Raw genomic sequence first — 72,089 nt, forward strand, 5'->3', positions numbered from 1 at the left:
TTCCTTAGTGTTCACATTTCACTCGCTAGCATTAGCTTCACTAAACATGGAGGAAGGGTTTGGGATTAATTGGAGTGAGAGATTGATTCTGCACATAAAGTATTTCTTTCTACTTTCGGGGAAGCGATCGTGTTGTTGCCACACATTCAAGCTTTTGCAAGTCTAAGTGAATTCATTTAATACTTGATTTGACACTGAGATCCTCTTATTGAAGACCCTGAGAATGAGGAAAAGAGGAGATAGATGAATGAGTGCTGTGATTTTTTTGATGGACACACTTGCAAATACAATCCAGAAGTTTACATGCTCCTTTAAAAGTAACAGGAGAAACGTTTTTTTTTTTTTTTTTTTTGCCTTGAATAAATAATGATATTCGTCTGCTAATGAAAAAGAGGGATGTGGCACTGAAAAAATCTATATCCACAAAGCTACAAACAGATATATTGATATTTAAAGGTTTAAGGAATAAAGTGGTTAGTGAACTGAGAAAAGCAAAGTCATCTTATTTCATGCAGTTGTTTGCTGACTCACAGGGCAATAGCTCACTTATTTGGAAACATATGAATAAATTAACCAATCAAAAATTCAGTCAAACCAAAGACATAATAAAATTGAATATAAATAGAAAGGTCAGCACTGATGCTTTGGAAATTGCAAATGAATTTAATACCTTTTTTTGTTAAATCAGTACAAGAACTCGCAGCAAATTTTAATTCTGTTTGTTTATCATATGACATAGTAAGAAATTCATGCATCTTTTTATATTTCACATGTTGATCAAGATAAAATCAATACAATTATTAATCAATTGACTAGATCAAAAGCTAAAGATATATTCGGTTTAGATGCTTATTTTATTAAAAAAAAACATAGTGAAATACTGGTAAGACCAATAGTATATTTGGTAAATGTATCTATTAAAACTGGTGAGTTTCCACAAACGGCTGTGGCGACCCCAGTCTTTAAGTCTGGAGAGATTGGTGAGGTATGTAATTATAGACTCAATTACTCCAGTAATTTCCAAAGTTTTAGAAAAGATAGTGGTTGAACAATTAATAAATTACTTGGGGGAAAAAATCATCTCTTAAACTTTAAGCAATTTGGATTCCGGCCAAAGTATTCAACAGAAATGGCTACATGTCATTTTATAGCTACAATATAAAGTAGTTTGGATCAAGGGAAAGAAGTGGGAGCAGTATTTTTAGACTTTAAATGATACTGTGAATCATGAAGTACTTATAAATAAATTGAAACAAATTAACGTTTCTCAACAAGCTTTAAACTGGTTTTAATCATACCTGGATTGTAGACAGCAATGTGTTAAAATTAGTGGTGTGAAGTCATCAGTTCAAAAATGCAAACTAGGTGTACCACAAGGGTGTCAGGTTACAGACCAGGAGACAGAGGTAAGTGAATCAAACACAGCTTTATTTACAGATGATCAGAGTGCGAGGTGAGTATTCACTCAATTTAAGTGCAGAAGTCGTGAAGGAAACTCGTTGTGGGGTGAAAAGCAGGTAAGCACTTTCACTTTGGATAAGTTGACGTCAAGCAATCTCAGTTCAGTAATCTTTGTCTCTTCTCTTTCAGATGCAGATCGGCAATCAAACAAACTCAGTTGAAACACTGGAAACTCAAAGGAACACAGGATCTCAGGCAGCATGGACTCAGACAGGATTTCTGAAGACAGCACAACAATGACATAAAGGTGAGTGTTTCAGGTAAGTATACATTACAGCTTGAAGTCTGGATGTGTCAGAGGAAACGGAGACAACGGATTATGGTCTGTTCCTGTTGGAGGCTTGACCCAGACTGAAATCACAGGGAATGTTTTATGCGTTGACTGATGAGGTTAATGATTGGGAACAGGTGCGGGTGATTAATGATCCTGAGAGTGAGTGCAGGTGTGCTAGAGGGAATCTTGGGTAATGTAGTGCAGAAACCAACGGTAACCGTGACAGTACCCCCCCCTCTCCGAAGGCGCGTCCTCGCGCCGTATAACATCCAAAGGGGTGGGAGGGTGGGCATCCTAGATTCCAGGACGTTCCAGGCGGAGCAGGCTGGTCAGGGGACCAGGGCGGAGCAGGCTGTGGGCGTGGCCAGGGCGGAGCTGTCGGACCCTCGGGTGTCCAGGGCGGAGCTGTCGGACCCTCGGGAGTACAGGGCAGAGGTGACCCTTCGGGTGGCCATGGCGGTGAGGACCCTTCGGGTGGCCATGGCGGTGAGGACCCTTCGGGTGGCCATGGCGGTGAGGACCCTTCGGGTGGCCATGGTGGTGAGGACCCTTCGGGTGGCCATGGTGGTGAGGACCCTTCGGGTGGCCATGGTGGTGAGGACCCTTCGGGTGGCCATGGTGGTGAGGACCCTTCGGGTGGCCATGGTGGAGATATTTCTTCAGGTGGCCATGGTGGAGATATTTCTTCAGGTGGCCATGGTGACACTGGGAACCTTGTCGTAAAGACCTCCGCGGTCCCCCTAGCAGGTATACTGCGCCCCCCCAAAATTTTAATGGAGAACTTGTCAGGTTTTGATACATGGCTAGATGAGGCAGGGGGAGAAAGCAGCTCTAGGCTGGATAGGACCAGCGACGAAGGCAGCTCGGGGCTGTGCAGGATCAGCGGCGAAGAGGGCTTTAAGCTGGGTGAGACCAGCGGCGAAGAAAGAGCTTTTGGGAAGACTGGCTCTTGCTCGTAGGCTGGCTCTGGCTCTGGCTCTTGCTTGAAGACTGGCTCTTGCTCCGGAACTGGACTCGGAACTGGACTCGGAACTGGACTCGGAACTGGACTCGGAACTGGACTCGGAACTGGACTCGGAACTGGACTCGGAACTGGACTCGGAACTGGACTCGGAACTGGACTCGGAACTGGACTCGGCTCATCTGGGCCGACAACTGGCTCTGGCTCTTGCTCGAGGACTGGCTCTGGCTCTTGCTCTAGGACTGGCTCTGGCTCTTGCTCGAGGACTGGCTCTGGCTCTGGCTCTTGCTCGAGGACTGGCTCTGGCTCTGGCTCTTGCTCGAGGACTGGCTCTGGCTCTGGCTCTTGCTCGAGGACTGGCTCTGGCTCTTGCTCGAGGACTGGCTCTGGCTCTTGCTCGAGGACTGGCTCTGGCTCTTGCTCGAGGACTGGCTCTGGCTCTTGCTCGAGGACTGGCTCTGGCTCTTGCTCGAGGACTGGCTCTGGCTCTTGCTCGAGGACTGGCTCTGGCTCTTGCTCGAGGACTGGCTCTGGCTCTTGCTCGAGGACTGGCTCTGGCTCTTGCTCGAGGACTGGCTCTGGCTCTTGCTCGAGGACTGGCTCTGGCTCTTGCTCGAGGACTGGCTCTGGCTCTTGCTCGAGGACTGGCTCTGGCTCTTGCTCGAGGACTGGCTCTGGCTCTTGCTCGAGGACTGGCTCTGGCTCTTGCTCGAGGACTGGCTCTGGCTCTTGCTCGAGGACTGGCTCTGGCTCTTGCTCGAGGACTGGCTCTGGCTCTTGCTCGAGGACTGGCTCTGGCTCTTGCTCGAGGACTGGCTCTGGCTCTTGCTCGAGGACTGGCTCTGGCTCTTGCTCGAGGACTGGCTCTGGCTCTTGCTCGAGAACTGGACTCGGAACTGGACTCGGAACTGGACTCGGAACTGGACTCGGAACTGGACTCGGAACTGGACTCGGAACTGGACTCGGAACTGGACTCGGAACTGGACTCGGAACTGGACTCGGAACTGGACTCGGAACTGGACTCGGAACTGGACTCGGAACTGGACTCGGAACTGGACTCGGAACTGGACTCGGCTCATCTGGGCCGACAACTGGCTCTGGCTCTTGCTCGAGGACTGGCTCTGGCTCTTGCTCGAGGACTGGCTCAGGCTCTTGCTCGAGGACTGGACTCGGAACTGGACTCGGAACATCTGGGCCGACGACTGGCTCTGGGGGCATGACGCTCTCAGTCTCGGCGGGCATGATGCTCTCAGTCGCAGGCTCGGCTGGACTGGCGTGAAGTGCAGGCTCGGCTGGACTGGCGTGAAGTGCAGGCTCGGCTGGACTGGCGTGAAGTGCAGGCTCGGCTGGACTGGCGTGAAGTGCAGGCTCGGCTGGACTGGCGTGAAGTGCAGGCTCGGCTGGACTGGCGTGAAGTGCAGGCTCGGCTGGACTGGCGTGAAGTGCAGGCTCGGCTGGACTGGCGGGAAGTGCAGGCTCCGCTAGGCAGACGATGTGCTCAGATTTAGCTGGGCAGATAACAGGCTCTGGTTCGGCTGGGCTGATGAGAGGAGGGAGATCAGAGAAGTCATCATCCCTGGAGATAAGTTTGATTGAACTGATGAGATGAGGATAGGACTGGATGTGAAGATCTGGTTGAACACGTAGATGTTGGCTCTGGAGAAAGTGTCCGGCCCCATATCGCCCACATCCTCCTCTGTGACCTCCACGGATCCCCCTGAACACAGCTTGGCGGGTTCCCACAAAAGCCTGCTTATCCTTCTGGTTGAACATAGTGTATTTCATGGGGTTCACGGAAGCACGGTCTGCGGGCTGTGTAGGATCCATAACGGTATGCGGTCAAGCCTTCTGTCAGGTTACAGACCAGGAGACAGAGGTAAGTGAATCAAACACAGCTTTATTTACAGATGATCAGAGTGCGAGGTGAGTATTCACTCAATTTAAGTGCAGAAGTCGTGAAGGAAACTCGTTGTGGGGTGAAAAGCAGGTAAGCACTTTCACTTTGGATAAGTTGACGTCAAGCAATCTCAGTTCAGTAATCTTTGTCTCTTCTCTTTCAGATGCAGATCGGCAATCAAACAAACTCAGTTGAAACACTGGAAACTCAAAGGAACACAGGATCTCAGGCAGCATGGACTCAGACAGGATTTCTGAAGACAGCACAACAATGACATAAAGGTGAGTGTTTCAGGTAAGTATACATTACAGCTTGAAGTCTGGATGTGTCAGAGGAAACGGAGACAACGGATTATGGTCTGTTCCTGTTGGAGGCTTGACCCAGACTGAAATCACAGGGAATGTTTTATGCGTTGACTGATGAGGTTAATGATTGGGAACAGGTGCGGGTGATTAATGATCCTGAGAGTGAGTGCAGGTGTGCTAGAGGGAATCTTGGGTAATGTAGTGCAGAAACCAACGGTAACCGTGACAAAGGGTCAATATTGGGCCCTTTGCTCTTTTGTTTATATATAAATGATCTACCTGAAAGTTGCAAGGAGGTCGGTTGTCAAATGTATGACACAATTATTTATGTAACAGCAGAAATCTCTCATTTGGCTGCAGAAATGTTAACCAGACAACTGGTCAGTGTCTCCCAGTGGCTGCAGGATAACTGTTTAACTTTAAATTATAACAAAACAGTTTCTATGTGTTTTTCACTGAAAAAAACAAAGTGCTGGATGGATTTAAAATCAAAATGGACCAAAATGAAATCAAGGAAGTGAGTGAATTTAAATATTTAGGTGTCATTGTAGACTCTAAACTTAAGTTTGATAGCCATATTAAGAAAATGTCTAAGACTATTAAGACAAATTTGAACTGTTTTCTTATGATAAGACCATGTATATCTCTTAAAGCAGCTCAAATGTATATGCATACTACGATTTGATCACATATGACCTATTGTGCAATAATCTGGGGTCAGGCTTCTTTAAACCCGTACCTGTCATTATATAAACAAACTTTAAAAGTGATGGATCAGAAACCAATGAAATGGCATCATTGTCAAATTGTTCAGAAGTTTGATTTGTTAAGGTTTGATCATTTTTTAAAGTTCTCATTTATAAAAACAGTATTTAAGTGTATATATGGCCTTGCCCCTGGTGTAATCTGTCAGTTGATAGAAAAGTACAGCAGTGATGGGGTAAAGACCAGAGGGGCAGTAAGTGGGAATTGTAGAGTTCGGAGATGCAGAACTGCTGAGGGTCAATCATCCTTTTCAGTGAAAGGTGCATATCTATGGAACACTAAGGGTCCTATCATGTACCCAGCGCAATTGAGTTTTTACACCGACGCATGTTTCATTCCTATTTTGCACCGGACGCACAGCGGACTTTTCCCTCCACAGACGCACGCCGCTAAATTAGGGAATGAACTTGCGCTCCCGACCAGCAAAAAGAGGAGGCGTGTTCCGGCGGTTCCCTGGTGCTATTTTGCAGTTTCAGAAAACAATTCCTCCACAGACCAGGAGAAACCTCGTCTAAAGTCAGAGGCGCGTTATTCAGAGGGTATTTTAAGGGCGCATGCTTGGCCATAATGTAGCGTGTGCACAACGCACATACACTTTGCTTCTCTCATCTACACAGACGCAGCAGTTCAAATTTTTTAGAAAATCATACATTATTACAAGGAAAAATATTAACACACAAGGGAAATCATTGTGGTGTCCATGAAGATGTGAAAAAATAGGCATAAATCTAGCTTACACATTTATCCAAATTATCATACGCCTGTTTAAGCGAAGCTAATCTGGGTGTGTTTCTCCATCCACAATGTCACTTCTCTGTGTTTTACGGCCCTGATGAGAACGTCGGTCTCCTCGGCTGTGAACCGCTCCTGGCAAATCCGCCGTTATAATAGCAATCCCCCATGGAACAAGCGCGCCTGCTCTTAAAGGGAATGTGAGATGATGCTCTGATTGGTTTATTTCACGTTACGCCCAAAACACACCTATGAGTGATGAAGCTCTTCAGACCAACCCATTTTAGATTTGCGTCGAGATCTGCCCACAAAGTTACTTGCGTTTCGCACTTGATACTTGCGTTTCAGAACGTTAAAATAGGGCCCCATGCCTGTAGATCTAAAGTTGCAACCAGAACTCACAGTTTTCTCTACAAAGCTGAAACAATGGCTGAAATCTTTACAGCGATGTGAACATTGAGTCTTTTTCAGATTAGTTAAGTTATTTTTATGAAGCTGTTTGTAAAGTTGATGTGTTTAGGTATGTCAATATGTCAGTGTTGATTTGTTTGGGTACAACATATACACACATGTATTACATGTGTGTATTTGTATTTGTTTTGTTTCTTGTGATGATTGTGGGGTTTTTTTGTGTGTTTTTTTGGATGCGGGCCGCAAACTAGCTTTATGCTCTATGTACACGGCATCGGTTGTCTATGTGTAACAATGCCTAGTGTATTGTCCCTGTCTGTACAGACAGACAGATATTAATTGCATGAAAGTAACTATACAATTCCTCTGGGGGAAAAATAACATGGAACAAGCTGAGGGAGAATAAATTATTTTCTTTTCTTTTTTGTGAACTGTTTCTTTCAGCATGAAAGTGTGTGTGTTACAGTGATGTCACTGCTTTTGGTGTGTTCTGGGAAGTGTGTATTTTACGAGTTGGAAAGTCATGTTTACGACGTCTTTAAGTAAGATGGCCGTGAACCTTCTCTTAATGAACACACAAAAAAAAAAAAAAAAACTGCAATGTTTAAAATCTCTAATTCTGGAAAATCAGTAATCAATAATTTAGGATGCCACTGTTATGTTAAGTATATTTCAGTTTACTATAGATGCTTGTCAGTTCATTCGTCAGCAGTGTTGGGGAAAGTTACTTTTAAAAGTAATGCATTACAACATTGCGTTACTCCCAAAAAAAGTAACTAATTGCATTACTTGGTTACTTTTTATGAAAAGTAATGCGTTACGTTACTTTTACGTTACTTTGTCTCACCTGGGCTGGGCTTGCTTGTTTGTTTTTTAATGACGAGAACAACTAAAAAGTTATATTTTTGGCAAATTTTAAGGCCCTTTCACACCAAAAGTGAACTGAATACCGGTAAACCTCAGGCTGAAGGAAATGCATATTTACGCTTGTACGGTAAAGGGTGCCGCTCAAATTAACCTTTCAGCTGCGCTGCTGTTCTGGATTAAAGAACAATACAGGAGAAGGAAGTTCAACACTCTTATTTCTGAATCTTATCTAAAGTAATTTTTGCTTATATGGTTGAATTAGATCATTGAAGGTGAGCAGCAAAGACATTGATTAATAAAGTGAGATTAAATACACAAAGTATATTTGTGTAATTTGATAGTTAATTATAAAAGTTGAGTAAAATTCTGAGATTGCATTTTACTGTTTTTATTCATTGAGGAATACGGAATGTTTTCATGGCAGTGAGATGAGTAAATGCAAGTTCACATGTAATCTAGAACTACAATAACCATCATGTTTACACAGCACACACACCACCACCTCACTTTATTTCTCTCAACATGGGGACAGGAGAGCTGCCAGTCAATAAATGTGAAAAAGTAACTAGCGTTACTTATTTGAAAAAAAGTAACTTAGATATTTTATTGCAAATTGAAAAAGTAATGCATTACTTTACTAGTTACTTGAAAAAGTAATCTGATTAAGTAACTCAAATTACTTGTAATGAGTTACCCCCAACACTGTTCGTCAGTACTTTAACCATATTTCAAACACTCTCCCCTGCTTCTGAAAATCAGCTCTTTATTCTGCAGTTAGCTTGAGGAAATGAATTAAACACTGAACTTGTGGTCAGTAATAAATCAGAAGGTCAGCAGCAGTTGTTCATCAAAAATGTACGGTTTCCTAAAAAAGTATGCAGCAAAAAGCCATAATAATATCATAATCATAATAATCATAAATGTTACTTGAGCAGCAACTCATCATATTAGAGTGATTTCTGAAGGATCATGTGACACTGAAGACTGGAGTAATGATGCTGACAATTCAGCTTTGATCACAGGAATAAATTACACTTTACTGTATATTCACATAGAGAACAGATATTTTAAATTCCAATAATATACTTTATTTTGGATAAAATAAATGGTGAGCATATGATAAGGTAACAACAACAACAAACACATTAAAATACGGTAATTATTCCAAACATTTGACAGATAGTGTACTTCAACAGTGTGTGCATGTGTGTGCGTGCGTGCATGTGTGTGTGTGTGTGTGTGTGTGTGTGTGTGTGTGTGTGTGTGTGTGTGTGTGTGTGTGTGTGTGAGTGATTTCAGCATGTTTAACACCGGAGCTCCGTCTGGCTGCAACTGCTTGATTAAGGATTTCACATCTTTGGTCTTAAAATATTGTTTGACTTGTCTGGAGTTCTGCGGTCCTCGAGCAGAAAGCGCTGTTAGAGGATCTCGGAACAACACTGTAAAAGATTGCGAGAGTTACTTAATTAGACAGACCTCCATATTTCATCAAAAGCCTTTAATCACTGAACCAGTATTTTATATCGGTTTTCTTTCCCCAGAGTTATTGGTCATGGTATAAGCCTTTGTTGAAATATTAATATTTGAAGCACAAATGTTGCAGGTTTGATCTCAGAGAAGAGTTCGACCCTGAGACACATCAACATTAAGCCCTCGAGCATTTAACTCAGGGTCTTTGTTTATTTCAGGCGCTTTGCTGTAGACTCATGTTCATTTATAGGAGAAACACAAGTGCTGTTCTGTTAGAGAGGAAAAGTGATTCAGTAACACAGTTAAACTGCTACTCTTACTGTGGTAAACAGCTTACACTAGTGCCCACATGTGAATAGCACAGCTAGTGCTGTACTTCAAATCTTAGAAAAGTATATTTAAAACTAACTGTACATGTTGATTATAAAACATTAAAGATAAAATGCAGCACACTTTCATTACTGTTTCTTAAAGTGCACTTTTATGTCACATTAAAAGTTTTACTTTTAAATCATTATGTTTTAATATTTTGTCATGCTTTAAAACACTTAGTTTGACGTGATGAATAACATATTATCAGATATATAACTCCTACTGTTTTTTTTTATGCTGCTACCACTATTCTTTTAATTTGTTTCTTTTATGTAATCATTTATTTATTGACCTCTTGTGCACCTTAAGAATCGAAATTGATTGCCTCAAATTGACGTGTCTTGATTACATTCTATTTTATTATTATTATTTTTTTTCACATCACTGTTTTTTTATATGCTGCAAACTGGATAAAATGACAATAAAGAAGTCTAACTTAAAGCACATGTAAAGTAGTTGACTATAGGGTGCTATTCAATATTGCAAAAAAAAAAAAAAAAAAAAATATATATATATATATATATATATATATATATATATATATATATATATATATATATATATATATATATATATATATATATATATATATATAAATGTACACAATTACAACTTCATTACAAATGTGTTCATTATGACAAATATATTTAAACACATGACATACAAAGTTTAAATATAAATGTCATTAAAAGTATATTTAAGTTTACCATAAATGCATAAATGCCATATTTCAAGGACAATATAATTAATTACATATGTATTTAAGTCGATATAAGTGTACTTATTCTGGTTTCATGTGATATCAATTAAGTTCCTCTGAACAACTTGTATTGTTTATATAACAAAATTACATTTAGAGCACAAAATCATATCTGAAGGTAATATTTTTGCACGTTGAAACTAAATCCATAAACTGATCCCATGATGGAACCCCTAAAGGTTCAATATGTGACCCTGGATCACGTCACCAGTCTCGAGTCGCACGGGTATATTTGTGGCAATAGCCAATACATTGTATGGGTCAATATTATCGATTTTTTCTTTTATAATCTTTTAAAATCATTAGGACATTAAGTAAAGGTCATGTTCCATGAAGATATTTTGTCTTTTCCTACCGTAAATATACAAAACATGTATTTTTGTGAGTGAATGCAGCACAATCGCCAACATAAATGGACAACTTTAAAGGAGATTTTCTCAATGTTTCGATTGTTTGCACCCTCAGATTCCAGATGTTCAGTAGTTGTATCTCGGCCAAATATTGTCCTATCCTAACTAACCACACATCAATGGAAAGCTTATTCATTCAGTTTTGAGTCTCAAAATTTCAATCTCAATTTAAAAAAAAAAATAATCATGTGACTGGTTTTGTGGTCTAGGGTCACATACATGAAGCGCCTGACGGAACCCTTTAAACATTCTAGAACCTTTTCATCTAAGAGTGTAACCTTCGTTCATTTTCCAAACTCTTGTCCTGTGTTGTAACTAAGACGATAAATTCTATAACATGACTTAGAGAAAAGCCTGTTCTTCTGCAAATGAGTAGCATCCACAAAAAGAGAAGGAAGAATAAGAAGGGGAAACACAGAATGCAAGAAGCAGGATACACCAGATTCGGCGACGGGACACTAATCACTATTACACAGACTAATGAAAATTTACAAAATATTAATGACTCTAACTACAGCTGATATTAATTCTAAATCACAACTATCCCCGTTAACCTTTGCTTAAGATGCTTTAATAACATTCCCCGTCCAAAGGGAATAAGTATTAAATCAGTAAATTTCAGTTTTAGTTTTAAGGCAACTGACTGTCATCAGAAAACGTTCGATGGCATCTTCATTACTTCTTGCCTCTGTATATAGTCCAGTCATTTTAAGCCAAAATGGGGGTCAACCTTGAACAAATTGCAACATAAGCAAACTCAACTGATTTTGTATTCTCAATACGTCCTGAGTAAGTAAAAAAAAAAGTCCAGAAGAATCCCATTAGGGGAAAGTTTCGAAAAAGACCCAAATGTAAACTATTCATACGCCTATTCTTTATACGTGAATAGGGCAAACATTTTAACCTTTAGATATCACCATGAAAATTACTGACTTGATTACTTGCATCAAGACAAACAAAAAATGTATTACAAGTTTTTTTGAAATTGTTTGTTAACATGGACAAACGGTGCATGTAATCTAATTGCCAAAAGATTCAATGCCTTTTTTTCTGATGTAGGTCCAACATTAGCTTCTAAAATCCCATCTAGTCATTTTGGACCACTAGAATACATGAATTTTCCAATGTCTGAGGATTTTAACTTTACTTCTGTTACCGAGGATGAGATCAGAGATATAATTATCAATTTAAAAGACTGTTCACCAGGATATGATATGACTGACAGTAAAATATTAAAAGCAATTTACCCTGATATCATTAAACCATTACTTTATATTTATAATATTTCCCTAGACCAAGGAATTGTACCTGTAGAGTTGAAAATAGCAAAAATTACACCAGTTTATAAAGAAGATGACCATGCTATTTTTAACAATTATAGACCAATTTCTGTGTTACCAGCCCTGTCCAAAGTTCTTGAAAAACTTGTTTACACAAGATTAATTCAACATCTGGACAAAAATAATATTTTATATGTACACCAGTATGGTTTTAGGAAACAACATTCCACTTATATGGCACTTGTCCATTTTTTGACTGAGATATATAAAGCAAAAGATAGAAAAGAAAACACAATAGGTATTTTTCTGGATCTTTCAAAAGCATTTGATACCGTTAACCATTCCATCCTGTTAAAAAAAAACGTTCACGTTATGGTATACGAAACAAGTCACTACTCTGGTTCACAAGTTATCTTTCAGACCGGTATCAAACTGTTAACTATAATGGGACAGAATCCCCTCCCCCTCCCCTTCAGTGCGGCTTACCACAGGGTTCCATCTTCCCTTGTTAGTTTTATTATATGTTAACGATCACCTCCCTAATGTCTCAGATAAACTTTCTAAAATTTTATTTGCAGACGATACAAGTGTATTTTACTCCCATAAAACACTGAAATTTTAATAAAAGTAGTTAATGAAGAACTTGACAAGTTATCTACTTGGTTCAAGTCCAACAAATTGTCACTCAACATAAAAAAAACAAGTTATATATTGTTTGGTATTAAGTCTGGCACATTTAAATCTTCAATGAAAATTCAAATTGATAATATCTCCATTAACAATGTTAGATCTGCTCGTTTGCTCCGCGTTATACTAGATGACTCTTTATCTTGGAAACCTCATACAAGTACAAAAATAGCCAAAGTGGTCGGTATATTAGGAAAAATCCGGCACTTGATTAACAAAAAAGTTGCAGTTATGTTGTATTACTCAATGTTGTATCCATATATCAATTACCGTAATGTTGCTTGGGCTAGTACCCACCCAACTAAACTGGAATCTATTTTTCGACTTCAGAAGCGAGCTTTAAGAATTATATTTTGTGTAAGTCGTAGACACTCCTCCCAATCACTGTTTGCTCAGGCAAGTATTCTTAGTGTTTACCAAGTGAATCAGCTTCAAATTGCTTTATTCGTTTATAGCTCTATAAAAAAGTTATTTCCCCAGCACTTTTGTAATATTTTTATTTTTAATAATGAATTTCACCAGTATCCGACTCGTAGAAGTTGTCTCATTAGGCCTCCCTACTCTCGTACGACTCAAACACAGTTCAGTACATTATACAGAGGGTCAAATGTATGGAATAGTCTTCCCACATCATTTATTGAGGTTTCTAAAGAACAGTTTAAACAGAGAGTAAAGTTGTTGTTACTAAGTTGTTTGAATTTTCCATATGGGTTTGTGCTTTAAATCCAATTTTAAATTGTTTTATAATATGTTTTTAATTTGTTAAATATAATTGTTTCTATGGAGATTTCCACTGATTAAGCACCTTGAGGGTTTTTCGGCAATTGTCCATCACATTCTTTTTGTGAAATGTATAACACTGTTTTTATTTTATTTTATTTTTTTATGTTTTTGTTGTGAAAATAAAATAAATCAAATCAAATTACGTATGTGCTAATTTGCATAAATACCACAACAGATCTCAACATTGGGTCTAGCCAGGTGAAAATGTCTTGTTGAATCTTGTTGACATATAACAGTAAAATACTTAATGTTAAGGTCTGAATGGAGCCCATTCCATGAGCATTAATACATAGAGGCAGGAAGCAGTACTTTAGAAACCAGCCTTTAAAAGGTTAAAATTTTTACCCTATTCAAGTGAGAAAGAGAATGAATAGGCGTATGAATAGGCTATATTTAGGTCTTTTTCGAAACTTTCCCCTAATGGGATTCTTCTGGGCTTTTTTTCCTTACTCAGGACATATTGAGGATACAAAATCAGTTGTGTTGCAATTTGTTCAACCTTTTTTCATAAAATGACTGCACTAATATTGCCTGATAACGCTTTGTCTTGGCGAGCTGGACTTGTCGGTCAGATAAAAATGCATTCTCAAGTTTGGCCAGAAAAACACAAGTTTAGTGGAAACAATGCTCTCCTACACACTCGTGTAAGTGCAGCGATCAGGGTTTCCTGAGGAATGGAGTGGGATCTCAACACTCGAGCTGACACAATTATCACTCGCCCTTCCTCAGTCCCGGAGGCTCCAGCATCTGTTCCCTGTCGCAGGAATATTTCTGGGTGTATCATTATACGTGTGTACCATCCCTCAGGACACAGTGTGCAACACTTCACTGTTTCTAGGTTATTTCTGACACTTTATTTGGAGAGGACACAGTCATTACAGAGGGTGCGGCGCAAAGACACGTAACATTATTATCTATTTAAGTATTAAAGACATTGTGAAATCAAAAAGGACTATGCTTACTTTTTATTGAATATTGCAGTATTTATTATAAAGGATTTATCTGTGCAAATCATTTTTATTGTTTTAAATTCATGTGCCCTCGTAAGCTTGAATTAGAACAACAGTGAGATCTCTTCTCTTCTCTGATGACGAGGGCGGGGCAACCTGTCACTCACATGAGATCCACCAATAGCAAACCACAACCATCCAATCATCCAATCAATTCCCCACAGACACAATCAAGCCCCGCCCACATTTGTTCTTGTTCCAGAAGGGTTTCACTCGGATACAAGAGTGAAAAGAAGAGTGAAGTGAAGAAAAGATGCCGTTTCATGCCGACTTTAAACTATTAAAATATTAGGTAACACTTAATTTTACAGTGTCAGTGTTACATATGTTACATTACTATAGTAATAACTATAAATTATGCATGATTACATGCAACTAACCCTAACCCTATAGTATGTGTAGTTACTTACATTAACATTACTTAAATGTATAATTATAGTGTAACAAAACACCGTAAAATAAAGTGTAACCAAATATAATTTTTAGTCATATTGTATAAAATCGCTAAATAATGGGGACTGTTAAATTCAATACCTGACCTCTGTTTAATCAATCTACTTCCAACCGATGCTTAATGTGACATTGTTTAATAGTTGAGGTTAACAGTTTTGCATTTCTAGCTCTTAATTATTTACAAATGAAGTCTAATTGTTTAGAAGGACTACAGAGACACAAATCATGTCTTTGAAAGACGAGAGCCGAGTCGTTTCTCGTCCCCGCTTGCATTATTAACCACCTTTAGATTTTTGACATAAAAGTGAATCTTTGATCTTTGATCATGCAAACGCTCGTGCCATAAAATGTTCACACACACAAAAAATGTATAATATTGCACAATTCTGTCTTTCTTTCATCCTAATACTGCTAACAATCTATTAACATTGTGCAATGCTACGTGAAGGCCTGCAGAGTTCATGTGCATGTTATGCGTTTGATAGTGCGGTATCTGTAATATTAAAATATTTTTCCACTCCACACTGCTCATATACTCTACATGACACAGCATATTGAATTTTTGTTTTAAGCTTCCATCCAGAAAGCACAGACATCGTCATCCTAACATACAAAACTGACCTGTGCTGGTAATCACTGAAACAATAGCAAACATCTGCAAGCATTTAAGTGTGCATTTATTAAATATACTTGTACGATAACAATCACTAAGGTGAGTGCAATAGCATTGTAAAAATCAAATCTTGTTTATAAAAAGTTTCTCTGAGTATTATACTATTGCACTATTTCACACACAAGTTGATGTCAAGTTTATTATTTTGATGGGTTGCTGATCGTGACTTTCACTAACAGCCACATCCAACATTATACAGAGATGCTAGCACTCTCTCTTGACATTTGGTAACTATATTGCAATTATGCTATTTTAAAGGTTCATAATTTTGTGTGAAAGGTCTCCTACAACAGGTTTACAAGCATCTAAGGTCAAAAAAACACTTTAATTTCCTTATAATCTCCACTGCAGCGTCAGCTCTTTTCTCTCAGTGTCTGAAACGCTTCGATCAAGGATTCGGTGTCTCTAAACCCCGCCTCTCTGAGAGCTTCCTCTGCTGTGATTGGTCAGAAACCAAACACTCATTATCATATCTGAATCTCAGCTCTTGATCACAGTGATACGAACAGTAACGATGGTGTGGGTTTTACCGGATCAATCTCATCAAAGTGGAGTTGCTTTGTCAGCAGAAAACAGCGTCTTCTCGACATGAACAACACAAACCAAACTCTTCCAGTCTCAGATAAACTACAGTGTTTGAGGGCGGGGCTAAGATACGCTCTTCAGCCAATCAAGACCAGAGGTGGGCATTATGCAAACCAGTTACAAACCTACGTAGGTTCAACAGGAAGTGAGGCTGAATTACTGATGACTCGAACTTTCCAGACCTTTTACATTCACAAACAGCTTTATTACACACTGCATGCAATGCTATATCTGAAAAAGCATAATAGGTGCACTTAAGGGTGGATCCTCAAGCTTCTTTCTTATTAAAAACAAATAATATGAATTCATATACAATTAGAAACCTGTAAACTACAAGTTATGCTTTCTGTTGTGATGGCGCTGATAACAATCCAAATCTAATCAGTGCATTACGTCACAGACGATAATCTGTCCAAAAAACGCTGGTGTAAGTAAAAGATGCAGTGATCTGTCATATGAAGCCAAGAGTCAAGAGGCCGGTCCACATGAATACTGCATAAAACAGCGCTGGAGACCGACACCTGTTTCACCAGCGCAGGCAAACAGACTTGAAAAAGACCTTGTAACATCACAAGCCTTTAATCTTTGAGGGAAAAGAAGAACAAACTTTCAAGGTGGGAAGAACAGAGTTATGTTCATGCCAAAATTACATCAGAGAACGCTTTGATTATGTAGCTCACAAACATAATTACTGCAGTTCATCCAGCCTGATTAACCAGTGGCCATCCCAAACTAACCGCCAGGGGTTCATTACTGGAATTAATAGTTGAAATGATTTGATATAGTTTCAATCTATCAAATATCACCTCGGAGTTGTTGTCAAAGAAACCTTGGACATATAACACTTATATAAAACTTATATAACATGTAAGTGCTCAATCCTGTTCTGTAAAAACACAGTTCAGTTCTCTACAATAAAATTCACTCCTGAAAATAATAATGAAATAATAATATTTCTTTTATAAACCACATTTCTTGTAAACCTACTATATGCCTGTCCGGTCACATAAAATGTGTTTTTGCATTTATTTTGCTTTTGACCACAGTGTTGTGTTTCATTGCTTTTTCAGTGTTTTTCACATGAGTGCGAGTTTTAAAAATGGAGAAAGAAAGAAAGAAAGAAAGAAAGAAAGAAAGAAAGAAAGAAAGAAAGAAAGAAAGAAAGAAAGAAAGAAAGAAAGAAAGAAAGAAAGAAAGAAAGAAAGAAAGAAAGAAAGAAAGAACGATTAGTTAGAAAGAGTTAGAAAGATGGATGGATGGATGGATGGATGGATGGATGGATGGATGGATGGATGGATGGATGGATGGATGATAGATAGATAGATAGATAGATAGATAGATAGATAGATAGATAGATAGATAGATAGATAGATAGATAGATAGATAGATAGATAGATAGAAAGATTAGTTAGAAAGTAAGAAAGATAAATTAGTTTGAAAGAAAACTAATACAACTTTTTTATTCTTTACAAAGTTCACGTTACAAAATTCACACACACAGGTTTCCATGTTTTACAGTATATGGACTTTCCATAGACATAATGGCTTTTATACAGTACAAACTGTAAATTCTCTCTTACACTAACACTTCCCCTAAACCTACCCATCACACACACACACACACACACACACACACACACACACACACACACACACACACACACACACACACACACACACACACGTCAAAATAACGGAAAAATTAAATGCCTGAACATTTTTGTGAGGCAATCAAATAAAAAAATAAAAAAGTCATTAAGGTTCTTATTGACTGGTTTAACATAAAATTGCATAAATGATTTATTGATTTTATGCAATTAGTGTACAAGTTACATTCTTAATTTGAAGTTCCACTTTAGACATTCTACTAACTATAAGTAACTTTGCAACTACATGTCAACTAACTCTCATTAGTATATTAGTAGACTGTTAGAGTTAAAATAAGTTGAAATAGCTGCAAAGTTCTACTTATAGTGAGCAGAATGTCTGTTGAGGAGCATCAAAATGATGCATTATCAGATATTAATCAGACTAATGTCTGCCAGTTAACACGTTACAGTCAGTAGAATATCTAAAGTGGACTATCCACTACACAAAGTCTCATTAAGTCTCGGCACACCTGTCAAACGCGGCCCGTCTTCATTTATTCATGCTTTGCTGTTGCTCAGGCATGACCGTCCACCGCAGACTCGCTCTTTACTCTTTTCTTAAAAGTGTGGCAGTAGTTAGAAGCAGCTAAGTAAAAAAAAAAAAAAATACATAATTTAAAGGAGTAATAAAAGCTTTTGAGAGCACCGCTAAATTTGAAGTGAATTGCAATCGTGGCAGTCTGAAAGTGCACGGAGGAGAAAGCTTTTGTGATTAAGTGAGACCTCCATAGAGATTAATGGAGGAATATTCCTGTGGCAGATAACTTTATTCACAAGATGTCAGCTTTGGCTGCCGAATGCTGTAAACTGGACCGTAAGCTCTTTCAAAGCACTGTGTCGGATTATGCTTTGCTAGTCATTAAAATGTAATGCCAGCCTCAATGCTGCGTAAGTTCCCGGAAGAATATAACTTTATGATTACATTTCAAATTGATCTGGATGTTCACAGCTCGGTCCCCGGTGGCGTCTCTGGCAAACGATGAGAGAAACTACGGGACTCGGAGGACAGACGTTGACGTGCCTTGTTGAAATAGTTGGCCTAGTTTGCCGCTGTGTTTGGTGCATTTGTTCTGCTCGTTTTATGCTGTCAAACGGTGTGACATCATAATGATTGAGGATGAAAAGCTGTGACTCATTGTTTCATCAAACGTCTCGTCAAAACGTTTCATCGAATGTTCCATCAAAAGTTTTCTGGGCCTATGGGATGCATAATGATATTATTACTTGAGACAAAGATGATACCACAGATAACAGGTTATCAAGTTCATAAAAAATGGAAAAATATGAATAAAATTACTCATTTTGAGATGAAAACAGAAGTTTTGTGATATTCATCTGAGAACTCTGGTTTCACTGTGAAATCTAACAATTGCAGGATGTTACACTTCACAACATCGCCTTGAGTTTTGAGTTATTCATACAAAGGTTTTGGTGAATAAATATTGAGGCTTTATTGACAAAGTATCTTGGTTTTGTGTAACAGCCCATTTCTCCTTCCTGCTGTGATAATGAAAGTCTTTCTGTGTTTATCTTTTCAAAACAAAATATGTATCAAATATAGACAGCAATTTATGTTTGATTGTTGCAGTATTCTTTCTGTAGATAATGCATGCTTTACACATTTATACTGTGATTCCATAAAACATGGAAACCCAACGTGTGTGTGTGTGTGTGTGTGTGTGTGTGTGTGTGTCTGTGTGTGTGTGTGGGTGTGGGTGTGGGTGTGGGTGTGTGTGTGGGTGTGGGTGTGGCCTGGTAAACCCTATATTATGGGGGGAAAATGTCCCAACAAAGATGGCAATATTAAAAAAAATTGTCCTTGTGGGGACATTTTTTTTTGGTCTCCATGAGGAGCTTGTAAATAATACTAAGTGATGTTAAAAAAATAAATAAAAATAATAATAATAATAATAATAATAATAAATGCCGAAAGTGTGTGTGTGTGATGTAGGTTTATGGGTAGTGTTAGTGTGAGTGTGTGTGTGTTTGTTTGTGTGTGTGTGTGTGTGTGTGTGTGTGTGTGTGTGTGTGTGTGTGTGTGTGTGTGTGTGTGTGTGTGTGTGTGTGTGTGTGTGTGTGTGTGTGTTTGTGTGTGTGTGTGTGTGTGTGTGTGTGTGTGTGTGTGTGAGTGTGTGAGTGTGTGTGTGTGTGTGGCCTGGTAAACCCTACATTATGGGGACAAAATTATGGGGATGGCAATATCCGAAATCCTTGTTTGTGTGGGGACATTTAAAAAAAAAAAAAAAAAACCTGGGTAGGTTTAGGGATAGGGTTAGTGTAAGGGAATAGAATATACAGTTTGTACAGTATAAACATCATTATGTCTATGGAAAGTCCCCTTAAAACATGAAAACACTACATGAGTGTGTGTGTGTGTGTGTGTGTGTGTGTGTGTGTGTGTGTGTGTGTGTGTGTGTGTGTGTGTGTGTGTGTGTGTGTGTGTGAAGTATAGAGAGAAAACAAGAAGTCATCAGACACATCTTACTGCATGCGTAAAACTTATATACGTCGCCATATAATAATATTTCAAATATTTAAGGGATTTCAGATGTAGGAGCACCGCTTTCACACCCTCTTCGCCACTACTAGAACCGCCTGCGATCAGCACATTTTGTTTTCCACTATTTGGAAATTTACTAAAGACTTACACCGGGAGGTTTGGCGCAGGATTGACTGATGTGCTGCTTAAAAGATAAGACAAACTGTGAGAAATGCTGAACAAACAACAAACAGATTTCATATGTCTTTCATTCATAATTTGCTAAAGTCTTCACAGCTTCTGAATCTTCTGTCAACACAGCAGTGTCAAGGACACTGGAGTCACTTCAGACGAACAGCTGAGGGTTGCTGACACGGCCAGAGTCTCTCAGGTAAAGTGAAGATCTCTCAGATACTGAAACTGCTTACCTTCACAGCGGATTAACCTCGCTAATTAATGACTGTCCTTCATAGACTCACAGTCACGTCATTCTCACATTAACCCTTTCATGCATGACTGATAAAATCACTAAGAACAAAAAACACATTGTAATGTTTGTTTAATATTCAAAACAAGAATATAATCATCCTAATCATGTAATGTAAACTCTTCTGCAGCATGCATTAAAATATCTATAAACATTTTAGGCATTAACTCTTTTCCAGCATTTTGTATAAGTTGCTAGTCATCTCCAGCATTGTTGATCATATTCACAAAAAAAAAAATGGTATGGTGCCCAGAATATTTTGATGTATGAATATGTAAAAAGTCACAGATTTCGGATTCAGAACGCTGATTAAAAACATAGATGGAGAAGATCGAGTATATCGACACCCCCAAAGCTTCACGGCTGCTGCCTTTTCATGGGTTTGACATTTAAATCGGTAACCTTAGGCAGTTTTGATTTGTTGAAGGTTTGATAATTATGTTAGATTACTTGTGCATAAACAACTTTTATCCACTCTTTCTGTTTAACCTAGATCTTCTTCTTTGCTTGTTTTTGGATCTGCAGATGCAATACTGCTTCAGAAGATGCGTAACAGCGCCACCTACCGTATAACAGTGAAAACACGGATTGCTGGGAAAACTCGTCAATGGCAAGGAAGCATTGGCTGCATCCGAATTTGCATACTTACCTTCTATATAGTAGGTGAAAACCAGTATGAGACAAAATAATTACATCCAAATTCACAGAACTCATAAAGAGTAGGCAACTACTGACCTACTACTTCTGAAGTGTGCATTCGATGGACACTTTACTATCCCATGAGGATTTATGAATGATAGTGAAGCGACACAACTGACACTGGTAGATTACATGATAATGAAAACATGGCAAATGTATTACGTCCAGATTACATTCATACTACACATATTCATACTTTATAGGACATATTTTTTAACGGGCGTGAAGTAAATTACTTATTCAAAACAAGTACCTAAGACAGTATGCGTTTCAGACACAACTATAGAGTCATAAATGACGGAAAATCTGGTCAGTGGCAGGGAAAGAGTTAAGGTGTCTAGCAGTTTTGAGGAAAACACATTACAAGTAACGAGCGTTACGTAATCAGATTACTTTTTTCAAGTAACTGGTAAAGTAACGCATTACTTTTCTGAGTTAATATTTCAATAAAGCTCTCCTGTCCTCATGTTGAGAGGAATCATGAGTGTAGACTTAGAATTAAGCCTTTTTCCCCGTTTATTATTTGATTCACGGAACCAGTTATCTTGCCAAGAAAAATCTTTATTCGTCAGCATTGGTGAGAAACTTGAGAAGATGTTGTATTCAAGCCAGGTCTATGTGTTCCCGATGTTTATCTGCCATAGTACAGTAAGACTGAGCTTATATACACCACTGAGGGACTTGCAACTTCCTTGTAAAGTAGAAAAACATGTTGCTTTAAAATGGAATGTATACCTCATGCTTACACATGGTATAATACACTTTCCATATTAAGAAACTATTTCTCAGTGTATACATTTGTGGTATATTTGCATCAGTTGAAACATTCCTTTACTTGTAAAGATCATGCCAACTGAAGAATCATCATCATTGGGCATCTCTGCTCAGTGAATGATGCATTGCACACATACCTCTAAACAAAATATATAACTCTCCCAGCTCCCCTCCCTGTGTCTAAAATATGATCCTTAAACACATGTGTCCATGCAATTTATAGTCTAACTCGTGCATTTTAAACTTCACAAGATAATACAACTGATTATGAATACTAATAAAGAATAATAACACAGATAAATAATATTAAATAATGAAATTATATTAAAAGATGAAATTTTAGTCTTCAATGAGTAAGTGCAGAGGCGTTGTGTGTGAACATGATGGGTATTTTAGTTCTAGACTAAAGTGAGCATGCATTTACTCATCTCACTTGCACAAAACAGATTTAGCATTCCTCAAAATGAACAAAAACGGTAAAATGCAAAACAGAATATCATGCAAACCTGCAGTAATTAAACATGTTAAATAAAACAAATATAGTTAATGCATTTAATCTCACTTTATTAACCAATGTTTTTGCAGCTGGTGTTCGATGATCCATATCAACCATACAGACTTTAAATATACTTTTTTTATTTTATTTTATTTTATTATTGCTGTGCCCTCTCTTGTACAGATGTGAATTTGCATTTTCATCAGCCTGAGGCTTATTCATTTCACTTTTGGTGGGAAATGAAGTGTGACATTGTTGTGCACTTTACTTTGATGGTCCCTTTTTAGACAGTCTGTTGACTATAAGTAACATTGCACCTACATGTCAACTAACTCTCATTTGAGTATTAATTGACTTAGATTAGGGCTCAGGTTAGATATAGTTGCAAAGTTACTTATTGTCAGTAAACTGTCTGGGGTGCGTTCTCCGATAACGTTGTCTCTTAGCGCGCTACGAAGACTCAAAAGGTACACCTTAACTACAGGTATACCTTTCCTACGTGTGTTCTCCGAACTATACCTTAGGATGTTGCTTAAGGTAAACCTTCTTAAGTTCGACCTTAGCAGGCGCTGTCCATGGTGGAGGCGCTGAATAGGTTGATATCGATGCCTCGATGATCGATTGTGCGCTCTTTCCTTCACAGCGGTATAGGTAAAGTATTGAGAAAACAATGTTCTTTATAAAGAAGCGTTTTAGAAATAGTACAAACTGCATTTATCGGGGCTCATTGAAATATGTACATGCAGAAATAAATATGAGTATGTGTTTATAATTTAGCAAGTGTGCAATCCCAAACCCTTACGGCCATAAGTGTGTTAATGTTCTCCACAACGTATGCTGATTATCCACCAGCCATGTAGTTGACATACACTAACTGGCTCCGCGGACGGCGCCGTCTTTGATTTAAAACAAGTACTCGCTGTCTCGCTGCCATAGCTATAAAGTTTGTGTAAACTCATCTTTCTTTATATAGACTCCTAAGCCTTTTCTGTCAAATGGTTCGCCAGCTGATGTGCCTTAGGATAGTAATTAAAAAAGCTAACAACCATTAGTGTATGGAAACTTTATTAATGAAAACACTTCCATACACTGGGTGTAGGCTATAACAACTTAAGGTATTTTATGTGTAAAATTTTAAAGTAAAGTAAAAATGTCATTTTAATACTAAATCAGATTTTATATTAAATGTTCATATAAAATTGTCTATGTGTAATTAAACTGCGATGTAAAAAAGCTTTTTGCGTAGTGGTGGCCACTAGCGGTATGAACCGTCAGCAGCGATAAGGTATAGCTAAGAGCACTCCAGACCAACCTTACGAACGTATGACTTACAGAAGGTATACTTAACTAAGAAGGTTTCGGAAAACACGTATTAATGATAAGGTACTTCTTAAGGTACAACTTAAGAACGACGTAGCGTTAAGGTAGTTTCGGAGAACGCAGCCCTGGTGAGTACCGTCAAAATAAAGTGTTATCAGATATTAAGCAGACAGTCTAATACTCCAATGACTGATATGCAGTTACTTATAGCCAACAGAATGTCTATAGGGGACCATCAAAATAAAGTGTAATAAACCCCTTTTTTTGTTGTTGTTATTAAAAACCAAACAAGAAAGTTGCAGCCCAGGAGACAAAAAGTAATGTAATGGATTACTTTCCATGAAATGTAACTGAGTAACACAATAAGTTACTTTTTTTCATTTTTTTTTTTTTTTTTTAGAGTAACAAAATATTGTAACACATTACTTTTAAAAGTAACTTTCCCCAACTCTGGCCTTTAGAGACCGATTTTGGAAGCAGAATTTTGAAACATGCAACATTTCCAATCAACATGCCAGTCTATGAAAAACAAAGTAGAAAAAAGCAGCTTATGAATTAAGTTCGATTCATAAGAGGTTGTTGGTTTAGCACTGACCATGTGTTGACTGAATAACAAAAAATTGACTTCATGTTTTTGAGTTTCAGGGCTCTAGTCTGCTAACTAATGGTCAATCTATATTTAATCAATAAAGCTGCAGTGTTAATTAGGGCTGGGTAAAAAATATCGATTTCTCGATTTTAATCGATTCTCGTTTTTACGAAACGATATCGATTCTTAAATCCCAAGAATCGATTAGTCATCCTGTTTTCAGTTGATGAATGAATGTAACATTGTTGCGTGCATCCCATCCAATAAATCGCACTAATCTTTGTGCTTTGATATTATTGATATGAAACAAAGTCTCAGATTCAAATTACGTCCATTTTATTACGCAATTCAAAAACATAAATACCGTTTTGGCGCTGTGGCGTGAGATCACTCTGGCGCAGCTCAGCTCAAGAGAAGCAGCGCGGAGCGCACGTGATCTTCTCTTCCGCCTTAATAACACCAGTTAAAGCGCGGAATAAACATGAATGAGCATCTGAAAGTGTGTTAAAAGACAGTGTACAACTTATCGAAATCCGTATCATGTGACATGGAATCGCTCAAATCAGTGTTTCAACCGTGGAAAGACGTCAGTAAATCAGCTTGCAAACAATGTCATGTAACGTCACATTTACCTAGGAAAAAACATATCCAGTGACCATAAACTCGTTAGTCAGCTAGAAAAATTAACTCTAGAGAGGAGCATTTTGCTAGATATATGAACCATATTACATATTCATTATAATTTTTAATGTTCTTCTATTTTGAATGCATGTTTGAATAAATCTGGCAGGTTTTTATGACAGCCACCATTTAAATGTTTATATTTCATATAACTTTATTATTATAAAAATAAATAAAAGTGTAATTTAAGTGTTTGTATACAAATGAGTTAATTTTTACCTTATTTTTAAGCTATATTATAGTAGGCTAATGAAGCCTACAGGCTAATTGACTCCCATAGTTAACAGCATTAGTTAAGAGATTTGTTTTCCTTGAGAAAATTTGCCATGTATTGAACCTGATATCCAAAATAATCGATATTGAATCGAATCGAATCGAAATCGAATCGAATTGCAAGCTTGCGAATCGAAATCGAATCGAATTGTGAAATTTGTGTCAATACCCAGCCCTAGTGTTAATGACACTGTTCTGGCTCAGCATTGAAAGTCCTCTTGATTACATGAGAAACTGCCAGAGCTCTACAGTGCCTTTGAATACAGGCTAATGTGAAACGACTCTGATGTCTGTAAACAACAGGTGAAAGCGGCTTCATCCACTGCTGATGTGGACACACATGTTGAGCATAGACAATTAAAGAATGTCACAGATATCATATCATTTTTGTTTTACTGATAGCTTTCAGACATAAAGCAAATCAATCAATTAAAGAGATTAAATGTAATTATTTCAAGTCATTCATTTTCTTGTGGCTGTTATGTTCTAATTTTATTTTAATTAAAATCATAATAAAACAATAATAAAAAGATGGCATATAAAGGCCACATGCTAATGCAATATGCCAATCAGAAGTGTGTGATTTATATAATGAGTAATTGATGATCCAGAATAGCAGCTATATATTATGTAGTTGATTCATAATCCATGTATATATAATGTTGAATTAAAGTTACTATTTTCTTCAAAGGGCAAAATTATGTTTGTCCTTACTTTCTTTAAAAAGCATCTGTTGTGAAGCAACAGCTAACGACAACAAGCGACAAGTCAATATGAATCTGGATCAATATATACTGGTGCAGGTCCTTGAAATGATTTATGAACAAATACACAAACACTTAATCAATTGCTCTCTAATGTCTTAACATTCAGATTCTTGCATACAATAAATAAATAATAATAATAGTATTAATCTCATATATAAACTGAAAAGCCAAAATCATTTTGATGTAAAAATAATTAATTTGCAGTGCAGCAAATATTTTAATGTTGACTTTCTAATCTCACCAGGAACAGCATATATTTCATAATATATTTTAATACAAGCCTGATGTGAAATCGATATGTGGCATTGATTATATTTCTAATTAAATCTGATATGTATCTTTTAGTTTGTTTTTAATTAGTTTTTGTCTCAGTAATGAAACTGCATGTGAACTTCGAGAACCCGACATATGAACACAGGACCCAGCAGTGTAATCGTCAGCAGAGGTCAATGCCACGTGTTCAGCAGCCAATCACACGCTGAATAACATTATTATTAGTAATTATTATGATAACAACCATTGTGAAAAAGAAGTGCACTTTAGCATTTTTTAAAAAGAGCACTTAAATATTATACTTTGCAAGTGCAAACTGAATGTAATGTTTCAGACACATAATTGCATGTTATTTACAATTGAATACATTTATATTAAAAGTGATTAGTTGAACTTAAAGGAACACACTGACTTTTTGGGACTTTAGCTTATTCACCGTATCCCCCAGAGTTAGATAAGTCCATACACACCCTTCTCATCTCCGTGCGTGCCGTAACTCTGTCTGACGCACCCACCGCTAGCCTAGCTTAGCACAAAGACTGGAGGTAAATGGCTCCAGCTAGCATGCTGCTCCCAATAAGTGACAAAATCACGCCAACATTTTTCTATTTTTCTATCACAGCGTGTACGAATAACAAGGTCACATGAGACACAGCCATCTTCTAACCGTATACATACTGGGAACTATATTCTCAGAAGGCGAAGCACTTTTACAGTGTCCTTGTTACATATATTACCTAACCCTATACTTACCATAGTAATTACAGTAAATTATGCATAATTACATGCAACTAACCCTCAACCAAATCCAAATCATATCCTAACCCTATAGTAAGTACATGCAGTTAATTATTATTACTCAGTACTTAAATATATAATTACACTGTAACAATGACACCTTAAAATAAAGTGTAACCATGTTTTGTTATAATACAACACATTCTTCTAATGGCATGTATCTCTCCAACAAAAGTAAGTCCTGAAAAGTTGCAAAAGCAATCAGGACAGAGTTGATGCGGAGAGCTCAGGCGTTCGCTGGTGCATGTTGTCCTCACACCAGGCCAAACTCGTCCATTGAGGATTAAATGTGATTGGCTGTGGCTGTCAGGAGCCTTCGAGCCTCTCGCACCACTGGCGTTTGACTTGTCTGTTCGCCGCTGACCTCCTGCCACCTCTGCAAACAGTCCATAATTAATGCTTAGGCCATTCGGAGGCTGATTGATTGGCAGGCCTGACGCCTGGGGAGAGATTCGGGATCTCAGCTGTCCCGTGACAGACGTTCAGACCCCCATCAGCGCCTCTTCCCGTCCTAAGAATGCAGATTAGACTACATTTCAGCTGACTCTCACATCGCCGCACGTCAACGGCATGTTCTCGCAGACCGAGCGCTCAATATAAACATTTACTCCATAAACAGGGGGAATGCTGTCAGTGTGTGTGCATCAGTGAGATGGGATTCAACTCTGGGCTGCACTCTCCACATCGTAATGAAAATCTTACATTACATTTACAATTTATAATCTTGGGGACAGCTTTCTTACCGACTTGTCTTTTGACAGTTCACTCAGCAGACAGCAAGGATACAAACCAATTATTGATACGTAAGGAAGGAGTCACTAAAATAACTTTGACAAACTTTGAATATTGGTTTGTGAAAGCTTTTTCTGCACACACACACACACACACACACACACACACACACACACACACACACACACACACACACATACACTTTGTATGACTTTATATAATTTGACTTCTGAGAACAACGTCACAAATTAAAACATAAAAATGCAAATAAATGTGCAACAAATTCACCAAATCTTAAAGACACTTATGAATTGTCATGAGACTGCTGAAATATCTTATCTTATGTTAAATATCTTAAATTCAAGGTACAGTATGTGCATATGAATGACCAAGTGAAGCCATATATATATAAAGGTGTAAACAGATATTTCGTGCTGGATGAAGGACCACCATCTTCAACTCAACCTTACAAAGACAGAACTGCTTGTGATCCCGGCCAACCCAACACTACACCACGACTTCTCCTTCAGCTGTAGGTTCATCAACCATAACTCCATCAAGGTCAGCCAGGAACCTTGGGGTTGTTATTGATGATCAGTTGAACTTCACAGACCACATTGTTAGAACTGATTGGTCTTGCAGATTTGCCTTATCCAACATTAGGAGGATCAGGCCCTTCCTATCAGAGCTACTCAACTCCTTGTCCAAGCACTTGTTCTATCCAGACTGGACTATTGTAATGCTCTCTCCTTCCAGCATCACTGTCAGACCTCTGCAACTGATCCAGATGCTGCAGCAAGAGTGTCTTTATTTAGCCGAAGAGACGCAAATAGCATCTCTCCTCATAAACTTGCACTGGTTGCCAAAAGCTGCTCGCATCAAGTTCAAGGCACTGATGTTTGCCTATAGAACAACCACTGGCTCTGCACCTCTTCATACAGTACATACATACTTAATGCATACTCTTAACTCATTACTTCAGACCTGCATGCCCTCCAGAGACTTGCGTTCTGCAAGTGAATGACATGAAACGCACAAAATCACTTTCACTGACTAGTTTCTCCTTATGGAGGATCCCTTTACCACTCTACAGATAAAGCGCTGTAGGGTGAAAATTCGGTTCGCGTATCTACCCTGAAGTGATACAAGGCCAGACAAGTCGTTTTTTTAAGGCTTGGTTTGTAGGGAATTACAAACCTGCGCACATGTATTCAAATGCACATACCAATAGACTGAATTTGAAATACGCATGTGCACGCCATCAGCGTTCTCACAGGTTTCACGTTTAAAGTCTGTGTAGAGTTTCCTGTTAAAACGGTGTCGTGTTAGCGGCCCTTAAGTTAATAACTAATGATCGTTGCGACGGAAGTCAATCAATCATATTAACTTTAGCTGGAAAATAACTTTATTCAAGAACTGCTATAAAGCCAAAACAATCTCTGTTACTTTAAACTATCCTTGTATCTCTGTAAGTGGTCTTCAGGGGAAAACAATAGATTGTAGAAAAAAATAAAAAATGTGACTACTCAAACAATGCAGACGTCTGTTTAGCAATCAATAGGTTCAACTAGCTGAGCAGCACACTAAGTGACAAAGCTGACATTAAGTCATTGGATCAGTACCTCGCATAATTACAAAGAAAAAGAGATTGTTGCTCATGATGACAGGACCTGTCTCTGGATGGTCTGATGGAGACGTTGCTGTCTATGTTCTCAGTGACAGAGAAGCTTATCAGAGTAGGTTCAGGTGAAATGATCTGACACACTCTTTCAACGCTTCTTCCAAAACAAGGCAGAAGCAAAGCTGTGATTGTGGTGTCAGACATATTTAAACAATTTCCCAAGAAAACAATCACCTTCTCGCTACAAAAATGGCAAAATGGGTCTGAATAGACACAACATGTTGTAAGCTGTCAAGGTGTGCTGTCGTTCTCTTTGAGTGTACAATCTACAGGCATATTAGGTTTCTCCTTGCTTAAGATGGTTAAGGATAATCTAAAATTATGCTCTTGAAAACTTTTATGGTCCCAAACCAGAGCCCTGGTGCACTCCTACATAAAATACAGTATACACACTTGAGTTTTTAGATTGAGATTAAAAGAAATTTACAATATCGAGATAATGACAACATACAATAGCAATTTATTTGCTGTTTATTTATTTTTTATTTATTTTTTGTGTGTGTGTGTGTGTGTCTAACCTGTTCAGGCAGGTTAAAAATGTTCAGGCACCTGTAGCATGGGTGAACGCCGAAATGTTGTTTGGTAAAAACTAAACAACCACACCCATTGTAATTGCCACCGTTAATGCAATAGGTGCAGATATGATGTTTTGCCAACTATTGTGGACTATGTGTTTGATCGCAACAATCAAGCTAGCATACAAACAAGCATTACGCGCCGGGAGAATTTACCAACAGCTGCTGTCACCCCATGATCCATCCCGTGGATCACATCTAATGGGAGAAGAGCCTACGGGCTTCCAGCAGTATATATGCCCGCTGTCTGATCATCAATGGATGGCTTTCCAGTCTCGGTCTCGACAGCTGACTGGATCCGCCAACAGCTGCGCTATCTGAGGGAAACCGCCTTGCCCTCTCTGCGGACGCGAGCGACTCAACCCAAGCGGAACAGAAAAGTGAGCAGGAATAAACTTGCATACCTGTGGCAGCATAGAAGATCTAAAGTGATTCAAGTCATTTTAAACAACAGTGAATATCCCGCCCGCACACTGTACTCTAGCGATATCACAGTTATACAAACTTATTATGACAATAAATGCCTAAATCAGAGGCGTAATGATGATCTCCCACCCCCACCTTGGTATTTGAGCGTGCCGCCAATGCAACCAACTTTTTTTTTTTCCTGAAACCACGCACTTCACATTTAAGGAAGTAGAGACTGTCTTAAAAAAACCTCTCTAACAATAAAGCAAGTGGTAAGGATGGCGTGACACATGAGACTCTTAAAACCATACAGTCATGTACGATTTTAACAACTATCTTAAACGTCTGTTTGGAAAATAAGAGGGTACCAGATTCATGGAAAGGAGCACTAATCCATCGTATTCCAAAAAAGACAACATTCCTGATGATCCATCGACATGGAGGGATATATCCCTTCTCCCTACCATCTATAAGGTGTTCATGAAATGCATACTGGCCAGAGTTCTCCCTTGGTTGGTGGAAGCTGACATCTTATCCACTAAGTAAAAGGCATACATCAATAGACAAGGTATGCATGAGCATGTATTTTGCATCAAAACAGGGATAGATGACTTTAAGCATGAGTCATGTAGACTGTACTCAGTCTTCTTAGACTTTAGAGATGCATTTGGAACTTTATCTCACAATGTCATGATCAGATCACTGGAGGAAATACAGCTACCTCAACTGTTCATTGACATAGTGAAAGATTTATATAGAGGTTCCTTTATTGAAGTAATCTGTGGAGAACAGCTCACTCATCCAACACCACTCCAGATTAAAACTGGCTGCCCTTGGAGTGCAATTAATTTTATAATTGCCATCAACCAATGGATAAAGTGGATGTGTCAATGTGCATGACACATGTACATGTGTAATTACAAATTACAAATACTTACTCATCAAATGTATTTCAATAAAATACAAAATGCTGCTGTGAAAATAAGTATTTAATTAAAATACAAGTAATTTGTAATTTGAAAATACAAAAATACAAACACAATTTACAGTCTTCTGTAGTGTGAGAGTAAGTGTGGCGTTAGATACATGTAAGACTCTAGAATATTGCAATTTCATTGTTTAGTGCAGAAGATGCGCTTTTAACGTACATGTTGCCACATACTGTCAAAATAAAAGATAATTATGCATATAACACTATATTTGTATTATATTACACAAAAACTAGTTAACACTGCTGTGAGGGTGTTTCTAATAGCGCGGCTGTGACAAAGTTGAAAACTTTCTCTCTTCCGACTGCTATTATCTATTTTTTTTACTCTTTTTGAAAGTTGTGAAAATGCTGTTGTGGCGTTTTTCTTTTGCTATTTGAGCAAATTGGAACACACAAATATATATTTATTGTAGTCTTTCATTCACTGCTATAGAAGTTTACCCAACTATGATGCCTTACACTTCTGAGAAACCCAGAAATGTGAACAGGGTCAATAGGATGTGTCACATCATGTGATCACAGCCAAAAACTGTGATAGGCATTTTGGTAGTCCTATTTGTATTTTATGTCTATGGTCCTAGGGATAGTTCACCCAAAAATTAAAATTAGCCCATGATTTACTCACCCTGACGTCATCCTAGGTGTATATGACTTTCTTCTTTCAGAAGAATACAATCAGAGTTATATTAAAAAAAAAAATGTCTTGGCTCTTCCAAGCTTTATAATGACAGTCAATGGGTATATATTTTTAAGTTCATCAAAGTGCATCTATCCATCATAAAATTGCGTCTATCCATCATAAAAGTGCATCTATCCATCATAAAAATGCATTTATCCATCATAAAAGTGCATCTATCAATCATAAAAGTGCATCTATCCATCATAAAAGTGCATCTATCCATCATAAAAGTGCATGTGTCAATCATAAAAGTGCGTCTATCCATCATAAAAGTGCATCTATCCATCATAAAAGTGCGTCTATCCATCATAAAAGTGCATCTATCCATCATAAAAATGCATTTATCCATCATAAAAGTGCATCTATCCATCATAAAAGTGCAACTATCCATCATAAAAGTGCATCTATCCATCATAAAAGTGCATGTGTCAATCATAAAAGTGCGTCTATCCATCATAAAAGTGCATCTATCCATCATAAAAGTGCGTCTATCCATCATAAAAGTGCATCTATCCATCATAAAAGTGCATCTATCAATCATAAAAGTGCATCTATCCATCATAAAAGTGCATCTATCCATCATAAAAGTGCATCTATCCATCATAAAAGTGCATCTATCCATCATAAAAGTGCATCTATCCATCATAAAAGTGCATCTATCCATCATAAAAGTGCATCTATCCATGATAAAAGTGCATCTATCCATCATAAAAGTGCATCTATCCATCATAAAAGTGCATCTATCCATCATAAAAGTGCATCTATCCATCATAAAAGTGCATCTATCCGTCATAAAAGTGCATCTATCCATCATAAAAGGGCATCTATCCGTCATAAAAGTGCATCCATCCATCATAAAAGTGCATCTATCCATGATAAAAGTGCATCTATCCATGATAAAAGTGCATCTATCCATCATAAAAGTGCATCTATCCATCATAAAAGTGCATCTATCCATCATAAAAGTGCATCTATCCATGATAAAAGTGCATCTATCCATGATAAAAGTGCATCTATCCATCATAAAAGTGCATCTATCCATCATAAAAGTGCATCTATCCATCATAAAAGTGCATCTATCCGTCATAAAAGTGCATCTATCCATCATAAAAGGGCATCTATCCGTCATAAAAGTGCATCCATCCATCATAAAAGTGCATCTATCCATCATAAAAGTGCATCTATCCATCATAAAAGTGCATCTATCCGTCATAAAAGTGCATCTATCCATCATAAAAGTGCATCTATCCATCATAAAAGTGCATCTATCCATCATAAAAGTGCATCTACCGTAAATCGATGTGTACAGCCATCTGCTGGAGGCTAGTTATTTTAGTCGTTAAAGTTTTAATTATGGATATTTTTCTTACACGAACGCATCGCTTCACTTCAGAAGGTGTGGAGCACTTTTATGATGGATAGATATGCTTTGATGGACTTCAAAACTTAAACGGCCATTCTCTGCCATTATAAAGCTTGGAAGAGCCAAGACATTTTTAATATAACTCTTACTGTATTCGTCTGAAAAAAGAAAGTCATGTACATCTAACATTGCTTCAGGGTGAGTAAATCATGGGAAAATTTTCATTTTTGGATGAACTATCCTTTTAAGCCTGGTGATGAAAGTTAATATATGCGAAATAAAATTATATATTTATAAAAAAGTATTTTAGTATTTTAAATATAAATTACAGTCTCTCAAAGTATTTAATTACAAATTACATTTCATTTATTTTTGTTAAGGAAAATACAAATTACAAAATACTCAAAAGTAATTAAATACGTATTTCAAATACATGTAATTAAAATACTGCCCATCTCTGCTTAGGACACACACACACAGGCTGGTTGTAAGAGGGCTTCAACAACTAGAGATGCCCAAAAAGAGGGCTAAACGTCTAGCAAAGTACTCTGTATGCTATTATAGGCAGCCGTCATATCTGGCGGAGACGGTGCTACTTGTATCCATAACAACTGAGTGACGCTAAATATTGTAAAGATCTGCTGTATGCCACTGGTCCATGATTATGTGCATGCATTTGACTGCATCTATAGCATTTATGTCCCTGTAAATCATATATTTTAAGTGGACTTAAATAAATAGTTCAAATGTGTGTGTGTGTGTGTGTGTGTGTGTGTGTGTGTGTGTGTGTGTGTGTGTGTGTGTGTGTGTGTGTGCGTCAGTACAGTAAGTCTTTAAAAATGGCACAGATGTGATGAATACAGTATATTTAGCATTGTATATGTCTAAAGTTTTAGCTGTCAGTGTATTACAGAGAAAATTGTACAAATAGTTAGATCATGTTGTATACTGCATGTAAACAATCTTTACCAAAACATCATCTTCTTAAATGCATTTGCATCTCATTTAACACTCTCTGCACTGATGTGTTGTACATTTGTTCACTGCTGCTCACTGAGTTTACATAACACACTTTAATTCAGTAGCATACTGTATGTACGGTATGTCAATGTGTGGGAATGTGATGCCATGCTATAACTGTACTCCAGTTGATGAAGCATGACCTTCTGGTTTATAAATCGGATGAGTTAATATAGGCCTACGTGTTCTGTACTCAACAATCTTCAAACTGCAGTGTAAAGTATATTGGAATTACTAACATGACTTCATTTTACATCGTATGTGACATGACTGATGCAGTATTGCAATGATTTAGAGCAGGAGCTTCTGCACTAGGAAACATGAATGTAGTAAATAACTGCTAGAGGGACCACAGACACAAATTGAATGCATTATTCTGCTGTGACTCTTTGACCTGAATTTCATCAGTGCAATTGCATGTTTCTAATCGATATCCAATACATCAAGATGAAACGTGCAATCACACACACTGAGTATTTTTGTTTTTGCTGTTTATTTATTTATTTATTTATTGGCTGCACTGGCAAACACCATAAGCTGTCATTATACTGTATTGAATTGTGCAAAAAGCACGTAGCAAAGGTCAGGAGAAATGCACTGATAATGTACTGACGGGTACTGCTCTATAATGGAGAGGCAGAATGTTGAGTATTTTGAGTGCTTGTGGATTTTTAAAGTTTTAATCTCCATTCATGTGCATTGCACATTTCTAGAAATCTTCATTTGATTTAGGCAGAAGAAAGCTAGTCACACATACCTGGAATGGCCTGAAAGTGAATTTCCAGAAAGTTGTTCTGGTACTATTCTGGGATTACACAATGTTGTTCATTTAAACTCGCAAAGCCTTCCCGTGTTCAGTGCTTTCATTCATGCACATCCCTGACGGTTGGTCCAGGAGAGTGTGAATGAAAGGAACTGAGGCGGAAAGCCGTCACGTGTTCTGTGCATATAATTCACAAAGAGAAAGTCAAACACGTCAAAAGATACCTTTAATGAACACCAAGTACTAGAATACCATTTACCACACAACGAACCATTAACAATGCAGAACCATGAACAGAGGGAAACTGAGGGCTTTAATATACAGGGAATGATAATCAACGGAACAGGGAACAGGTGTGAACTAATCAGAAAACATGACAACAGCTGAATGAATGAGAACTCGGGCAAGACAATGGCAAGAAAAAGCATGGGAACAAAACTACACAGAACATGACAATGAAATGATTAAACTACACAATAAAAGATCACGGCAGCAGTAGAAAACAGGTCATTTTGGCAGCTTGATTTATACCGAATTTTGGTCAGAATAGCTCAAACAGTAGAGCATTGCCGCTTGCAACGTCAAGGTCATGGGTTCGATTCCCAGGGAAAGCAAGAACTGATAAGAATGTAAAAATGTGGACCTTGAACTGCAATGTAAGTCGCTTTGCCAAATGCATATATGTGAAGGTCTGAATCTTTCAGCATATTATATAGTAAAGTGACCTCATATGTCAAAAGTTGTAAGAAAATGTGTCCTTTAGGAAAGTAAATGGAAACTGTTTTTACATCATGTTAACTCTAAGACTTTAGTGTAGGATCCCTAATGTGATGATAAGCCTCATATCAATGTTTTATCTTAAGACAAAAACATCTCTTGCAGTCTGTCTCTGTATTTTGCATCATCCATTGTTCTTTCTGCTTTAGATCCCTGCTGATGAGAATAAACCTCCTGCACGGCGATATCTCTCTGTACTAAACTCTAACAGTGATGTTGTTTTAAGTGTGGTCAGTCCTGGGTTTGTTCACCAACTGAGTTCAATCTTGACTAAAGCGATCTGTTTTGCTCTCATTTGACCACAAAATGTTTTCCCGCTGCATAACTTTCTTACTGTCATTATATCAGACAAAGTACATGTAAATCCTTTTACAGGCAAGGCGCTACAGGCAAAACCTTTAAAAAAGGGGGTTTTACACATGTTCATATAACAATCAGACTGATTTTAATTGTGGAAAAACATGTTTTTGTTTTTTGACTGTTTACAGTTTTTTTTATGATTTATGGAGTGAGATATCCCAAATCTAATATTCCAGCAAAAATGAAACAAAAATTGCGTTTTTGTTCAAGTATCTGTTCTGGAAATTGGTGCATTTTCTTTTTTTATTATATAATGTCTAATTTGCATATTTAAACATGACAATTCAGAAAACTTGTAATGCAAAGTGTGATTAAATAACTGGGGATGTATGGCGATTTTTATTAGTTAAAAATGCCATCACCTGTGATGTCTTGCATTAATTGTGCAGTTAACTCCAAGCAATTTTACAAATGTTTTTGTTCTGTCATCTTAGCATCCAGATATTTGTATAGGTCTCTCCTCTAACTGCAGATTCATTTGTGTCTATATATGTATTTCTCCTGAGGAAGTTTTAGGAGAAACCTCTTAGTGTCATGTCCACATTTTAAGGAGAAAAGCTCAGTTAGCCTTGCTATATAGACTGTGATGTCTCAGTAAGCAGTGAATATTGCTTGCGAAGCACTGCTCATGTACGCTGTGATATTCAGCGAGCATTAAACCAATACACGCAGGTTGACCTTTGAGTCGTAAATGCTTTTTACTTGAAATGTCTCCCGGCTGCTGAGTAAATCAGTGAATGTTCATCATGCAGGTCTATAACACAATAGCAAAGTTAACTGGAAAGACCGCGTTCTTGGCCACAGTTCATCACAACACAATCGCACAAGTCTGCCAAGAACAGAAGATCGCACAGAGTGACACAACATCATGAATGGAGCAATTGCTGTTAAACATTTGGCACTATTGCATTGCATTTTAATTCCGTTGAGCAGATGTTCACCGTGCTAAGAGTTTATGGAGAAATGAAGCTTTATCTCGCTGTCATTTAGATTATTTAATGGCAACACATTGTAATGGGGGAGACCGGGATGGTTGTAACGCACGGCGATCTGTAACACCATCATTTTAATCAATAAGAAAGGAACTACAGGGTGAAATCACCATTAAACATGATCTTCAGTAAAGAGGTGAATATATTTGACCTGCTTTCCGTGAAAAATGGGCTCAAATATAATAAAAAATGATGCAAGTAGTAAAGATTTCTGAACTACTTTAATTTGTTGCAGACAAATATGGGGATATTGGACAAAAATAGCTTAAAAAGAGAGCACTGTTTCTCCAACTCATTTCTTTCTGAAACGCATTCATGCATGTCATGCTTTCAGAGCAGTTTTCCTGAGGAAAAAGGTTAGCACTCATACAGTTTGTAAAGGATCATACAAAGACACACACTCACACATCAAAATAACCAAGGTTTCTGCAACAACAACAAAATAAGAAATGCGTTTTTTTGAGTTGTCATCACTGTGTTCATGGACTTTTCAGTTAGTTGTCATTTGTCACATGTTCTTTTGTTCAGTTTCCCGCCACTAGCCTGTCTCCCTGGTTACCATCATTAGTTCATCTGTACCACTGTATTAATTACCATCATCTGGGTTTGTTATTTAGTTCCTCCCGTTCACTCTGTCTTTGTCCGATCTCCATTACGTATGGTTGTTTATCTTGGCCGTCTGTCCGCTTGGAGAACTTTCATTGAAATAGATGTATATTGATCTTAATCTGTTTGTCTTCGTCTTCCTATCTACTGTAAGCTAACCGTGACAGGAGTGCAGGTTTGATGCTTTTGTCTGATATTTGAGTAAAGGAGAGGAATGGCTCAATACTCAGTTCAATACTGTTTGGATTAGACTGGATTTTTTTCCACTAAGAGTCACACTTGCTGAATCATAATGTACTGAAACTCTTACTGGAATACAATGTGATGTATTATTTCAGTAAGAGATTAGACAGAAATACAGACATATACACTCACCGGACACTATATTAAGTATACCTTGCTATTATTGGGTTGGACCCTATTTTGCCTTCAGAACTGCCTTAATCTAAAAACAGCATCCGCTATTATGCACACGTAATCTGTTTATTTGTAGTGTGTGCATTCTGTAATCATAAGTTCAAATGAGTTGCTTAATGACTTTTAAAGGTGCATTGTGTAATATTTACGAGGATCTGATGACAGAAATGCAATAAAATAACTATGTTTTCAGTGGTGTATAAAGACCTTACTTAATGAACATTATGTTTTTATTACCTTAGAAGTATACATTGTATAATTGTAATAATTGTATACAAAAAAAATATTAAAGACATGTATTAAAAATGTTTAAAAAAACAATTAAATGAGATTTAAATAAAATTTACAGAGGCCTCTCTGGTTTATTGTATTACAGAGACAATTATTATTTTACATTCATAATATAACAAATATTTGTTACTAATTTGATTAAGGCAATGAGACACGAAATAATCCAGCATATAAACTGGACTTAACCCAGCAAGAGGGTTAATTCCACCCACTGGTTGGGTCAAATGAATGACCCAGAAATATGGGTTGAATGGTCAAACCCAGGACTTGGGTCAAACCAACCCAGCGCATGTTCTGTCCAATAGTGACCCAGCGGTGTGGTTAAGGTTGGGTTATTTTTTAACCCTGCAGTTTTTAGAGTGTATGTATTTATTTGGTATTGTGTGAATTTGTATTTTGTGTACTGCATATTGATTTGATTCTTCGTGGCATTGATTCAACAAGGTGCTGGAGACATTCCTCAGTGATTTGTCCATATTGTCATGATATCATCACACAGTTGCTTTCGATCTGCACATCTGTGATGTGAATCTCCCGTTCCAGAACATCCCAAAGCTACTGTATTCAATTGAGATCTGGTGACTGGAGGCCGTTTGAGTTTAGTGAACTCATTGTCATGTTCAAGAGTCCAGTTTGAGATGATTTGTGACATGGTGCGTTATCCTGCTGGAAGTAGCCATCAGAAGATGGACATGGTCAGCAACAATACTCAGGTCGGCTGTAGTGTTTAAATGATGCTCAGTTAGTGCTAATGAGCCCAAAGTAAATATCCATTACACCTTTACACCATGCCAACGGCTGAACCGCTGATACAAGGCAGGATGGATCCACGCTTTCATGTTGTTTACGTCAATTTCTGACTCTACCATCTAAATATCACCGCAGAAATCAAAACTGGTGAGCTCGTGTGAATTGTAGCCTCGGTTTGCTGTTCTCAGCTGACAGGAGTGACACCGGTGTGTTTCTTCTGCTGCTTCAAGGCTGGACGTGTTGTGTGTTCAGAGATGCTCCTCTGTAGACCTCGGTTGCATATTCAAGACCTTGAGTGTTTATTTGAGTTAGTGTTGCCTTTCTATCAGCTGAACCAGTCTGGCTTCTGGCATCAACCAGGCATTTTCACTCACAGAACTGACACTCACTGGATAGTTTCTCCTTTTCGGACCATTCTCAGTAAACACTAGAGATGATTGTGTGTGAAAATCCCTGTAGATCAGAAGTTTCTGAAATGCTCAGTATTGTTGTTTACACGGAGACCGTTTTCAAAAGTTTGCGTTTAAACGCAACCAAAATGCCGTTGTCGTGTAAATAAACGACCAAAACACATAAAAAAGTTTGACATTTTTAGTTGAAAGCTGATTCAAAGTGCAAGTTTTTGAAAATGACACCGTTATCGCACAACAGTCTATAGTTCAGTCTATAGGTGTGTAGTGTTGCTTTACAAAGTGGCATCGGCAACAACTGGCCTGGCATAAATAACACAGCGTTTTTAGTTGTTTTCACAGATCTTTGTGAACAGGAATTGCTTTGACAACTTTGTCATCTGTACGCGAAAAAAAGCAAATGAAAAGCTTTTCTGTTTTCTGTGCATTGTCGTTGTGTAAACGTACCCTCAAACTAATCTTCAAGTTGCAGACATGGATATCTCCAGCCAACATTCAACGTTTGTTGTGATGAACTTTCTTTTTCTAGATGACTTTATATAATATATCTTCATTTTCCCTCTGTAAGTCGCCATGTGTCCTAGACGAAAGCAAAGGCTCTCATGTCTGTCTTTGTTGAAAGCCCTCACTGCTGTAACTCTCTATCATTTTTCGACGTGCTCATCAGCCAGATGAAAGATCAAATGCATTTCTGTGAGTTCAATAAATGTGATGGTTCCAATTTCTCCATTTAAGATGACGCACATTTTGTGCCCTTAAGAAGAAAAATAGAGTATTAATGGGTATCAAAGTGGACTAAAACTTCAGAAAAGCCAAGGCTAATGGAGTGTATTGAGCACATTAATAACAGAGGTTGTGGGTTTGTAATAATCTTGTTATGGTTTGAAATTATAGGAACACGTTACAAACAACACTCAAACTGAAGGACGCGTGTTTAATATGATGATATTAGCAAAGCTGACAACAGGGGCACGTTCGAGTTCAAAACGGTGCGCAACGGGGGTTGAACGTCATGTTTCCTGGAAATTTTCCTGCAGTCCAATCAGCAACAACATGTATATAAAGCATGCGGTATTAAAGTGAACTCGCACAATGGGTTCAAGGAAAGTAGTTTACATTTAATTTAGTGTGATGCAGCTCGGTATACGCAACAACTGAGGATATTAGAAGACACGTTTGTCGTAAGTTTTATTGTAAAAATATAGGATATAAACATAATGATGTAGTTGTTTATATTTTTCGCTTCATTGCAAGTGTATGACATTTGGTATAAACAATGGCAATTAAGTGCTTTTCCTAAAAATGAGAAAGCAAATACAGGCTATTAAAACAGTATGAACTACAAATAAAGTCAGTATGTGAGGCTAAATAGATGTGTTTTAGTCTGAATTAGGTAAGATGTGTGCCTCAGTTTCCACAAATCCCTTCACTCGATTGGGATCTTCTCTTTTGTTCTGGGCGGCAAGTGCAGTAACTGTAACATCGGGCATATTTTGTAGTATTAAACACATTTATACCGACTTCATCAGGCTCAGAAAATTCTTCACAAAGAACACAAAGAATGGCCTTCTCAGCTGCCATAGTTGCAACGCTTGCGTCATCAGAACAGTGTGTTCAACACATTACCGTTTCTGTTTAAAAAACGTTGTGCAACGTTTTGTCGGGGCTGAACGCAGCCCTGGTTTCTGATTAGAGAATAAGAGTTTTTAACCAAAACTTGTAAATGCACACGTCATTGTGCGTGCAGCTCTGTTAGTGCACATATGATTTCCCCAATTACAAAACATTACTTAAAAATTAAGACACATCATTTAGACACTTTCTACATCATGTGAGTAAAATAAAATCATTTCACATTTTGTTACACAAATTGAAGGGACGTTTTCATGTCATATCAGTTATAGTTTACGTATAGTGTATTAGAACTGGACCAGCAATCTACTAATTGAACTAGTAAACCTGTTTGGCAAATTACATGTAATATATTTTCACACTGTTATTTGCTATTGCGCATTTTTATGTTCCCCCAGATTATCTCTTTATGAGTTAATTTCTCATTTCAATCTCTTGTCTGAAGGGTCACAGGTGCACAAACAGAGGATATAATTTACAGCCAGGGTCCAAAAATAACACGCCAGTAAAAATTGGCTTTGGTAAGTAAAGTTACTCGCCAACTGGCTGTTAGCATCATTATGAACTGCAAAATTCTGCGTGATAATCAGACCCTCGCTGCTAACAGGGATGTGAGTGATTCAAAGTAAGCGTCTACTAAAAACATCTGGCAAGACTCAATTATCTTCTAATGACTTTAACCAGCTGTTAGACCTTTTATTGACAGGCGTGTGCCCTTCCAAATCATGTCTATTCAATTGAATTTGCCACAGGTTAACGCCAAACGGTTACAAAAAACATTTCAAAGGCGATCCAGAGAAATTAAAATGCTCTTGCTAAATATCCAGTGTCCCAGAAAAGGGTGTGAATACTTATGTAATTATTTCAGGTTTTATTTTAATTTGCCAAGCTATTACAAATCCGTTTTTATTTTTTTCATGATGGTGTATACAGTGTAGATTGATGTGGAAAGTAAGTAATTTGAAGCAGTTTAGCAAAAGCCTGCATGATAACAAATGTGAAAAAATAAATTATGGGAAATTAAAATTGGCTTTGGTGAGTAAAATGACTTGCCAACTGGCTGTTAACATTATTATGAATTGCAAAATGATGCTGAACTGTTTAAATTGAGTTGTAAGCGTGATAATTAGACCCTCGCTCGCTGCTAACAGGGATATGAGCGATTCAAAGTAAAGACTTACAAGCCTCAAGATGACTCATTCGTCTTTTAATGACTTTTACCAGTGAAAAATTATTACCATCAAATGTTATAGAACTCGAATAACTGTTACCTGACATGTAGTTGCTTATAGTTGGTAGAATGTCTAAAATGGACCAATGAAGTGGGTATTTCATTTTTCCTTTGGCTTACTGAGAAATGTTTCTGCCATTCTTTATGCCAATGTTAGTTCACCTTTTTGAAAGCCAGTACCTTTGACATTTTGCAAGTAGTGAACTAGACAAAATGACAGCTTTAAGCTCTTTAGACCATGACAGGGATGAATTAACCCACATTTTGTCCCAAATGAATGACATTTTAAGCATGACAAGGCTGTCACACGTTTGCCTGACTGACCAAGTTAAGATAACTGCACAAAATGGCCCCGAAAAACAGCCTTCTGAAGACTGACTGCAGAATGAAGTGTCACATCAAGGGAATCTGGGACATTCCTAGATCATTTCCTTTTTTTTCCATCAGGTCAGAAGTTAACCAACAAAGATATCCAATCAGACATGAAAAAAAAAAAAAAAAAGACATAAAATGTGACATTCAGATGTGCTGTGCTATATATAATCTCATATCGCATTACTCGTCACTCCAGGCATTTTCTCAAACACACAGTCAAGTAAAAATGCAAATACTTTAAATAAATAAATAGTTTGGCTATATTTGCATCCACTGTACATATTCAAGTTATAAATATTATGGCAAGGAGATGCAGAGATTTTTGATCAAAAGCACCTAAAATATTCAGTTTTGCACTTGAAAGGTTATGGAAGAGTTTTTATGTTAAAATAAATTAACCCAGTTCATTATTCATTAACTACTATTAGTGTGCAATTCATGGGTTTATCTTCTCCCTAAAAGTTTGAACATTGAGACCCTCAGGCACCATCTAATCCCTGAGAGCGTCCTTTAAGATCTGTCAATCTCTTTCCAGCTCAACCAATAGGGTGAGTCTGGGGGCGTGACTACTGTCGAATGCTGAGAGTTTGGGTTCCCCCAGTGTTTCTGAAACTATACTTCACCTTTAAATAATTTTGATCTCATTATTCACAGTAAAAGACAACATTACTGTGGTGACCACTTAGAAATGTCCTGCTCAAGTCATGCTTGCGATGGTGGTTCAGGTTGACCAGGTGCTTCTTCCACCGTTTCATTATCAACGCCATCGTTACTCTTCGTTTCACTGTATATCAAGTGCTGAGGAAGAGCTGAAATTCAGATTTGCTAATGGGCATTTGGTTTCTGACATGCACTGTAAGCGGTCGATCACTACAGACTGGGACGTCTGACCAATCAGAGCAGAGGAGGCTCTCAGAGAGGCGGGATTTAGAGAGTCCGTGTTCAAGCTCACGCAAAGTTTAGGTTGAACGACATGTTTTCTCTGGAAACTGTAGGCAGTTTTAGATAGGTTTTCTCTTGTTTGGTTGAGTGTGTCAAAAATGTCAGCCAAATCAGCAGGAACATATATATTAACCACACGGTGTTAAAGAGACAGCTCACACAATGGGTCCAAGTAAAGTCATTTACAAATGTGTCCTACAGCTCGGTACACGCAACAATTGAAGATATTAGAAGACATATTTGTCATAAGAGTTTTATAGTATAGCATATCAACAGTGATCTGCAATAATGATAAGCCTAATACCCACAATAAAAATTAATAAGGTCACATAGATCATAACGCAGTCTCTGGGGTGAAAAGTGGATTATCCTTCACCTGAAATTTTGTCTTTTAATCCTGAAATGCGAGGCAAATGCTGGATCACAATAATTAGGAACCACAGTTTCCTCAAATTGGGATGTTCTCTTTTATTCTGGACGGCAAAGGCAGTGACTGTAACATCAAGCTTATTTTGCATTATTAAACACGTATTTATACCGATTTCATCAGACTCTGAAAATTCTTCAAAAAGAACAGAAGGAATGTCCTTCTCAGCTGCCGTAGTTGCAACTCTTGCGTCATCAGAACAGGGTGTTCAACCCAGAAAAAAGCTGATGCTGCAATGTATATTATGAGAAAATTAAAGTGTGTTTTCACCTTGGATGCATGTAAACCTATTGTAGGAAACTTTATTAGGAACCTATAAGGCTGTGTTCACACTTGGCATTAACGTGCGACCTGTATCCGGATGTTGTCCACACACACATTGAAAAGACTTCTGATAGGAATGTTATCCGATCAGCGTGTCCAGGTTCAGAGGGAGTCGAGGACCCGTTGTGATCGGATCTCAGTGTAATGTAAACGCAGTCCAGCCGTCGTGTCTGCATTCACAGGTGGACGTCACACAAACCTGTCGTTATTCCCCTCCTCTCTCCGGAACTGAGAGCTGTGTGGTTTTTGCAATACAGTCGAGTGCGAAGTACATCGCAAATATACTGAAATGTTTGCCTTCGCACCCGAAAGTTGCAGAACCATTCATTTTCTGTAAAGAACGCGCATTTTTCCCAACACAGCTGGCAACGTTCTCAGACCCATACGTTTCTCTGTACCGTTTCCGTTACGGCATCTATCCACATTATTAGCACTTGCTAATTATTAATTACTTGCACATTATTAGTACTTCATCCTCCTCATTTTGCGAGATTTGTAAAACTGAAAACTGTTTCTAAAAGAAAACCCAACACTTCAAGTCAACTTTGCACCGGAGACATCCTTTTTTTTTTTTTTTTTTTTTTGAGATCCGATCTGTTATCCAGATACAGAAGCCACTTGATGTGGACAGGTGTAAACACACCGTGTCCTGATTGGCTTATGATCCGATCTGCTTGATCAGATCACGGTGATCACGTTAATGCCAAGTGTAAACGCAGCCTAAGACAGCATTATAGGGGCTCTTCAGGTGTGAATAATTAGGAGGCAAAACCTCTCTTGCTTTCGCCCTGTTCCTGTCTCTCCACCTCTGTCTCACACAGAACTGCCTTTCGAGTCGATTGATGTTGTTGAACGGAGCGGCGCCGACTGCGTTTGATAATCTGTCATCCACACGCCATGCTCTGTGTCATCAACATGCCACGAACACTGCTTCACAAATTAAACACTGACATTTTAACTTGAAAATCTGCACTTACGTGACATGCTGACAAAAACGAAGCAAATTCCAAGAAGTGTTTGCTTAACTGGAAAACCAGCGGAGGCTTTCTGACATTGAGCGTTTCGTTTTTTCGCCACTTCCCAACATGCATCAGCCAGCGTAAGATTTATGGCTTTTCTAATTAAATTTTGCTAAGCTGGCAGACACTTGAGCGAACTGTGATGTTCCTCCTGGATTGTGATTAACAGGGGCTGAATTCATTATTGTCCTGTAGTGCTCGTCTGGGTCCTTAACAGCCCTGGCTAATTAAAAAGAATAATGCTGGCAATATTATATCGCATGCAATCAACATTTATGCTTACTTGTAAAAAACATAAATACACAAAAGACTGTAGGTGTGTAGTATTGGAGTGGGTGGAGAGAGAAGCATTAAGAGGGAAGTTAGCTAGAGGAGAGATGTCCTAACAACGACTAACGTTAAAATTGTATATTCTTGAGAATTTTGATATGGCAGACACTACCAAAGAGACGACGTTCCAACATCGCTTAGAGCAGCTTTAAGTATAGCACATTGTTTAGGAGGGTAAAATCCCTGAAACTTTTTGCCAAGCATATTCATTTCAATGGCACGTCTTGTCACCAGTAAAATCTGACTAAAGTGTATAATATATAATATCATAATATCTAGAACTGGTTTTAACTTGGCTGTTTGACTTTATATCCTACAGTCCACATGTTGAGTTTTACAAGGTGAGAGTGCGTTTGGTTGTCACACTCTTTAGTCCAGAGAATATTCTCAAATTTCTGCATAGACACCAACCTAAAGTCTTGACTACAAAACACTATTGAAAGTTTTGAAAGGACACCGGTCATTGAAACCAATTTGACTTTTTGTAATACCATGGGACAAGTATTATAGTAGGTTTATAGGCTTTTCAACAGACTTTTTTTTTTTTTTTTTTAAATGTAAGTGCAATACGCATAACTATTAAACCATTGTTTTGGTTAACAAAAAGTGTATTTAATAATTTGCATACCTTTTAAACAGATGTGACAGCTTGCCTCGACTTGACATTTATGAACAATGCTTTTGTGCTGAGAACACAAGCTTCAACCTTTCCAGTCACCTTTTGAATGTCTGATTGTATTGTGTTCACTTGTTCCCAACAGCAGTTATAACAATATGATGAATGTGGAATTGTTGCTTGGAGGACAGAATTCACAAAACAAACGTAACAAGCACAGCTAGAGAAACACACATTTGAGTAATTGGACTTTTGACTCAAAACCATAGTTAATGAGTATATGTACCTTGTGACAACTTGCCCCATCCTACCTATAATTAATATGGTAAACATATTGTGCTGTCAGAACAAACTTGTAACAACTATACTTTTATTGTTTTTATTCATATTTTGAATTGGTTTTATTGTTTATATTTTTGATTTTAATATTCAAGTTTTTTTATTATTATTTTTATAAATAAACCTGTATCCAGTTTTTATTCATATTTATTTAGTTTTAGATGTTTTAATGCACCAAGTTAAACTAAAGGAAAATAAATGTTGCTGAAATAAAATAAGATTGCGATCACTGCTCAAAAAAAATAAAGGGAACACTTAAACAACACAATGCAACTCCAAGTCAATCACACTTATGTGAAATCAAACTGTCCACTTAGGAAGCAACACTGATTGACAATCAATTTCAAATGCTGTTGTGCAAATGGAATAGACAACAGGTGGTTATAATTTATAAGAGCAGAGTGAAGCGCACAGGGCCCCAGTGGCGATTTTGCCAATCTTGGTGTTCTCTGGCAAATGCCAAACGTCCTGCACGTTGTTGGGCTGTAAGCACAACCCCCACCTGTGGACGTCAGGCCCTCATACCACCCTCATGGAGTCGGTTTCTGATCGTTTGAGCAGACACATGCACATTTGTGGCCTGCTGGAGGTCATTTTGCAGGGCTCTGGCAGTGCTCCTCCTGCTCCTCCTTGCACAAAGGCGGAGGTAGCGGTCCTGCTGCTGGGTTGTTGCCCTCCTACGGCCTCCTCCACGTCTCCTGATGTACTGGCCTGTCTCCTGGTAGCGCCTCCATGCTCTGGACACTACGCTGACAGACACAGCAAACCTTCTTGCCACAGCTTGAATTGATGTGCCATACTGGATGAGCTGCACTACCTAAACCACTTGTGTGGGTTGTAGACTCCGTCTCATGCTACCACTAGAGTGAAAGCACCGCCAGCATTCAAAAGTGACCAAAACATCAGCCAGGAAGCATAGGAACTGAGAAGTGGTCTGTGGTCACCACCTGCAGAACCACTCCTTTATTGGGGGTGTCTTGCTAATTGCCTATTATTTCAACCTGTTTTCTATTCCATTTGCACAACAGCATTTGAAATTGATTGTTAATCAGTGTTGCTTCCTAAGTGGACAGTTTGATTTCACAGAAGTGTGATTGACTTGGAGTTACATTGTGTAGTTTAAGTGTTCCCTTTATTTTTTTGAGCAGTGTATATATATATATATATATATATATATATATATATATATATATATATATATATATATATATATATATATATATATATACAGTCAGGTCCATAAATATTGGGACATTGACACAATTCTAATCTTTTTGGCTCTATACACCACCACAATGGATTTGAAATGAAACGAACAAGATGTGCTTTAACTGCAGACTTTCAGCTTTAATTTGAGGGTATTTACATCCAAATCAGGTGAATGGTGTAGGAATTACAACAGTTTGTATATGTGCCACCCACTTTTTAAGGGACCAAAAGTAATGGGACAGATTAACAATCATAAATCAAACTTTTACTTTTTAATACTTGGTTGCAAATCCTTTGCAGTCAATTACAGCCTGAAGTCTGGAAGGCATAGACATCACCAGTTGCTGGGTTTCATCCCTGGTGAAGCTCTGCCAGGCCTCTACTGCAACTGTCTTCAGTTCCTGCTTGTTCTTGGGGCATTTTCCCTTCAGTTTTGTCTTCAGCAAGTGAAATGCATGCTCAATCGGATTCAGGTCAGGTGATTGACTTGGCCATTGCATAACATTCCACTTCTTTACCTTAAAAAACTCTTTGGTTGCTTTCACAGTATGCTTTGGGTCATTGTCCATCTGCACTGTGAAGCGCCGTCCAATGAGTTCTGAAGCATTTGGTCACAACATGCTTTTCTTCACAACATTTGGCCAGATCAAGAACACTCTCCAGGAGGTAGGTGTATGTGTGTCAAAGTCAAAAATCAAGAGAAGACTTCACCAGAGTGAATAAAGAGGGTTCACCACAAGATGTGAACCATTGGTGAGCCTCAAAAACAGGAAGGCCAGATAAGAGTTTGCCAAACAACATCTAAAAAAGCCTTCACAGTTCTGGAACAACATCCTTTGGACAGATGAGACAAAGATCAACTTGTACCAGAGTGATGGGAAGAGAAGAGTATGGAGAAGGAAAGGAACTGCTCATGATCCAAAGCATACCACCTCATCAGTGAAGCATGGTGGTGGTAGTGTCATGGCGTGGGCATGTATGGCTGCCAATGGAACTGGTTCTCTTGTATTTATTGATGATGTGACTGCTGACAAAAGCAGCAGGATGAATTCTGAAGTGTTTCGGGCAATATTATCTGCTCATATTCAGCCAAATGCTTCAGAACTCATTGGACGGCGCTTCACAGTGCAGATGGACATTGACCCGAAGCATACTGCAAAAGCAACCAAAGAGTTTTTTAAGGTAAAGAAGTGGAATGTTATGCAATGGCCAAGTCAATCACCTGACCTGAATCCGATTGAGCATGCATTTCACTTGCTGAAGACAAAACTGAAGGGAAAATGCCCCAAGAACAAGCAGGAACTGAAGACAGTTGCAGTAGAGGCCTGGCAGAGCTTCACCAGGGATGAAACCCAGCAACTGGTGATGTCTATGCCTTCCAGACTTCAGGCTGTAATTGACTGCAAAGGATTTGCAACCAAGTATTAAAAAGTAAAAGTTTGATTTATGATTGTTAATCTGTCCCATTACTTTTGGTCCCTTAAAGGGTCATGAAACCCTAAACCAATTTTTCTGAGATTTTAACAGAGGTAGGTGTGTTGAACACCATAGAAGACAATGTTATAATCTGTAAAATTTAATAATAGGATATAAATGGTTAAATTTGAGTTTTTATCGGCTATTTTCGTCTTCCGGGTTTGAAATCTTCATCGAGTCCACGTCACAGGATGTGACGTTTTTCTGTACGGATCGTCCAGTGATGACTCATCGTTCTCTCATAATTATTAATGAGGCTGAGCCTTCATATCCAATGAGAAGACACTTCACTGAATTAATCATGATACCACGTGGATCTTTCCAAAGACAGACATGTCAAACTGTGATATCGCGTAGTAGATGAGAGAGGCAATGATGGGACGCGCGTTTGTTTTCATGGTGCAAAAGTTCCAGTGCATCTTTCCCCGCGATGCTGCCAGGGCTGGACTCTGACTGCGGGCGGTTGGTTGGCCATCAACCACGGGCACATCTAAACTATGTGTGTGTAGCAACCATTCAACTGGAGAATGGTGGACTTCAGCCTTGTACACCAATGCAGGTTTCGTCTTGCTAGTGATGCGGTCCCGAGGACTTTTCTATCGCTTCAGAGGTGTGTGTGTGTGTGTTTGTCTAAATGTAACCCTGACCGTTTTTACTTGCCTTTTGTTAAATAATCACTCGTTATTAAAATGTAGATATTTCGATAATACATCAACGCATGCTTAGTTTGTGCAAATTTATGTCACATTCATTGCCCATCTTTAGTGGGTTTAGGGGGCGTGTAGTCTAGGCTATTTACGGAACGTTTTTTTTTTTTTTAAGCGGAAAATTTATTATTTTAAAATATATGCATTTATAGTGTTAGTGTATATAAACAAATATATATTTTATAATGGCCGACATGCATGTACATGTATATGTTTTAAATAGAATGATTACTGTAGTAGGCTAATATGTGTAGCAGGGCATTCAGTTACTTTTTAAGGACAAAAATAAGGTGTCAGTGTATTTCATTAGACTTTAACTTTGCCAGCTATAAAAAATCTAGCATTTCCTCACGTTTTACCACTGACAGTGACGGTCGATATGCATTGGCCACTGGCTTTGACCACACCAACTCCCCCTCCCTTCTTCTCACAGCCACCACGCCCATTTAAGTTGCATTTTTCAAAAAGATTATGAGCTAGACTTGAGCTGAAAGAGGGGGGTTTCATGACCCTTTAAAAAGTGGGTGGCACATATACAAACTGTTGTAATTCCTACTCCGTTCACCTGATTTGGATGTAAATACCCTCAAATTAAAGCTGAAAGTCTGCAGTTAAAGCACATCTTGTTCGTTTCATTTCAAATCCATTGTGGTGGTGTATAGAGCCAAAAAGATTAGAATTGTGTCAATGTCCCAATATTTATGGACCTGACTGTATATATATATATATATACACTGCAAGCTGTGGCAAGCAATGCAAGCTGTGGCAAGAAGGTTTGCTGTGCATATATATATATATATATATATATATATATATGCACACACACACCAGTTATAGCGTTCTTATAATTAACTATAAAGTTACAATGAACCTATACATTTTAAATGATGATTTATTTGTATGGCTTTAGTTATATTTTTAGTTAAATATAATAACAACCACAGTGTAATTGCATAACATTTTGACTTTTGGTTCCCAATATTCCAATGAACACGGATGAAGAAAAGGTTTCAAAGGGGCGTTGGGATCGTATCTTCTGATATGGAGGACAGTGAACATGAGTGGATCCAAAAGTCTGGAAGATCTTTATTTGATCCCATAATTCTGTTTTTATGAAAATGGTATACTGGTATACATGTACATGATGCATCACTTCATATAGAGGATGAATCATCATGTGAAGGCAGGCAAAGATTGAAATGTCAGAAGACCAAGGTCTTCCCAAAAGAAGACCTTGGTCTTCTGACATATCAATCATTTCTTGATCATATTTGTGTGAAAAAGTAACAGGGTTTGTGCATGTGACGGTTAAGTTCTTCTGAACGCTGCAGTGTGTTGATAGTCAAATGAATATCCGGATGACCTTCACTGAGAATGACTTAAGCCACAGACTTTAAGGCTTCAAAAGCCTGGCCTCTTTTAACTCGTCGTCTGCTTTCATCTATTTTAACACAAGGCTTTCCTCTCTTCATAACTCTCTTCATAACTCTCCATCATGTATCTGAAAGTGTGCAGTTTAACAGTCCTGTGGCAGAAACCCGTCTGATGTTCTGGATGAGAAGTCTGAATGTTAAATTTGGTCATCTGAAATTCACTTCATCGCTTACTCTAAATGCATATCATTTGATAATGGTAATTTGGTATCTTGCTTTTTATGTCTTGTGGTTCTTAGCATTCATTTATGCTTGAAACCAGACTGATTAAACTGTAAGTGATAGTGAACCGGTTACACTTTACAATAATGTGTCATTCGGTAACATTGACTAACAATGAACAATATATTCTTACAGCATTTATTGTGAATGTTTGTTAATAAAAATGTTCATTTCAGTTCACAGTGCATGGACTAATGTTAGCAGATACAACATTTAATCTTATGTAAAATGTATTAATGGGCCTTAAACGCTGAAATTAACATTAACTAAGATTAATAAGTAGAATAATTAATGGCCTTTTAGAAGTAGAAAAAATATTCATATATTCATCAATGAACCAACATAAATCAATTTAAACTCCTTTTTTACAGGTTAAACCAGGTAGAAATGGCTCTGTAAGGTAACAATCGCATGTTAGTGCGGTTAACTAATGGTAACAACATTATTATAAAGTGTCATCAGTGAAGCTTCTTGTGAAACTAATAGTGGGCAAAAAATAAATAAAAGGCACTTTTTCTATGTACAAATTGGTAAGATATGATGTTGTTTAGAGCAGTGGATATATTAGATTGTCTACTTTAAAACAAAGCATCAATTTTAAAACTGTATAAGAAGTTATTTACCTCAATTCTCTAGTGTATCTGACAGTTGTTACGGCACAACATTTAATATTTCATTGATGTTAATGTCAAACATCAGAATTACACAAGTAAACCAGCTCATGTAATATTTAAAGGGGTGGTTGATGATGATTTCACTTTTCTAACTTTAGTTAGTGTGTAATGTTGCTGTTTGAGCATAAACAACATCTGCAAAGTTACAACGCTCAAAGGTCAAAGCAAAGGGAGATATTTGCTTTTAAAGAAATAATTTTTTAAGGACTACAACAAACGGCTGGTAAAGACTACGCGACATTCCTCCCTGGTTAGTGACATCACCAACCCTAAAATTTACATAAACCCCGCCCCCGGAACACTATTTATAGATTATCATGACAGAATATGCTAATCAATGACTAGAAGATAACTACACATCAGCTAAATAAATTAATCAACTAATCATTCAGAAATGTCCTGTTATATTGTACACGTTGTCACTTCTTCTCAAGTCTCTCCATCACTGACATCATCTGACTCCACATAAAAGGCTAAAAGTTTTTGAAAATTTCAGTGCATGTTTCTGTGAGATAAAAGGACATGAATTGTTGAAGCTCCGCCCCCTGTGCCGGGAGCAGCGGCTCATTTGCATTTAAAGGGACAGACACAAAAACGGTGTGTTTTTGCTCACCCTCAAAAAGTGACAATTTTAACATGCTATATAAAAATATCTGTGGGGTATTTTGAGCTACAACTTCACATACACACTCTGGGGACATCAGAGACTTATTTATATAAGTTATTATATATGAATTATATACTTATCTTGTGAAAAGGACATTATACCACCCCTTTAAATAAACCTTGTGGTTGTTTGGCAAAGCATCTGTCTTAAATGAGCATTCACTATGAAAGAATACACTATTTTCATTATCATTAAGTGTTTCCTGCGACATCTCTTTTTCTTTTCATTGGGAAGTGCCTTCCGAGTTAGAGACATGTCGATCTGTTTTACGTACACTGCTGTTGACTGTAAGTTGGCATAAATACATAGATTTACTTGCAGTGTTTCACAGGAGGAGGGCAAATGCTAATATCAAATGCAAATGATCAGGTCTGATCTGCCTAATCTGTGATAATATGAGAATAAATGACAGCGGCTGTCTGCCTTTGAAGCTCCGCTTTGAAGACCATTTCTTTCGCTCTGCCTTTCTTTTTTTCTTTTCCAGTGGGGTTGTGTGAACCTTTCGTAAGACCACAACAGACTGCTAATGAATTCAGTCCCTATCAAAGAGAATTTGATAGTTAAACCTGACCTTTTTTTTTTTTTTCATTGATTGATCAATCAGTTGCAGTGTTTATCTACACATGTGCACATGGAAAATTACATATTCAAAGCATTACAACTGAATATTGCTCATAAACCTGCACGACTGATCATATTCTTGGCCACACATCCTGATATTCACTGAATATTCATAAAATGAATGCAAGTAAAAATTCACTGAGACAGTTTAGAGAATCCTTTGAATTCACTTATAAGTTGCCTGAGCGAGTACGTGTAGCATATTAAAAATTATATTAGTATGAAAGTGCATATTCCTCTCATGTTATTAACACTTTCACACATCATTTTTGAGCACTTGTTAGCTCTTGGACTGTAATCATATCCAACCTTGGCTCTTCGCCGCAGAGAAAATCCTCAGTTTTAGCTCTTTGTGAATTTTCAGTACAGCAAAGAACCAAAATGGGAAATATTTCTGCATCATTTCATAAATTATTTTTGGACGTTCATCGCCATGGTGATCTCACTGCGGCAACATCGGCATCAAATTCATGATATTGCCTTTCATAAAACATTAGACTTTAATTTGACTTGGGCGTCTCGATTATAGCAGTAAATCCAAGAGTTTTGCAAAAATGATAAGGGGAAATATTCTGCACTGATTGTAATACTGCAGAATGTGATTTTCTAGTCACTTTTGAATCTCCCAGAGGAAAACGTTATTGCTCACAATTGCTCTTTCATTGCTTGCGATCAGCTATCAGCTTCGTCTCAGGGATTCTCCTACAATTTCTTAGGATAAACAAAACATAGTTGTCATACAGTAAGAGTCCTGTACAGAGCTAAACAGAAATAAATGTGGATGGCTGGCAGCTCTGACGTGTGATCTTGAGAGAATCTGATGAGAAAAGTTAAACTTCAGATAAACTTCACATGAGTTTCTAGATGTGGCTTTTTTTAACAAACCCTCATAAGTGAGCAGAGAAATCTAGACAAGTATCTTACCTGACACTAGCTGTGTTTCCATCCAGAGTAGAGAATTTAACTTATGCGCAAAATGCACAAGTTAAATTCTTAAAACTTGTGCGAATAACGCAGCATTTCCATCCGATGTGTTCAAGAGATCAGAATCATCACTTCCAGGGTGATTGTGGAAGTCGCTGCACTCATGGAAGCCACGGTGGCTTTTCCCTCCATCATAAACGAGTGTGTCTCAGAGCGTTAGACGAAACACAGTAAACGCTGTCATGTTCTCTTGCGTTCGGATGCTGGTGTTCGGGAACACACTCGTGTGTGAGACGCTTCTGGAGGGAATTAAACCAAATCATTCTGATCACACACTTCGACTCTGGCGTTTCAGAAACACCAAACCAACATTTGAGATGCTGCGATGCCATTGGTCCACTGGTTACTCCAGTTATCCAATCACAGTCTATACTCACTCAAAGACAGATACTTGTTGTTGTTGTTGTTGTTGTTGTTTTTGCGTATTGAGGGATTTCTTGGTGGATGTGTTTCCATAATTGTCGGATAAAAAAAAAATTATATGCCGTAATTAAGCGCATTCGTTTTTATGCACATTTTTAGAATGTATGTCGTTTCTTGTTGTTTCCATCCAGCTTTTTTATGCGATATCCCAAAAAATCCATATAAATAGGTGGATGGAAACATAGCTATTGATATTAAAATGGACAGTCAACTGTCTAAACACTTTATTTTGATGCTCCCAACAGTAAAATTTGCAACTACAACTTCTACTAACCCGAACCCTAATCTAACAGTCTTCTAATACTCTAATGAGAGTTAGTTGTCATGTTGGAAAGTTACTTAAAGTTAGTAGAATGTCTAAAGCGGACTATCAAAATAAAGTGTAACCTTTACATGTTTTTCAGCAAACTCAATGATCCTCTGAGAAACCGAATCCATGTCCAAATCCAGATGTCTGTGATTGCTGATCGCATCGGTTCTCCTCGTGTGTTTTTGACTAACCTTACCTTCTGCATGTTGCACCTTTCAATATAGACATCATCAAATGAAGTAATATAATATACAAATAAGACTTTAAGTCTGGCCATTTTAATGTCAGTGTCAGGTAAGATACTTGTCTAGTTTTTTGTACTCAGTTGCGTACAACTCATTTTATTTAAATATTTTGTAATCTTATTATTTATATAAAAAGCCTTCTGTAAAAATGCATGCAATAAAATGCAAAAATGCTTTTCTTATTATTTTTTAATTGTTTCCGGTCAAAATGACAATTCTTAATAACAATTCTTGTCTAAATTGTATTTCTGGGGAAATTAATCAAAATGAAGTGAGTTGTTGCTTAAAAAAAATGTTAAATTATCTGCTAATGGGGTAAGATAAATAATCTTAATTCAAACAGAAACAAGATTATTTTTCTTACCCCATTGGCTGATAATTTTGCTTGTTTTAAGCAAAAACTCACTTAAAAGACTTTTCCTACTTTAGTAAATGCATTTTGATTAAAGAATTTTTGATATTTGGACTGGAAACAAGACAAAACTAAGGAAGAAAAGCATTTTTTATTTTTTATTTTTTTGCAGTGTAACACTCACATCTAAAAAAAAAAAAAACACACATAATAAAAACAGAGATGTAGTCTCATCCGAATCAGTACGTTAAATCACAGACATTGTGTGATAAGAATTGTAGCCCAAAATTCATTTAGCTGTTTTTGCAATAAGATCTCAACTTGAAGGATGTAACCAAATTGAGATATTAAATAGATTTCATAACTCACTCTCTTGTTCTTGCTCTACCATCCATACACTCAGTGAAAAAGGGCAAAATTAAAATGACATCAATTCAGTTTCACATGTAACCTTTCACAGGTCTCAACGCATTATCATAGTCGACGGCACACAAAACAACTCATCGATGTTCTTCCACATTCAGCTTTTTGTTTTTGCTCAACTACTGTAAAGTCCAAAGCATAAGTTGAGATTCTGGCCCTTGGATCCCAGCTAAGCCCGACGCTCCTGCTTGTTACTCCCAGACAGAGTCCCGTCCATTGACACAGCTTAGGGATTTGAGGCCGGATTAGTTGAGGAGAGAAGTGTAAGAAACGCTTCCCCTAATGTTGGCTCTAGAGCGATGTTGGAAAGTGCTTGCAAGCTCTTTTGTAAAGCCCCCTTCTCTCAATTAGATTGATTCCTGGGCCTTGGCCTTGCTTCAGAGCGAAGCTCATTTGTTTCAAATAGGTTTAAGATGTCTGGGGCAATGGAGCAAGGTGGATCTGTGCCTTAACCTTTACTGCCCGGGGAAATAGAGGCGCTCGACACCCAACAATAGATGCTCACTTACAGGCTGTCAGGAGATTCTGCTGGATATTATAGAGACTCTGATGCTTGGCCGGCTGCTTCTCTTCATTAATCTCTGGAAAGTAGAACCGCTTTACGGGAATAGGCCATTTGTCAGCTCGTCATTCATAGTTAAAGTGCACTGTAAATGAGAAAACAAAATATTTACTTACAGAGGCTTATGAAGGAAAAATATTAATATATATATATTTTTTTTACAGTTTCATGAATAAAGATCCTTGCACTCTAAAAATGCTGGGTTGTTTCAATCCAACTTTGGGTCAAATAAGGTGTAAGCCCGTTTATCGGCCCAAATGGGGGTTTCCACTAAGACGGGTGAAGGTCTCTGTGCATTACCTTTTATGCAACACAACAAGATTAAATGAAATACATTTTCAGTCCTCATGTTCACAAGCTCATCAGTTTTAGCCACCAAACAGAGTTAATAACCTGAGATCGGTCACATTCACGCTTACACAATCAAAGATACTGTGGTATAGCCCCCATGGAATTGCATTCACTTGAATTTAACTTAAATGTTTATGTATGGCCACTATTACAGATATAAGCTGACCAACATTACTTCTCTTATAATATCTTTGGATTGGACATAACGTGGTTTCCCACGTACACTTATCTAAAGTAACATTAAATTAAAACAGAGGTAAGACACACCCAGATTTAGATTGCTCAAGCAGCACTTTTGCTGCCCTAAACTGAAATTCACTTCTTGTCTTTGCAAACCAAGTACACTTGAATTGGTGCCAAATATTAGTCGTCACTAATCTGACGCAAAACTTGCGCTAACATACGAATCCGTTTAATCTAATTGGGAAAACTATTTCAGAGTCAGTCAGAATAAAATCAAATGTAAATATAGCTGCAAGCAGTAATTACCGGGGCCAAGCAGAATAAGATGACACGACATGCCAACATGTCTGAAAGTGTCAGACCAACTGCAAAAATGAGCAATTACAGACATTTAAAGAGGATTTTAGGCAAAAAAGCTGAAAAATCATATAAACAGTAATTAAGAATATGATTTAATGGATTATCACTTTCGAACAATAGGTGGCGCAGTTACAAAACTGATGTGGTCAGAGTGAAGTGGCAATGACACATACAAAGTTTAGTGTCAATATGTCAAGGCATTGCAGAGATAAAGCCTGAATAGTCCTTTTGGCAATCATGCCTCAAATTTGCTGCTGCCATATACGAAAACGGTTTTGTCAATCGACATGAAATCCATAACTTTTAGTCTGCACAGCCTGGAAATTATACGATCCGATTTTGGCGAAAATCGGACAAACGGTGTAGGAGGAGTTCGAAAAAGTAGGTATTGAATGAAAATCAAGATGGCGGACAGGAAGTTAAGCCAAATAAAGTAAACTTTGTATCTATGTTCTCAGCGTGACCCAAGGAATCTATAGCATTAAAATATACCAATTTATTCAAAAGTTATTAGCAGTTTTGAAATTTTGTTATAACTTTTGACCAAAAGGTGGCGCTGTCTCGAAATATTTTGGGTACCTTCAAGGGATGGTGCTGATGGCACATTCTGAGTTTCGTAATATTACACCAATGCATTTGTTAAGTATAGCATTTTATTTCACAAAACTGTATTGGAGTCAATGGGAATTTCATGTTTTGTTCTATTATAGCGCCACCAAGAGGCTCAGTACCACCATTTTTTTTTTCACGTGTCCTCAGAGTGAGCCCATACATATGTGTGTCAATTTTGGTGAAAATATCTCAATTCGCTTCGGAGACATTTATATGAAAAAACACGTAAAAAATGACTGACACATGAATTTGTTTGGATTTTACTACCCCTTACTATCAATATTTTTGCATTTGGGCCTGGCATTTTGCTATTGACCTATGTTTCCAAACTTCTGACAGTGGTTTCATTTTGATCGGACTAGCGGTTTCGAAGATATCGGCAAATGTTTTTTAAGCGCTAAATCACAACGCTACACAAACCATTAGGCGAAACCTAGCATGTTTGGTATCGTTGGACTCGGCAAGGATTAAGGAGTATAATGAGATGAGTGTCGTAAAAACAAGTCGACCACACCCAAAGTCATAAGCATTTGAAAAAAAAATCACCACTAGGTGGCGCTGTTTAGAAACTTCTCACGCTCCTTCAGGACATCGTGTTGATGACCCATACCAAGTTTCGTAACAATCCGTTCATGCGTTCTTAAAATACAGCATTTTAGCACAAAATTCAAAATGGCCGACAGCCAAAATGGCTGATATGGTAAAATTCGATATCAGTCAACTCAGCATGGTGCCCTGAATCTAACGAGACTCGTTTTATGATTTTTGGACAAACTGTTCAGAAGTTATAAGCAAAAATAGCCATTTTTCATATATCCGGACCAGTAGGTGGCACTATGCCGAAACACAGAATGTAGCCTCAGGTCAAGCTTATGATGACGTGTACCAAGTTTGGTCTGAATCCGATAAAGCGTTACGGAGATACAGCCTTTATGTCTGTTTTCGCAAGCGTTACGTAAAATTATTTTGCGCGGTATTCGAGAACGGTTTGATCAATTTTTATGAATTCCATAACTTTTTGTTGGCATGGTCTGTAGATGATCTGGTTAAATTTTCGTGAAAATCGGAGCATCGGCCTAGGAGGAGTTTGAAAGAGTAGGTTTTTCAGATAATTCAAAATGGCGGACAAAATTCCATGATGGAAAATGACGTCATAGGGTGCAATCGAATCAGCTTGAGCCAATGAATCAGGCGGAATGTGTCTAGTCCTTACGGTTCAAAAGTTATTAGCATAAACATGAGTGAAACTTTGGACAGTTGGTGGCGCTAGAGGGATTGAGTTGGAGACTCCAAATTTGCTATGGTGACTTTGCACACTGTCCTCTATCAGTGTGCCAAATTTCATAACTTTCCCGCAAGCGGTTATATGGGCTGCCATAGACTCCCAGTCGGAAGAAGAAGAATAAGAACGCTAACGATTACAATGGGTGCCTCCACACCTTCGGTGCTTGGCCCCTAATAATTTATTATGTCAGGTATCATGCCAATTTCACAATCAGTTCAAAGATAATAAATACAAAACATCAAATGCTCTGGAATAAAGAGAGAAGATGTGAACCTGACATTATAAATACATAAGGCTGAGAGTCTTGACCACTCTCAGCATCACAGGCTAATTTGAGCAACAAATCGCCCTGAGAGTCTTGTTGCAATTCATTAAATACCCAGACCAAGACAGAAACTTCTTTCACATGGAAACATTTGCTAACAATGGGAATTTGCATTGAGTTTACACCTTTTGAGAGCAGGATGCCATTTGCCTGGAAGACACACCCTCCTCTGTGTGCGAGTTATCTCTAAACTCTTAAATACCTTATTAACTTTTGGTTTACTTCTTTGGGAATGAGACCTTTGTACCAGTCACACTGAGAGATTTCAAATGATACCAAACATGTGTAATACTGTATGATAATTATTCACATTAAACCATATAGATTGTTGGGTGAATTTTGGTAACCTCAGCATGAGAGAGAAGGAATGGGGGAAGAGGGAAAGAGATGTAGATTAGGATGATTCTGAGGTGAGACTTGTGTCTCGAATAGTTCACAAGAGTGAGTTCAATTGTTAGTTTCCCTCTCTTCCAGTTTTTCCAGTCTTATTGACAAACCCAACCGTTGGGTTAATTTTTTAAATTATATTTTTAACCCAACTTTTGGGTTTGTCCATATTTGACCCAAAGTTGGGTTGAAACAACCCAGCATTTTTTATGCTAACTTACAGTCTGTCAGGAGATTCTGCTGGATATTATAGAGACTTTTCTCTTCATTAATCTCTGGAATGTAGAACCGCTTTACGGGGATAGGCCATTTGTCAGCTCGTCATTCATAGTTAAAGTGCACTGTAAATGAGAAAACTAAATATTTACTGAGGCTTTTTCTTTATTTATCAGTTTTATGAATAAAGCTCTGTCGTTACATATAATGGAATGCAATTCATTGATGATTGAGAGATAAACAAATAAATGATGATGAACAGGATTTTTCTACAAAATTATGTATGGATTATCAAGTAAACCTGAGTGCCTTCTATCTAGTAGCTTGACAAATTTCACAGAAAGCAGTGTAGATTTGAAAATCATGCTTTCCCCCGTTATGGTTGAATCACGGAAGCTACACCAGTTACTTTGCCAAGAGATCAATTATTTATTATTTAATATACATGTATCAGACATACAAGAGAAACAGGTATAGAAGAATAAGGCTATAGGTGAGGAGGTCTTCATTTTAGATTTCTCTGTTCTCCATTTCTTTATCCTCTCACCCCATCATGCCAGCTGTAAATGGTTTCTCAGTGTTTCTCCTTCCTCTCACCCCTTCATGCATCTATAGCCCTATTCGGACGGGAGTAATTTTACAAGGGTAGATGGAGTAATGTAATTTTACCACAGGACAATGGCCAATTCGCACGGGATAAGATATCTCAGTAAAGCCAGCAGAAGTGTGAGAGGTAACTCTATTTGCGCATCGCCGTCACTCCTGTCGTCATGTGTGTATTACGTTGCTTCCTGATATCACGTGCGCAAACTCATATAGAACAGTTATGTTCGGTCGAACAATGTATTAATTAACTTCAGATTGGATTTTGTTGGTAATAGGCTCTTACCAAAAGTTAAAAGATGTTTCATGCCTCTAACAAGTGCTGTCGATCTTCTTTCTGATCTGAATGGTGTGTGGAAAACACTTGAGTTTTGCCACAGACTCGTCCCAGCGTCTAGAACGCAAATTAATGCTTTCTCAAGCGTCTCCATACTTGAAAAACTGCGGAAAACTACTTTTAAACAGGAAATGACGGAATATTTACGTACATATTTACAGCGGGTCTATTCGCACGGGATGATTATTACCTGAGGTCATTTTTCCAGACCTTTTTACTGAAGGTAAAGGTCGCCATAATCTTTACTGACATTGTCCGTCATGATCACTGAGATGCACATTCTGACGGGACTAAAATCACAGAGAAGCTCTGGTAATTATTACTTTACCCCTCCTCTCCATGTTAAACTATGGAGGCTTTAGGACTTAAGTTTCTCCTTCCTCTCACCCCCTCGTGCCTTTATGTTTATCTGAGTCAATACAGTAAGATTGAGCTTATATACACCACTGAGGGACTTAATTACAACTTCCTTGTAAGATAGCAAAACATGTTGCTTATGTTTAAAATGGAACGTTTCCTCATGCTTACACATGGTACAATCCACTATCCCTCAGTGTATACATTAGTGGTACATTTGCATCAGTTGAAAAACATTCCTTTCCCTGTAAAGTACATGCCAGCTGTACACAGTTTAAGTACACATCATCTTTGGAAAGTCCTATCATCCTATGCTCAGTGAACACATACTTGTGTGCAAAATAAAGCTCATCCCATATCTCTCATCAGCACACATGTACAACATACTCTGACTTCACAAAATACATTATGAAATTATTATGAAAATAGCAAACAATAGCCATGTTTGTTTTCTTTATTTTACAAAAGCACAATGTTTTGTTTTTATTCTGAGTGTATGCATGTACAGTGTCCTACAGTCTTACTCTTATCTATGACCATACATGACAGAGTATTTTAAGTTGTTTTCTGCTGTTATAATGAGATCATTTGTCATTGTGTTGATTTGTGTCGTGGAAGTCTCACTACAGTCCAGTGATGAAATATGTGTGTCCTGTAAACGTGAAGACTCGCTTCACTTGCTGTCTCCTCATGGAAAGATAAAGTAGACTCTTTTTCTCTTTCTCGCTCATCTTTCTGTGATTTCTTGAAAAAGTATAATATTGAATTTTGTAGATCCGCCATTGATGAGTTAATGAACTTTCACGTGCAAAGACAATGACACCAATAATCAAACCAATAAGCATTTTACCGTCTATAATTGGTCAATCTATCAATTAGAGTAACAAATCAACAATTCCTTTTCTTTTCTTCATTTTTCTTCATTTTTGTTTTTTTTTTCTTTGTTTTAGCAATGATGAATCTGGGGGTGGGAAACATCAAACAACATCATCCAGATGTGCTTAATCAGCAGAAAAAGACTTGACATAATCTCTGCACGTGTTTCATTATTCATTATTTTATTTATTTTGTATTTTTATAACACAAAAGATTTTGTTGCTGATTGTGACCAAATACCTTGTTTTTTATCAGCCCTACAACAGAAAATGACTCCTGCAAGAATGCATTCAGTTTACTGATGGATACGGTAAAAGAGGCTGTACTGTAACTATTAATGCCTCTAGGTGGAACAAACTGTAATTTGAAAATCTGTCTGTTCAAAATAAATGAAAAGAAACATAACATTGGGGATGTGTTGCTTTTTCCGGTTGAACCAATCTCATATCAAACCGTGACCCCAAAACTGAGGGATGTACTGAACCGTGACTTCTGTGTACCTGTAAATATTACTAAAAATATCAAAGTTATTCTTACGTTTACTTTATGAACATCAGTACAGATTTGACCGCACAAAGACACGTGAAGCATGAGCTGAAGGTTTGTACAATTATACTAAAAGCCTTTTACTTCTGAACTATCAATCAGACGACATAAGATATGGAGAAGATTGTGAGCGACAGTTCTTTTGGCAAAGTTTTGATCATTTAGAGGTCTTAGAAATTTGCATATCAAACATGATATGGGTTAACCTTTCGGTCTGCTCTTCTACTGATTACCGTCAGCACTGTAAAATTCATCTCCCTTTCTGTTGAACCACATTAATGCCAAGACAACAGATTGGGCTGTTCTTGATCCTGTCCAACTGGAACTTAACCTCCGCCTTCCCAGCATGCCTTTCAGTCTCTTCCTGCTCTGCATCTTAGACAAGGTGAATGAAACCAGAGACTGACTATACACCAGGAAAATCCAAATGTGCGAATCCAAGTCCATGTTGAATACAGTTGTGAATAGTTTTTAGTATTCAGTGTGTAGATGTTAGTTTATTCAAATGCAGGAAATTGCATGTCCCAGGGGCTGTTTTGTTTGTTTGTTTGTTTTTGTTTGTAAATAAATAAATAATTGATCATCTTCATTTTAAACTGATAATTTATATTAATGTTGCCACCAGTGCAATTTTAGTTTATTTTTATTTTTATAATAGTTTTATTCAAATTTTCAAATAGTTTTTATTTACTTATATTTGTATTTATTTTTGTTCATTTCTAGTAATTTTGTCACGCGCTTTTGATACACACACACACACACACACACACACACACACACACCCACACACACACACACACACACACTTTATTTCAATTAACAGACTTGTTCTTAATATTTGTAGTTTTAGTTAAAACCGTTTAGGGACATACATTAGAATCAATACGACACTGGAGCAGAGACTGTAAATATGGAACAAGTATCAAACAAACAAACAAACTAACAAACAAACATAAACAGTTAATTTGAAGAGCTAATGAGAGCTCCTTAATTTGACGAGCTCTAACTGTAAAAAGCACTTGACATCACCACACCCTCATTTAAGCGTATTATGGGATGGATTTGTTCAGCTAATATCTTGAGCTCAGCACCCACTCAAATACCTCTTCAAATAATAGGATTATTTTGTTCAGTGGCTTTCTTTTAAAAAAAACTGTTTTCAATTCTCCTTGATCTGCAGAGATTAGCTACATATCAGCCTTTCACATAAACACACACCTGCACTAAAGCACGCATACACTTACACACATGTGGACATTAACACACACCTGCACTAAAGCATGCATGCACTTACACACATGTGGACATAAACACACACCTGCACTAAAGCATGCATGCACTTACACACATGTGGACATAAACACACACCTGAACTAAAGCATGCATGCACTTAAACACATGTGGACATAAACACACACCTGCACTAAAGCATGCATGCACTTACACACATGTGGACATAAACACACACCTGCACTAAAGCATGCATGCACTTACACACATGTGGACATAAACACACACCTGAACTAAAGCATGCATGCACTTACACACATGTGGACATAAACACACACCTGCACTAAAGCACACATGCACTTACACACATGTGGACATAAACACACACCTGAACTAAAGCATGCATGCACTTACACACATGTGGACATAAACACACACCTGCACTAAAGCACACATGCACTTACACACATGTGGACATAAACACACACCTGAACTAAAGCATGCATGCACTTACACACATGTGGACATAAACACACACCTGCACTAAAGCATGCATGCACTTACACACATGTGGACATAAACACACACCTGCACTAAAGCATGCATGCACTTACACACATGTGGACATGAACACACACCTGCACTAAAGCATGCATGCACTTACACACATGTGGACATGAACACACACCTGCACTAAAGCATGCATGCACTTACACACATGTGGACAAACAAGAGACAATCTCACCAAATCATACCACAAAATCATAACGACAATTAAGCACATTTTCTCACAAACTCATTATATTGTAATGTGTCTGGAAGTTTTACCCTTTGTTCTTTTGTGTTCTCGTAATTCTAAGTGACATACTCAATAACTGAGGCTAAGACCATAAAAAAAAATCTTGTTGCGTGAAATAAATGTATACACTTAAAATGATTTTATTTCAGCTATATGCCAAGGCAATATTTCACATTTTTCAATTTTTCAATTAGTTTAACTAGATGTAGAAAACTGAAATAAAAATGTATAAAATAAAAATTTCATAAAAAAGTATATACACATATAAAAACAATATATAAAAATGACAACAACAAAAAAACACACTAACAAAGTACTAAAAAATGTAACTAAAATTAAAATGTAAATGGATAATATTAATTAAACTATTATTATTAATACTAACAACTATTATTGTAACTCAAAGATACTATAGTGCATACAACATATCACAATGTAATAAAAATAAGAAATATAATATAATTATATAAAAAAATATAATATAATATAGCAAAATATAATTTCTAATAACTGAACATGTTCATTTGTGAGATTAATTTACAAATATTAAGTAAATTTATTATAAATATGCCATACATTCACACTGGATGCATGTGCAATCCATTTTGCTGTTATAATTAATATGCTTTGAAACACACACACACACCTTCTGTGAGAAGTGTGCGAGTTTGTGGGTTTGCAGAAGTGTGTGAGTTTGTGTGTCTGCAGAAGTGTGTAAGTGTGTGAGTTTGTGCGTCTGCAGAAGTGTGTGAGTTTGTGCGTCTGCAGAAGTGTGTGAGTTTGTGCGTCTGCAGAAGTGTGTGAGTGTGTGAGTTTGTGCGTCTGCAGCACTGCAGCAGAATCTCCTCTTAAACTCATTCACACTGAATTATAATTATAACACAGGGAGATTGACAACAAAGATACTTTTAGAAAATAAAGATAAAAAGACTATTGCTCAGCGTCAATGCAAATGTGTTTTACAAGTCGAGCGATCACATGCATTCACTTTTTCATTGAGTTGATACATTCGTCTATATTCAGAGTGAAATACGAGTCCTGGGAGATTAATTCCCAAGTAATTTCTTACGTTTTTTATTTTTTAATAATATTCCTCAAAGCAGCCTGTGTTTTCTTCTCTGGGCTGAGATATTGACTGAGGCATTGACTGTAGTGACAACACATGAAACCAAAGCGGAACTGGATATTTGTGATCTTTTAAATAATTCATTACCAGAGCCCAACATATCAAGGAAGCAATTATTTTCCTGTTCTTTATGCAGATGAAATGCTACATGCATGACTTGCCTAATGAGTCTAAAAAGGACAATTTGTCAGGGAAAGGCAAAAGCCTCAATAAGTTATGAGTCGTATGCTGTTGCATATTTAATTACTGATTTTATACCTCATGCCATAAGCCTAATCAGAAAGTGTTTTTTTTTTTTCTAAAGTTAAGACGCGGCGACACACGATTCACGAGGGTCTGAACGCTGTGCCCTCGGAGAAACACTGCATTTCTTTTCCAGCAGGTGCAATAAATCGATGCACTGAACAAAAGAATACAATTAGAAAGACAAATGGGCTCCTCGTCCTCCTGACTCTCACGTTACTCGCAGGATCTTGAATGAGAGATGTGGACGTGACGTCGTGAGAATCAATGATGGCGTTTAACGCAGAAATGAACCCAGCTGGTTTCATCATGTACTGGTTTACACAGGATCCATCAGTGCTACAGATGTTTGAGCTGCTGATCTGATGCGTGTGTTAACGCTAATATTACCAGTTCAATCCAAGCCAGTATGAACCCAAATAGAGTGAATGACACTATCAAGACTGAGACCACAATAGCATTTCCTGGAGATTAAAAATCCTGGATATTACCTTGAACAATCCTGGATATTATCCTGAACATATGTGTTTTGTTATTTGAATAGAAGCACACTATTATCTGCAAAATACTTTGCATTTACATTTGCATAATAACATTAAAACAAAGAATAGAATAGAATAGAATAGAATAGAATAGAATAGAATAGAATAGAATAGAATAGAATAGAATGTATTAATTTTCTTTTTATGATAGTGTACATGCATTATGGTGAGTTGCAAATGCATACACACACACACACACACACACACACATACGTGTGTGTGTGTGTGTGTGTGTGTGTGTGTGTGTATGCATTTGCAACTCACCATAAAGCATACACTATTTTTTTTTTTTTTTTTTTGCTGTTTAATATTTTTGTGGAACCCGTGATCACATTACAATAAAAAAAGTAAAAACAAAATTATTCATCAAGGACAAAAGTGATCAAAAGTGAGAGTAAAACATTTATATTTTTACTAAATATTTCGGTAACACTTTATAATAACTGCACGCTATTAATCATTAGTTAAGCATTAGTAAACAGTTAATTCATCATTTATAAAGCATTAATATACATTAATAAGCAGTTTATAAATACAGCTATAAAAGCTTTATTATTGATTTATAAGCATCAATAATGTGTTTAATAATTGTTTTTTTATACTTTTTATTAATGTTCAATTTATCATTTCTAAATGAAGTATAACATTATTTACAAACCAGTTATTTAAAAGTTGTCAGTGATCCATAAGATCATTTAGAAAGTGTAAGTAAATGTAGTTGATTCAGTTCAATTTTTATAAAGCATTTAGTAGTGGTCAGCTCACTATTTTTATAAGTGAGGACTAGTTATGCCTTGTAAAGCATTTACAAAGGAGATTTAAAGGCTCATTAATCTTCTAAACAGAAAAAGGAAACAAACACAACAGTGATACAGAACATACAAATATTTAGCTTGGTGAGCAGAAGAGAATCTTTCAAAAAATAGTTATTATTCTAGACGTTTGACTGGTAGTGTATAGACATGGATATTATTCGGATTATTAGTATTAGTATTAGGATTAATATCCTGTGGGCAAGAATGGAGTTCAAGCCAAGTAAGTCTCGCAGCATCTCTGTCGTCAAAGGCCAACTAATAGGCGAGCAGTTCTACATCAGCGACAAACCAATCCCAACAGTCCTAGAGAAGCCCATCAAGAGCCTCGGATGATGGTATAATGCAGACCTCAAAGACACCCAGCAACAACCCAGCATCTCCGGCAGGACACGGCTAACGGCCTTAAGCAAATCAACAAGACTGCACTACCGGGGAAACTGAAGCTCTGGTGTTATCAGTTTGGGCTGCTACCCAGACTCTTGTGGCCATTGACCATGTACGAGGTCTCGCCTAGCCATGCCAATCGACTGGAAAGGCTAGTGAATTCCCACGTGAGGAAGTGGCTCGGACTTCCCAAATGCCTTAGCAGCGTTGGACTATACAGTGAAGGAGCTCTGGCACTGCCAATTTCAAGCTTGGTTGAAGACTTCAAGTGTGCCAAGGTGAGGCTGGACATGTCCCTCACTGACTCCCGGGACCCTGTGGTGAGAGGCGCCGCTCTAGCAACAGGGAAGAAGCAGACCCGAGCCACAGCCGTGCTACAGGCCAGATCCGCTCTCCTCCATCGTGATGTAGTGGGCCACGTCCAACAAGGCAGAGGAGGCTTTGGCTTCGGAACTGTAACACCTCTCTGGCAAAAGGCATCTGCAACCGAACGTCGAAACATGGTGGTAGAGGAGGTGTGCCGACAGGAGGAAGCAGCCAGATGCTCCAAAGCCGTAGCACAAGCCAAACAGGGTCGCTGGATGGTGTCGAGAAGGGAAAACTCACATGGAGCGAACTCTGGGGCATGGAATCTTGTAACAATCCACCTTACGCTAAAACCGCAAGGGAAAAGTACATCATGCACAATAAAAGGTAACAGACGGATCTGATACCTACTGGGGTAATTACAGCCAGTGGAATGCTTACTTTCATTAAACAACCCATACATAAACCAGATAAACAATCAATCTTGTAAATGAGAACTTGTTCTCAACTGATTTTACCTGGTTAAACAAAGGTTAAATAAAATAAATAAATAAAAATCTGCACCTGTATGCACTTATAATATACATTAATGAAAAAAATCCAGATGACAGGTTTAACAACGTGTATTTAGAGATACACCAGGTTTATACCACGTCGGGCAACACACACAGATATTCGAAGCTGGAGGCTCGGCCGCACTCCGACAAATCAAATAAACATTGCAAACCACATCAAAATTTCCCACACACATTTAACCCTCAGAATCCTAATGTCCCAGCAGATCAAATGTTCATTCAAACCACCTAAAGTGTCCGGACTGAAAGAAATGTCCTCCGCGGTAAACAGAAAAAAACAAAAAAAACAAAAAAAAAAAACAGGTGAAGCGTGGCGAGAAGCTGCAGTCAATATATTCCACAGTTAACTCACGCAACCTCGCCACAGTCTGTTTAGCCGATGGGATGCTGTAGTAGTCCAAAAAAACCTAGACATTTAATCCACCAAAAAGAGTTTATTTGTCCCTTTGTTGAGTTCCTCTGGCCAACATTACACAGAGCCCACTGAACTCCGACCACTTCCCCGATAGCACTCCAGAGTCTGTTTTTCTACGTCACTTCCCACTCTCCATTTAAAACCCATCCGGTGGCAAAACAATGAAGAGAATGAATAAAATCCTTATAACAATCCGTGTTTACACCACAGGCATCAGATTTAACAGTTCTTTTTTACATGTGAAGGAAAAAACAATACACAAAGCAAGTTTACCATCACTTAAAAAGCTGTACATGAAGGCAGAATAGGTGACTATTACAATCTAACAGGCTAAGCTTCATCATCCGAGCTACTGTACGTATGATGTACTGCCCTTTCCCACAACCCTGCAGCTGTGGTTCGGGAAGGACCTATCCTGCCCCCTGTGTACAACCCCTGCAACACTCAAGCACGCCCTGGTTGGCTGTAGGACCAGCCTCACTCAAGGCAGAGACATGTGGAGACACAACCAGGTCCTCAGGTGTCTAGCAGACAAACTTGAGTGCAAGAGGGTATCCATCAACGCCCAACCCTTCAACAACCAGGATGTGCGCCGACAACCACCATCGTTCGTTCGAGAGGGGGGATCTGACCCCACTGAATGCAGCCAGGGACTGGCAGATGTGAGTCGACCTAGATCAGAAGCTCATTTTCCCTCCGGAGACTGCAACAACCACCCTGCGACCAGACCTCGTTCTCTGGTCTAAGTCCTGCCAGCTCGCCTACATCATAGAACTGACAGTTCCCTGGGAGGACGCCATCGAAGAAGCGTATGAGCGTAAGAAGCTGCACTACTCCAACTTAGCAGCTGAGGCAGAGGACAGAGGCTGGAAGATAAGTGTGCGCCCGGTGGAGGCGGGGTGTAGGGGCTTTGTGGCCAGCACAACAGCGAAGCTCTTTAGGTCGGAGTCAGGGAGCAGGGTCACAGACAAGCCTGAGTCAAAGAGCTGGCCAACACCGCGAGAGGACGAGCCATTGGCTGTGGCTGAAGAGGAGCGACTCCACCTGGACTGCTAAGGCCAACAGCTAACCGCGGGACACACACCCAGGCTTGATAATGGGCTGAAACACCCGGTCATGCTGTGGTACACAACTGCCGATGTCTCCTGCTGGTAAAGCCTTATAGCAGCCATCCTTCAAGAACTCCCGAATTAGAAGTGGTGCAAACATTAGGGATTGTAACATCTACAGTAGACCTTTCAACAAGCCTCATATTAGCGTGTTATATCATGCTGAATGGTCCTGCAGGTTTAATGTTCAGAAACCGAGAGCTTCTGTTGCCCTTCAGGTTTTCTCAGATGCCATGATACAATATATTTTTATTACTTTTATTCCTGTTGAAAGTGTGTTTAAAATGTCCTCAGAGTGTTTCTCTACG

Source organism: Scardinius erythrophthalmus (genome assembly GCF_964197995.2).
Source record: "Scardinius erythrophthalmus genome assembly, chromosome: 5".
Classification (NCBI taxonomy): domain Eukaryota; kingdom Metazoa; phylum Chordata; class Actinopteri; order Cypriniformes; family Leuciscidae; genus Scardinius; species Scardinius erythrophthalmus.